A 70,107-nucleotide genomic window follows, 5' to 3' on the forward strand; every position below is an offset into this window, starting at 1 on the left:
GGTGGAGTGAAGGTACAGGCACTGTTATTATCTGGCTGATGGAGGAATTGGATCAGTAAAGCTCTAGGATGTGAGCCAGCCAGGGACCTGGAGATCACTCTCAGAAAGAGCCCCCTCCCTCATAATGGAGTTCACTATAATCAGATGTCATCGATCCTGTATTCACCAGACTAAAATCTGATATCTCTGGACAGGAGTGAGGTTTCAAGTGAGTGAAATCTTTGCTGCCCACGTTGTGTTGAAAAGGGTGAAGAGAATGTAAGCTTGTTTGCTGAATGCCCTCCCTTTGCCAGGTGGCAGGAATGGAGGGCCAGGGACTGGCAGATGCGCAGGCTCAGAGCCTAGATCCCAGCATCCCCAGTTCCCACTATGCAACCTCTGTTTCAGGACTTAGGAGAAAGGTGAGGAGGCTGAGTACAGTGCCTACTCCAGAGCAATTGCTCAGTGATTATTTGTTTTCCTTTTACATTCTTTATCCCTGTTGATCCCTACTACAGTCCTGTGAGGGCTGGGTATCAGTGTACCCATTTTACAGATGAGGCAGCACCATTCAGGCTGATTATGGCCTCCACCTCCACTTCCTCATCCTCAAGAGACAAACAGGACCAAGAAGTGTTCTCCTCGCTACCCAAAGAGCTTTGTGAGCCCCAGACTATTATAAAAGATAGCTTTCCAGGTTTGCTCAAATGTTTAGAAGATCTGGCAACACTAGGCTCCCCACCTATGCTGGGGAACAATCACTGCCTTTGGACAGAGTATGAGCTCCCCAGCTTGCCCTAATCCCCACCACTCCCTATTTCTCATCCATGGGTGCTCACTCCTTTCCATTACCTGGGGCTCCTGTAGTCTTCTGAGCCTGCCAGGCCTTGTGAGGGTTTCTCATCCTACATGAGAAGGGAAAAGAATCGAAGAGAAAGCCTGGCTACCCACCAGAGTCACGATGAGTACGCTCTCGGACATATTTTCCCAGCTCCAACTGTAAAGTTCATCACAAAGCACTGAACTTTAAAAAAGAAAGACACCTGAAATGGCATAGCTTGTTTTGAACTTGGACTCAAGTCCAAGGTAAAAGCCTCCAAAGGCACTGAAGCCAAAGCCCTAGGTAGAGCCTGGGAGCTTGACTCCTGACGGTACTGGGACCTGCAGGCCTCCCAACCCATCTGGCAGGAGTTCCAGAAGAAGAGAATGCAGGGGTGAAGAGATGAGCGCTGAGGATATGAAAGTGTTGCAGAAGGCAGATGGGTATGGAGGGCTTAGGGTCGCTGGGCTTAGGGTCCGGGTGCAATGAATGGCAGCTGTCGCGGCTGGTAGAAACCTGGGAGTTTATCAGCCTCAAACCCTCCCTGCCGGCCCCAACTTGTACACATCACACACTCCAGCCCAGAGAGAGAAGACTGGTCAAACTGTACTTTTAAAACTTTTTATATCATTTTGTGTTGTTCCCTAGGCTTGGTTTTCTTTTATAATTATACTTTCCCAAGATCCTAATGTTTATACATTTGCTTGTCCATTTGTGTAAACTGCCTCCAACCCTATGTGGCATCCAGTGAGAAGGAGAGGAGAGCTGGGAGGGAGCCCAGCGGCCTGTAGCCGACATGCCTCGTCCTCCCACTAGGAGGCAGTACAGCACCGTCAGAAGGGTGGTGGAGCTCCTGGTCCTAAATCCTGCCTGGGAGCTGTGTGCCTTTGAGCAATTTCTACCCTTAATCTCTCTAACTCCTAGGCTCACCACTTCCAATCTCCCAGGCTGGAAAGCGGGAGGACCCCCGAAAATGCCATTAAACTCCACTAGAGAAAAACTGACCCTCCAATGACCACTATCATCTATCTCGTGGGATTATTTGAGGTACCGTGTACAGAGTGTCTGGCACATGCCCAGGAGATGCTCAACATTTGGGTCCTCCTACTCCTGTGGTTCTCAACCTCAGGGGACATTTATTTAGTAATGTCTGGAGACATGGTTGAGTGCCACACTTGGGGGAATGAATGCCACTGGTATCTAGTGGGGAGAAGCCAGGATGCTGCTAAACACCCTGTAATGGACAGCTCCGCACAAAGAATTATCTGGCCCACAATGTCAGTAGCGCTGAGGTGGAGAAACCCTGGCTTACTCCCAGTTTTGAGCTCCTAGAGGACAGAAAATGAGTCTCATCCATTTCTGTATCTTCCTCAGGGCTGCTGTCCAGTAGAGAGTCTGTAATTGAGCATAGGATTGAGTTGAAAAGCAAGCAGTGGCAAAAGGGTGGCACAGTTATGGTGGCTGAGACCGGTGGGTGTCAGAACAAAAGGACTAATTGTCACAGAGCGGGTCACGTGCCTAACTGCATTAGCATGGGGCTTCCTGAGAGATAAACTCGATTTGCAAAAACAAAATTGCTTCCCAAGCATCCTAATCAGATTGCTTTAAATGCGAGCCATCACAGGGACCCTTTAAGAGCTTTATGGAATTGAGCACCCCCTATGGAGCCTCTGCCCCAGGAGGTGATCACGGTGAAGTGGATCTGCTGAGTTAGGAGATTCCCTGTCTCCTACAAATCTCAAGAATGTTGTCTTCTTCCTCCCTCCTGTCACCAACTGCATGTAAAGTGTTTGGCAGCACCTTGTGAGTGCTCAGGAGACACTAGCCCCTGCTCTGGCCACCAACACTGTGGTCACTCCTTCCTGTCTCCAGCCTAGGTCTCAAAATGTGTCCGCTCCCACCATCTCTGAGACTGTCCTTATAAAACACCCAGAGGGCCCTGGCCGGTTTGGCTCAGCGGTTAGAGCGTTGGCCTGCGGTCCGGAGAGACCCGGATTCGGTTCCCGCTAAGGGCGCGTGCCTTGGTTGCAGTTTGTCCCCAGCCCTGGTTGGGTCGTGTGGGTGGCAACCACTCGATGTGTCGCTCTCACGTCGATGTTTCTCTCTCTCTCTCTCCCTCTCACTCTATCTGAACAAAATATCGAAAAATGTCCTCAGGTGAGGATAAAACAAACAAACAAACAAACAAACAAAAAATAATAAAACACCCAGAGGGCCCTCTTCCTAGGACAATGTCAGTATCCATGGGCCCCAGAAGAAGCCTCCAGGAAGCCCCCCACATTCTAGGGCCCCAGGCACCATCACCGCACAAGCTGCTAAAGCCACCGTCCTCACCTGCCCCAGAGGGTTGATGCAGGACCAGTGCTGTAAATCCAGGTCCAGCCCTGTGCTGCCATCAAGTGGCTATATGACCTTAGGACCCCACAGGCATAGGGAGGAAACAACTGAGGCAGACGCATTGGTTTCGATGACCCAAGAGCACGACTGTGGGAGAATTGCTGCCCTCTCAGCAGAGGCACCAGTCTTAATCTAGATCCCCAGAGATGCCCCCACCTTGGGAGGGTGGGTGTTGCCAGTCCCAGGCCACCTTCTCCTTCCTTCTGGGGACCCCTGTCCCGTGCCTTCCCTTTCTAAGCCCGTTTCCACCAGTGGGAGGGAAGGATGCCCTCTGGTGCTGGTGGAGGTAACTGCATCCCTCCTCACCAGCCATCCAGTCCTTGGAAGGCTCTCACCCCCCAGCAAGAGTGGCTTTAGGAAGACCAGAGCCACCCACTTGCAACCCTCCTTGACCCAGAGCATCCCCAAACCAGCCACACATGCACACTCTGCAGACTTTGTAGCTGTTTTTATTATTAATATTATCTTAAGCATCCCTTTAAGGGTGAAATGAAATCCAACCATTTACAGAGAAAATGATTTCAGAATGTACATATTGATTTTCTCTTACAAAAAAAATAATGGTGTCCTTAAATTATACATTTCCCAGGGCCCTGCTATCGGCTTGGGCAAGTCCTGTCCCCACCCCAACTGTCACCTGTGTCCCCAGAGCTCTCCCACACCTGCCCTTGGGAACTGACATGATCTCTGGGTGGGTTGGGCCTCCTTGAGTCTACAGGTCATAGGGCAGGTGTTCCCAGGAAAAGAACTCTGGGTATGTTGACAGAGCCAGTGGTGCAACCGCATTCACATTCACAGTTTGGTTTCCCTTCATACTGGGGGAGTGGCCCAGGGCCCTCCTGCCCCCCCCCCCCCCCAATTCCCAGTGTATGATGTGATTATAGGTTAACTCTTCAACGCCATGTTTTGGCTCTCACTCCTCTGACAGCTGTCATCTCCACCCAATGGCCAAGCCTCCACTTACTTGAACAGCCTTCCTGGGTCTAAGGAAAGGCAGGGTTTGGCAGGCCTGACTTCCTCCCTTCTTCTTCCCCTGCCCCTGAGCCGGTGAACTGGAGGCCAGCCTGGGAAGGTGGCATTCTTCAGCAGCAGGATGGAGCAGGGGCATTGGGTAAGGAAGCCGGCCAGGAGGGAGATTTCTGGGCTGGGACTCAGGCATGATTCAGAAGCCCTGAGGCTGCCTGTCCAGGGGTGAGCAGTAGATGCTGACCACCTGAGCCACTTCTCAGCCCCGGGAGGGATCAGCCTTCTTCATTCCTGCCCACCAGAGACTGCTCCACAACCAGCTAGCTCCCCAGACCATGCCCACACCGGGAACATCCCAAACAGAACTATGGCAAAGGGAACACCCTCCTCTTCTGGCCCATCAGAAACACCCCGAGAAAGTCCCTGCTGGCAGCCAAAGGGTACTGGGGTGTGGTTGGGGCCAAGACAAGCTGGGAGGTAGTGGGCACTCAGCTGTACAGGAGGATTCTCATCCCTTGGACTAAAAGACAGACAGACAGATGGACCCTGCATCCCCTTTAGCTTTGTTTTCCAGACTCCCCAAGGGCTTTATGCCTCAGTCATTTTGGGGAGTTGCAGAAGGTGTGGCCACAGGCTCCAGATCCCGGGAAAGGGCCTGGGCCCTGTTCCCACATCCACACACAAGCATCTATGTACAGGGACACACCGACAGACACATACGAATACACACAAGCATGCACCCATGCCCATAAATACACATACACGCACAAACATGTACCGTTCCACAGGCAGCCTCTGCACCCTGGCATCACTGGTGAGCATCCAATGGGGCCTAGGAGAGGGGGTGTGTTATCTTTCCCATAAATGCAGGCTCACTGCACCCCAGCCCTGGACTGGAAGTGAGGGGAACAGGAGCAGGTTGTTCTAGGAGCTCCAAATATGAGAGGAGGATCTTATGACTGCAACAGTCATTTCTACCCTCTTTCCCCCTCCCCCTGTGCCAGAGATGCTCCTTGTCCCCTGTATCCACTCTCTCTGCCTTCCTTCAATAAGAAAACTAAGCTGAGGCGGGGCACGTGGAGCCCAGCTTCCCTTGCAGCTACTTGTGACCATGTGACTAAGTTCTGACCAGCAAGATGCGATCAGAAGTGACTTTGCCATCTCTGGCTCATGCCATTAACAGTGTGCATTTCCCCTGCCTTTCTCTGCTTCCCCCGGGCTTGGGTGCACATATGACGGTGGGAACTGGAGCCACCACTCTATCCAGAACAGAAAGGTGTGTATGAGGAAAGCAGAGCTGCCCTGTGCAATCCAGACCATCTCCCTCTAGCCAGTTAAAGTAGAAACAAGCTTCTGTCTTGCTTAAACAACTGCATTTCAGGGTCTCTTAATTACAGCAGCTTAGAATCTACTTTAATGAATACATCTCCTTCCCTCACAAGGCAAACTAAGAGGAATGAGATGACATACAACTGGCCTTAATGTCCCTCATGGGTCCCTAGCCAACACCAAGAAGGGATACAAGGGTAACTCCATCTGAGCTAGTGGAGAGCTGGGGCTGTGGATTCCAGCAGGAAGGGGTGATGAGGCACCCCTGTCTGACCTAGTAGGCTGGCTGATGTCCCATCCCACCCTGAGAATTGGACTCCTGGCTTTACAAGGACCAAATGGGTAGCCCACAAGACAGAAATATAAAAAGTAAGAAGGAACATCAAAGCCAGGTTCGGAACTAAAAGGAAGACTCCCCAGGCTTCCCCAAGCCCTCATCTACATCAGCTCAGGAGCGTCTGGGGTACAGGTGGGTGAGTTCTTGGCTCCTTCTGGCCCAGCACTTCTGAGGACACTGTGCTTCCTTTCAGCTGGATGCTGTTTTTTATCCCCTCCTTTCATGGTGTCTCCTCTTCCTCCTGGACCCAAATGCAACTATTTACAGAGCTGGAGACCTCCTGGCTCGGCCCCTTCCCACTCCAGGTCCAAAGCCCCAGGAAGCCAAATGGCGTGCTTCTCCCTAGCAGGGCTGCAACTCCCACATGGCCACGGTGGGAGCTCCTCCAGCCCCCTTCCCCACCCTCCCCTGCTAGCCAATTGCCATCATGCACTCTCTGCTGGCACCTCCTGGGCACAGCACTCTTGGAGGGCAGGTCAGGCTCCTCTCTCCCAATGAGGAATTACGTTTTTTGAGCTCAAAGGCCTGACCCCTGATTCACAAGGGCTCGAATAGGGAAGATTCTGCCACTATCCACTACTGGTCCTCTCAAGACCCCCCCAGAGATCAGGAGGAGGCAGAAAGACAACAGAGGGCCATCGCCACCCTCTGCCCTGCCACTGGCCCTAAAAATCATGCAGCCTTAGCTTTCCACCACTTCCAAGTTGGCCCTGGCGGGGGGTCTTCCCTCGGAACCCCTGTTCCGCGGCCCACCTTCCGCCGTGCTCTTGGGCTGCTGGTAGGGGTTGTCCAGCAGGTAGCGGAACTGGTTGTAGTTCTGGAGCAGGTACTTAGGGGCATACATGTGTTCGCTGGGATCCGCCGGGGGGTACTCCTGCTGCGTGCCATCGAACCAGCCCCCGGTACGGATCAGGCTCCGAATGTAATTGAGGTCCCGCTTGTCCTCGTAGTCGCCCCAGCGGGGGAAGTCACCGTTCTGGGCCGACACGAGCTTGAAGTAGATGCCCTCGGGCGTGAAGCACCAGGAGCAGTGCCAGCCGGCGAAGTGCAGGGGGCTGCCCAGCGACCACTGCACCAGGATGTGGCCGGTGCGGTTCTCGTAGTGCCGGAAGTTGGGCATGGTGTAGTACTGGCGGCGGCGCAGGCGGATGCCGTCCAGCCCGTACACCGACTGCAGCATGTCCACCGTGCAGCCCGACACCACCTCCAGCGTGCCCGGCTGCTTCCAGAAGAAGCCGTAGAGCGACTTGCGCATGTGGAAGGCGAAGGGCTCGGTCCAGCCGTCGTAGAGCTTGAGGAAGAGCACGCCGTCGCGCGCGGGGATCTCGTCGGCGTCGTCGATGATGAAGACGTCGTCGGGCCGCAGGTTGCGCAGGCGCGCCACGCCGTCCTGCGTCAGGAAGGTGCGCAGGTAGTCGTCGGCGATCCAGCCGTCCTGCCGCCCGCCCGGCGGGAAGTGGTCCAGGAACACGTAGAGCACCTTGTGCCGGATGTACTCGAACGTGCCGTTGGTCAGCATCTCGCGGAACTTGAGCGGCCGCGGCTCCCCGTAGGCCGTGAAGTTGGACTCGCACACCACGAAGGCGTCCACCACGTCGCCCAGCTCGTGGAAGCGCACGTCCAGCAGGTCGAACTCGTGGTTGATGTTGATGGCGTTGATGACCCGCCGCGGCACCTCCCTGGGCACCAGGCGCTCCTTGGTGGGCAGGTTGGAGTACTGCACCACGGTGGGCACGCCGCAGCTGGGCCCGTGCCAGCCCGGGAGGCACACGCACTCCACCCACTTGCGCCGCACGCCTCGGGCCCCTGTGCGCTCCCGGGCACTCAGCAGATGCCGGACTGGGCCGCGGGCAGATGAACCTTCGCCCCCCTCTGCCTTCTCCTCTGGCCGCCCTGATGGGGGCTTCTCCAGCATCTTGGTGCCTGGTTTGAAGCAGACACCCCCGGCTTTGGTGCGGACGAAATATTCGGTGGTGTCCTCTGGAAGCACGAAGTCCATGCGGTGGAGATCCTCCATGGCCTTGCTTGGTGACAGTGGCTGGAGCAGGGGTGAGTGGGAATAGAGTGGGGTACGCAGCAGGTCGGGGCTCCCCGGCTCTGGGCTGGCCTGGGGCGTGACAGGGGCATTGTTCCAGAAGAAGCTGGACACGAGGTTAGGGCTGAGAGAGGCCAGTTCTCGGGGGAAGGTAACATAGGACAGGGTCTTAAAGAAGTGCAGGAAGGAGATGAGGCACAGGCCGGCCATACAGAACATGAGAAAGAGCTTGTAGCGTCTCATCTTCATCCTGCAGGAAAGAGGGAGAAAGCAGACCGGTCAGGGGTCTGCATTCCTGGGTGAGGGAAACCCGAGGCCCTTCTAGGAACCAACCCTAAGGAGGTATTTGCTGCCGCTGTGTTTGTGAATGTCCTGGCCAGCTGCTGGTGACCCAGCATGAAATCACCTCCTGCTCCCTAGGCATCAAGCCTGCTAGCTCAGTTGCTTACCCAGTGCCCCTGGAAGCCCCAGGATCAAGGATATTCCCTTCGTGGTTCAGGGCTTCCCCCCTTCCCTCCTGTTCCCACAGTGCTTCCCCTCAGAAACCACCAGGTCACCACACATCCAGCCTCTGCAGCCCGCTGCTCCACCTGGCTCACCCCACCCCGACTGTACCAGCTGCACTGCTCCAGGAACAAAACGCATCCTGGGAAAAGCTTAACTCTGCAGTGCAGAATCTACCCAGGGGGCTTACAGGCCCCAAAGGAGCAGGAAGCAGGCTACAGACAGGGGGCCCTTCTTTGCACTGCCCAGGGTGATGTTCTTGTTTGTTCTTCTGTGCTTTCTACCTAGCTATTCTATGTGGAATATTGATGTCTTTTTTCCCCCTTTATTGATTTTAGAGAGAGAGAAAGGGAGAGGGAGAGAGAGAAATATCGATGAGAGAACATCAGCTGGCTGCCTCCTGCATGCCCCCCACTGGGGATCAGACCCACAACCAGGGCTTGTGTCCTGGCCAAGAATTGAACTGGCAACCTCTTGGTGCGTGGGTCGCTGCTCAACCATTGAGCCACACCAGCCGGATTTGACAAGTCTTTTTAATGTCTTTTTTTTGGTACGTGACCCTAGCGGGAACTGAACCCAGGACTCTCTGGTCCGCAGGCCAACGCTCCAACCGCTGAGCCAAACCAGCCAGGGTTTGAATGTCTTTACACTGAAAAAATTCACAGGTCTCAAGGGATGACATTCAATTCTAACATATTTAAAGAAAAAAATAAGTTAAAGTTCCCCTCATTACCCCATGCCTTATACTAGATTGATCTCCAGGCATAAACAATTTGATCTATTAGGAGCTGTATTGCTGGTTTTAGATGCAATTTTTCTGTTTTTGGTTTAATAGTTGTTTTGTTTTGTTTTTTATCCTCACCTGAGGATATTTTTCCATTTTTTGTACAGATAGAGTGGGAGGGAGAGAGAGGAAGGGAGAGAGAGAGAGAAACATCGACGTGAAGGGACACATCGAGTAGCTGCCACCCACACGACCAACCAGGGCCGGGGACAAACTGCAACCGAGGTACGTTCCCTTAGCGGGAACCGAACCCGGGTCTCTCTGTACCGCAGGCCGACGTTCTAACCGCTGAGCCAAACCGGCCAGGGCTTTAATAGTTTTTATAAATATCATATTGGACACTAAGCCAAATCAAATTTTTTCCCAATCAATAATAAAGAGGTTTTCAGATCAATAGAAATAAATCTACCATTTCCTTTCATTTTATTTTTTTAATCCTCACCCTAAGATATTTTTCCATTTATCTTCAGATAGAGTGGGAGAGAGGGAAAGAGAGAGAGAGAGAGAGAGAGAGGGAGAGAAACATTGATGTGAGAGAGACACACTGACTGGTTGCCTCCCACATGACCCTGACCAGGGCCGGGGATGAACTGCAATCAAGGTACATACATGCCCTTGGCCGGAATCGAACCCGTGACTCATTGGTTCATGGGCTGATGCTCTAACCGCTGAGCCGAACTGGCCAGGGCAGCAGCAGCTTCTTCTTTTTTTTGCTGCTGCTGCATTTATTTGATAAGAATGGTAATAGCCATAACACGCATTTGAATCCCACTTTATCATATGTGATGATTACATTTAATTCTCATAGCAGCCCTGTGTGGCCTAAGGTACACACTGTTAATTATATTTGATAGATGACAGATTAATAAAACCAAGGCTCAGAGAGGTTAACTTCCCAAGGCCACAAGAACTTAGTTGCATAAGTTCATATTTGATCCTGGAAATATCCTTATGAAAATTAGATTCCAGTAATAAACATTTTGCTTTGGGGAAGTATCTTCAAAATATTGCACTGCAGAAATCTAGACTACAGTCACTGTATACCCTCAACAGTATTTGTTGTATATATGAGCAGAGAAAAAATCAAGCAGATATATCTTTGATTTCTATTAGTGCCACATTATTTGGTATTTAAAAAATCATCTTCCTAAAAAATATCATATTTCTAGTTTGTTGAATTAAGAGGTGCCATCATCAACAAAGGAAAGCAAAAGACAAGACAACCTACCGATTGGGAGAAGATATTTGCCAATGATATATCTGATAAGGGATTAATATACAGAATTTATAAAGAACTCATACAACTTAAAACCAAAATATGGCCAGAGACCTGAATAGACATCTCTCCAAAGAGAACATACAGATGGCCAGTAGACATATGAAAAGATGCTCAACATCACTAATCATCAAGGAAATACCAATTAAAACCACAGTGCAATACCACCTTATACCTGTCAGAGTGGCTATCATTAGTAAATCAACAAACAAGTATTGGTGAGGATGTGGAGAAAATGGAACACTTATGCATAATAGGTGAGACTGCAAATTGGTGCAGCCACTATGGAAAACAGTATGGAGGTTCTTCCAAAAATTAAAAATAGAACTACCATATGGCCCAGCAATTCCACTTCTGGGTATTTATCTGAAGAAATCCAAAACACTAATTCAAAAAGCTATATGCCCCTGCCTGGCTGGTGTGGCTCAGTGGCTGAGCATCAACCCATGCACCAAGATGTAGCCAGTTCGATTCCCAGTCAGGGCACATGCCTAGGTTGTGGGGGAACCTACATCTTTCATCTCCTTGACTTGGGTGTAGCAGCGACTCCTTGAGAGCATGCTGAGTGCCAGGCACTGTGCTGGGCCCCGGCAGCTCAGGAGACCAGGCAGCGGAACCCCCGCCCCCACAGAGCATGGTTGGGGTGAGCGGGGAAGGGGACTGCAATTACCTAAATAAACGAGTCAAGTAATATTGTACATTAGGAAGTCATGTTCTGGAGAAGAACAAAGCAGGGTAAAGGAGAGGAGGGGACTGAGCTAGTGACAAATAGGGTGGTCAGGGCAGGCCTCACCAAGGAGTGAGACTTGAAGGTGAAGGTGCAGGGGAAGAGGTTCCAGGCAGAAGGAACAGCTGGTACTCAGGAGGAACTGCAAGAACAGACCAGAGGGAGGTGGATGGGCCCACATCACTCGGCCTGGGATCACAGCTGGAAATGCGCTGTCACAGGAGGACTCTGAGAAGAGGACATGGTCTGCCTTCGGTCTGAACAGGCACTTGGGCTGCTCTGTTGAGAAGAAAGTGTCATCTCAAGGGCAGAGCAGAGACAGCTCTCCCAACCCCCTGCCTGACACCCACAAGGTGCACGGGAAGCATTGTCTTCTAAGTTCACGTCACCACGTGAACCTGAGCCTCAGGGCCGCTTGTCCTCTGAGTCTGATCTCCCCCACCTATAAAATGGAAAATGATCAGTCCTGCCTTACCTACTTCAAATGAGACACTGAACTGGGGAGACCAGTCCATAGCCCATCCCTCTCCCAAAGCCCACCATGTTGGGCTCATCTCCACTGCCGTCTGTCTTCCCAGTGACAAGACTATGAGCTCACAGGGTGGGACCTGTATACAGCAGGTGCTCAACAAGGTTGCCTGCATTGCCCTGGGCCCCCTCAAAGTGCTCCCTGCCACTTCCACATACACATTCTGGAACCAGACTGCCCAGTTCCAATCCTGGCTTTGCCATTTCCTGTGTAGCTCTGGGTAGGCTACCTTTTCTGCATCTCCATTTTCTTACCTATACAAGTCTTCAGTAATAATCACGGACAGCGCCTAGCATATACCAGGGCTCGATAAGCTCGAGTTCTTCTTACTGCTATTGCTATTCCCCAGCCTGGCAGGGTAGAGAGAGCCTGGGGTTGGGGAGGAGCAACCAGGGCAAAGGCTCGAAGCTGAGCCTGCTGGGCCTGGGCCCTGGTAGGTGCTGTCCTGTCTCAGAGCAACAAGGAGCAGAGCAGGAGGCTTAGCAAGTGGCGCCAGGGCAGAGCCTGAGCCTAGTGGGGGGTGCTGGGAAACAGTGCCCTGCTTCCTGGGGCTCCAGGGAAAGGAGGAAAGAACTGTGAGGTTGTCTGGGAACTTCCATAGAAAGACCCCCACATATTCTGAGTTGCACCAGCCCCAGGGGCTGGGTCTCCCATTTGAGTGGGTGAAGGTGGCAGGGGATGGGCCGGGTGCTTCGTAGTTGCCAGATAATTGTGGAAGAGGGAGGCTGATGCTGACTCTGACCCAGGATGGCAGCAGGACCAGCCCGCCCTGGGCCTCCTCCACCTCGTTGACTCCCAGCCTCCCAGCCAGCTGTCACTGTGCCGCACCTGGAAGGTCCCAGCTGGGCAGGTTTTCTTCCCTCCCTCCCTCTTCCCACTCTCCCCTTGGGCTCTGCTTGGAAGACTGTTGAAAGGGGTAAGCAGATGAGCCCAAACCCCAAGACAAAGCCAGGGTTGGGGCTCAGGCAGAGTCCAGTGGGGGCTTCTGGCCAGAGAGAAGGCAGGTGCTCCATGGAGGCTGCAGGCTGTGACTGTGGAGCTGGCCAGGCGGGCAGCAGATGCAGACAACGCTGACAGCTGTCACAGGGGTGACAGGAGGCTCCCGTGGAGCTATCCAAGGTCCTGAGCTCACCTGCGCTGACCAGGGTCCTAACTCAGTCCCGGGGGTGCCCCCAGGCGGTCTCACCCTGGTCCCCGCCAGCCTCCTCCGTGGTTCAGCAGCTCATGTCCTAATGGCCATTTCCCCTGTTGGACAACTTCTGGCCCCCTTCCTCTCTCGCCTCATGACTCTGATTCCTGTGTCCTCACCTCTGGGGCAACCTTGGGGCACTCCACTCCTCCAGCTGGGAAAAGGGGCCAGCTGTGGCCTGTGTCCCACAGTGAACAGGTCCAACCCCTCGTAGGTGCTGAGGGCACTCTATCAATAAGAGAAAATCTCAGAGATCAGCCCGCCCACCTTCACTCAGGCTCCACTCCTGGGCAGGAATCTGCCCATCTAAAAGCCCCCGCCTGGGAACACCTTTGGGTGGACCCTCACCACCTCTCCAACAGTCCACCTGCTTGAAAGAGCATCTTGACTTTGAGTTGAAGTCCCCCTCCCTGTGCTCACCTTCCAGCCCATCTCAGTCCTGCCCCCACGTGACCCGAGGGCTCTGCCCACCTCCATGAGGAAAGCAGGAGGTGCATCTTCGCAGCCAACTCTGCTGTGCTCAGCCACTCCCAGGACAGAGTAGGCCAGTGGTTATAGTGTCAGATCTGAACACTGTCTCTGACCTGGCACGTTACTCCACCTCTCTGTGCCTCAGCTCTCCCTCTAAGTAAAATGGAGGTCTAACACGCCCTGTCTCATAGGGTTATTATAAGAATCAAATTAGTTAATCCATGCCAAGGACCAGCTACTGGGCCTAAGCATACAGTAGGTGCTCAGTAAATATTGGCTTCCAGTGTTAATGGAACTCTGGAGGATTCGATTTAATACCGGCACTATAACTTACTAGCTGTGTGTCCTTAAGAAAATTACTTAGCCTCTCTGAGCCTCAGTCTTCAGATGCAGAAGGAAGATGTCACCCTCTCCCTTGTGGTCCTGTGGGAGATCTGGATGAGCTGAGGTGTCAAAACACCTGCAGAGAGCCTGATACTTGGTAGATGCTCTAAAAATGCCTGTTTCTTTCCTTCCATTCAGGTTTCCTGACAGATGTGCAAATGCAGATGACTCAACTGAATATGCCAGGCCTGGTTCCTGCCCCACCACCTTCCAGGGCATTTCTCAGGGATTTATTGGGGTTTCCAAACCCGAGGCCAGAACCTGGGGAATCTGGAGCACCACAGGGGTTCTGACTCCTCTCCTGGGGTCTGAAGGGCCCTCGAGTAAGATCATCCGGGCCAGCGTCCCTGCCAAGTGCCCATCTGCCTTCTGCTGGTCCAGTTCTGAAAGCTGCCCATGCCAAGCCCATGGGCTGCTAGAATTCCTCTGTTGGCCCAAATCAGCCTCCCTGGAGCTTCTGCTATTGCTTCCAGGTCTTTTCTCAGGACTAACAGAGCAAGTCAGCGCCTCAGGAATCAGAAGACAGAGACCATGACTTCCACACGAAATAAGAGTCCTTCCAACATGAGGTTCCAGGATCCCACATGGAGAGAGGAGCAGGAGAGGTGGCTAGGAAGATGCGAACGACTGACACGATTTCTTCGTCTCTCACTGCTTGACTCATTCCTTCGGTCCCTGTCCATCAGGCAGGAGACACGCCCACACATTATCCAGGCTTCTGGGGGCATTTACTGAGAACCTGCTGTATGCCAGGCACGTCGGCTCTGCAGGCGGGAGGGAAATTAGGGGCTTATCAAGGGGCCAACCCTGGAGGAACATACATATGTCTCCATTTTGTAGATGACAGAACAGAGGCTTGGGGAAGTGAAGGTATTTGTTAGCCACACAGGACTAGTGGGAATGAAACAGGTGGAAACAGACACCTCTCCCCCGATGCATCCTGCACTTGCTGACGGACAGACCAGGGGCCCAGTGGGACTGCAGATTTTGGGGTCCTGCCCTTAGCCAAACACAAATGGCCTGGCTGAGGGAGGGTCTGCTGTACCAGGACCCCCAGCCTCAGGAATTCTGCTCCCCTGACACTCCTCAGAGCCAGGGAGTTGGCTTGTGGGGCCAGCTCTGGCCAAGGACTCTGTTCCAGGTGACCAGAGTCCTGGCAAACCCCCTTCACCATGAGGCAGCAGCTTTCCTGGACACAGATAAGGACACCATGGCCCAGAGAGGAGAGGCAGGGGTACACTGGGAACCAGTTCTTGGACCAGTCAGGCAGTGTTGGAAGAAGGCAGGGCAACCATACCACCAGAATACCCAGCTTGCCTAGCCACAAGGGTCTGGGCCACACTTTCTTTCTTTTTAATTTTTTTTCTCTTTATTGATTTTAGAGAGAGAGGAAGGGAGCGGGAGACAGAGATAGAAACATCGATGAGAGAGAACATCAACTGGCTGCCTTCTGCACGTCCCCCACTGAGGATCAGGCCCACAACCTGGGTGTGTGCCCTGACCGGGAATCGAACCGGCAACCTCTTGGTGCATGGGTCGAAGCTCAACCTCTGAGCCACACCGGCAGGGCTGGGTCCCACTTTCTTTGCTGGCTCAGCTCCAGGGTGGAGGCTAGCTGAATGCTCAGTCCAACACCCAAGTCCAGAAGCCCTTTCCATGGTGAACCCCACCTCTCGGCTGCCCCACAACCAGCCCCCCGTGCACCCTGTCCCTTCCCTTCTTCCAGATCTCTCCACCCAACCCCAGCTCCTGCCAGCTGCCACAGGGGGCAGACATATGCCTGGGAAAGTTGATTTCCAGGGCTGAGATCTGCCCTTGCTCCTTGGGGCCTCTCCCCTTCCCCCACCGGTCATTGGCCCACCCAGGACATTAGTTTCTGGTCCCCCGAGGCCAGTGGGCAGTGGAGATATAGAACATTCCCACCATCCCAAAATGCTCTGTGGACAGTACTGTAGGCTAAACAGCTTAGTCATCCTCAGGTCCCAGCACCAGGGCAGCTGTGCTCAGAAGCCTGCGGTGGCTCCCACCGTCCAGCACTGAGGCTCACAGCTGCTGTGACCCTGGCCCCTCTCGATCTGCCCCACCTTGCCTTACTCAGGTTACCGCGCGGGCACCACTTATCGAACGCTTACATATGTGCCAGCTGTTGTCTGAGTTTTAGATATACTTGACCCTCACAACCATCGAGGTAGAAATTATTATCCACATTTTATTTTTATTTTTTAAATTGTTTTTTCTTTATTGATTTGACAGAAAAAGGAAGGGACAGGAAGAGAGAGATGGAAACATTAATGAGAGAGACCATCCATTGGCCTCCTTCTGCACGCCCCCCACTGGGGATCGGGCCCACACCTGGGCATGTGCACTGACCAGGAATTGAACCGGCGACCTCTTGGTGCATGGGTCGACGCTCAACCACTGAGCCACACCGGCTGGACTTATCCACGTTTTTTTTTTTTATCCTCATCCGAGGACATTTTTCCTTTTTTGTTGTTGTTGTTGTTCAGATAGAGTGGGAGGGAGAGAGAGAGAAAAAAATTGACATGAAAGGGACACATCGAGTGGTTGCCACCCACATGACCCAACCAGGGCTGGAGACAAACTGCAACAGAGGTACGTGCCCTTAGCGGGAACCGAACCTGGGTCTCTCTGGACCACAGGCCAACGCTCTAACCGCTGAGCCAAACCGGCCAGGGCTTACCCACATTTTATAGATGAGGAAACTGAGGCTCAGGGGGTAAAGCAACTTGTAGAGGTTTCTCTGATTACCGGTACAAAGCCACGCTCTCCAGGGCTTGAGACCCATACAGCTTCCACTTAGAGGGGCTGCGGCAGGGGGCTGGGGCAGGGTGCAGGTGAAGCTGGCCTCAGCCACAGGCCACTGAAGGCTCTGAGAAGAGCAACAGCATCAGCTGTGCCTGAGGATGACTGATCTGTTAGCTTTCAAAGCTATCCGATGACATGCTCTTTGCCGGTGGAAACGTCTAGACCGTCCTGGCCAACCCACCAGCCATTAGCCACACTGAGCACTTGAGGTTGACCTGGGGCGCCCTGGCTGGGTAGCTGATTTGGTTAGAGCATCGACCCGATACACCAAGGTTGCAGATTTGATCCCAGGTCAAGGCACATATAAGAACCAACCAGTAAATGCAGAAATAAGTGGAACAACAAACTGACGTTTCTCACTCTCCCTCTGCTCTCTCTAAAATCAATTTTAAAAAATAAAGAAACTGACTGGGGCAACTGAGGCAAAGGACCTGAATAAACACCTCCAGAACAGACACTTCTCTAGAGAGGACAAATGGCCCAAAGACATGAAAAAATGCTCAACGTCACTCATCATCAGAGAGATACAAATAAAAGCGTCAATGAGGTAGCACTTCATACCTGCCAGAATGGCTACCATTAATAAATCAACAAACAGGCTGATGCCATTTTGAACTCAGCCCGTCTGCTTTACAGATGTCCTGAATAGAATTCTCTTCCTGCAAATAAATAAATAAATAAAATCAACAAACGAGTGCTGGCGAGGGTGTGGAGAAAACGGAACCCTAGCACACTGCTGGTGGGAATGCAGACTGGTGCAGCCACTACGAAAAACAGTAGGAGTTTCCTCAAAAAATGAAAAATGGAACTACTGTTTGACCCAGTGATCCTATTTCTGGAAATACATCTTAAGAATCCCAAAACACCGATCAGAAAGAATATATGCACCCCTATGTTCATAGCGCTATTTACAATAGCTAAGATCTGGAAACAGCCCAAATGTCCATCAGTAGACGAGTGGATGAAAAAGCTGTGGTACATATACACAATGGAACACTAAGCAGATCTATATATATCTATATCTATATATATATCTATATCTATATATATATATATATATATATATAAAGAAGGGTCTCTTACCCTTTGAAACAGCATGGATGGGCCTGGAGATCATTATGTCAAGCATAATAAAGACAAATATCACATGATCCCACTTATATGTAGAATCCATTGAACAAAATAAACTAAAGAACACAATAGGTCCAAAGACGTGGATGCATGGAACAGACGGACAGATCTCAGGTGGGAGAGGCATGGCGGGGGTGAGGAAGAGATTAATCAAAGAACACATATGCGTATATGCATAGCCCATGGACACAGACAACAGTGTGGAAAAGGCCTAGGGTGGGGCGGGGGCTGGGCGAGGGGGGCAGAGAGGGACATCTTTAATACTGTCAACAATAAAATAAAGAAACCTACAGCCCTGCCAGTGTGGCTCAGTGGTTGAGCATTGACCCAGGCACCAAGAGGTCGCCAGTTCGATTCCCGGTCAGGGCACATGCCCAGGTTGTGGGCCCCATCCCCAGTGTGGGGCATGCAGGAGGCGGCCAATTGATATTCTTTCTCATTGATGTTTCTATCTCTCTCTCCCTCTCCCTTCCTCTCTCTCTAAAATCAATAAAGAAAAAAACAAAACAAACAAAAGGAACTTATAATTTGAATAAAATGTTAGTTTTAATAGCCCCATGGCAGCTAGTGGTTACCAAGCTGGACAGAGTAGGTTTAGAATGGACTGGGGAGAAGGGAGGCCGGGAGCCTGGTCCACTGCACCAGGCCAGCGGGCATGGTGGGTGGCACGAGGGAGGAGCCGAGAAGAGGACACTCGAGCACTGCTGTGGTGGTGGGGGCGGGGGGCGGTGCAGGGCATCCAGCCTGGGGCATGGGGAAGAGTGAGGGACAATGGTAAGCTGTTGCTGAGGTGCTCGTTAGATACTGGATGATGGAGGCAGGAAGCAGGAGGAGGGACATAGCCCTGGGGGGGCACCTGACATCCCAGTCAGCAGGAAGATGGACTGGAATGGGAAACTGTTAGGGCTCTGGGGGGTGGAGGGTAGAGAGAGCAGATCAACTCTGGGCTTGGAGCTGGGTTGCAGCAGGGAGCTAGATGGGTGGATGAGGTCTTCACGGAGCTCAGTCCAACAGACGGACAGAGGACAAATGAGAAAACCCGCCAACAGAGGATGCCAGGTGTCAGGAAGAGCCTCCAAAGAAAGGACATGTCAGCCAAGACCCAAGGCCCAGCAGGAGCTACTGCCCAAGGCAGCAGGCTGAGGGCACAGAGGCCTGTGTGCTGGGAACCCCCAGTGCCATGCAGTGAAATGGGGGACCCTGAGTCTGGTGAGGGGCACACAGGGTGGCAAGGATAGTTCCCACACCTCAGGGCTTCTTGGGCACAAGCCTGGCCACCCCATCTCAGTAGCTGTCCTCTTGGGTCCATAATCCCGCTGCAGGTAAACACTGTAGCTGGGCAGGGCTGGGGAGCAGTGGGCCTGGAACATTCTTCCCAGGAGGTGGTGCCTCTGTGATCGTCACCGTCTTGGCAGCTGGCATTTACTAAATGCGCCCGGGTGCCGGACACTACGCGCCCGCCTTACTCCACATTTATTGTCACAGTGACCGGGTGGTGAGGAGATGGGCACAGGGGGCTGAGGGACTGCCCGAGACTCAGGGGCAGCAGAAGGACTCACACCCATACACCTCTGCTGGGGGTCCTCACTCAAGGTTTTGGGCATGAGGTCCAGGCTGCTACCTTCAGCTCTGCCCAGGGCAAGGGCCCCTCTCACCTCTGCCCCGGTCCCCAGTGGGCCTCCCTTTTGTAGGTGCCTTGGAGAGCTGCACCCAAGCAAACCCTCTGCTCGAGGCCCCCCTTTCCACCCAGGCGGAGCTCCCGGAGGCTGTGACCTACAGACACATCTCACTAAGTCCAGAGCCCCTTTCTATCCCCCATGGACTCCAAACAAAAGGGTCCTGCATGGGTCTCCAGTAGCTTGAAGGGATCGGGTGCTCTAGAAAGTCAGGAGCCCTCTGAGGTGAGGCCTAAACTTCAGGGGGCTCTGGGGGCCTGAGGTCCCACAGGGGACCTGGCTCCTGCTCTGCAGGCCTGGCTTCGGCTGCCCCCGGCCCCCCCCCCCATGCTGCCCTTGTCCACCCTCCTGCTCCGGGAGTTTTCCCCCAGCCCTGCTGGCTGGGAACTCAGAGATGAATCAGGAAGGGTCCCACATTGGCTGCACCCACCACCCTGGGGGTTTCTGTTGGCTTCCTGTTTGCATGACCTGGCCTCCAGCCAGAGGGGCCTGAATGCACGGCCTGGGAACACCCAACCCCTCACCTACAAAAGGGAAAGGCGTAAGGCGCATCCGAGGCCCAGCCTCCAGCCGCCTCTGCAGCAGCTCCAAGAACTGCAGCTCCCTTCTCTACTTTTACCCTCACACTGGCCCCATCGCCGCGACAGAGCCCAGGTGACCAGCCTGGCTCACTCTGTAAGTGGCAGGGGTGTCTGGGTCCCTACCACTGCCCTCTGCCTCGGTCACACCTGGCTCCTCCCTGGGCCCCTCCTGGCCCAACCACCCTCCGCCTACCTGAACCAGTACCTGCCTCAGGCCCCTGGTCGCAGACCACAGGGAGGCAGTGTCCTATCCCAGCTGTTCCACCATGCTCCACAACCCTGCGTCTGGCCTTTCTGGCTCCACAGTGGCTGCTGCTTCTCTGGAGGCTGTCCCCTGCCCCCCAGACCCAGAGCAGATAGCAATTTGGTGGCTACGTGAGGAACTGACCTTGGCCTGGCCTGGTGCCAGCTCTGCCCTTCCCAGCTCCACTTCCTCCCAGCTGAGTTGCCTAACCTCCCTGGGCTTCTGTCTCCTCATTTGTACAAGGGGATAACCAAGCAACAGTGAGAGGTGCCCAACCCTCTGGAGCTGCTCCTTGATGTGGGAGCTGGGAGCACTCAAGGCTTCCCCCTACAGGTGAGAGCCCGCCAGTGCCCGCTGCTCGGTGAACCACCTGCGGGTCTCCCTTTGGAGCCTCACCTGCTCCCTCTGGACAGAAGGTCACCCTGAACTGTGCCCTCAACTCTCAAGGGGCTCCTGGACATTTTCAGTAGGACACAGATGGGACACAGAGGGGTAAGGTACACATGGAAGAGCTTGAAGTAAACTCTCCACGGGTGGGGCCCAGTGTCTCAAACAAAGTGGGGCGGGGAGACCTGGATCTGAACCCTGACTGCCCTCGGGGAACAGAGCTGTACTGCATGTGGGCCCAGGGCTCAGCGGCCCTGTGGGGTGGGCGCTTGGGAGGAGGGGCTCTCAGTGGAAACAGAGACTGGACTGGGTGTGGCTGATCACAGATGAGAAGTTGGGGGGCCCAGAGGAGACCCTCAAACAGCTCTTGCACTACCTGGCTCAATGCTCAAGCCCACCATTGGCAAAGCATTAATTCCCTGTGCTCAGAATTACCCTCTCCGGGCTCCTCCCAGCAGGGTGAAGACATACATCTGGCTCAGAGGAGGGCTGGGCAGCGGAGCTTTGAGCATTCAAGCTGCTGATCAGTGTGTGTGTGGGGGGGGGGGGGGGGAATGAGGGCCTTTAAGCATGCTGTCCCATAATCCGGGGTCTCCTTCTCCCTTCTTCACGCCCCACTTAGCCCTTGCCTGCCCTGGGTGGGGGCTGCCCTCCACCCAGCCTGCTCAGGAGCCCCCTATCAGCCTGGAGAGAAGCTCCCCATTGGCCTATCTGCCTGCCCAGAAGGCTGTGCGTCCTGAGTCCCCAGGCTGGCCAGATAGTGAATGTCAGTGAGGGGAACATCCAGCACATGAATGAAGGACATATCTTCGGGCAGGTCCCATTGCCCTCTGTGCCTCAGTGTTTCTTTCTTTCTCTTATTTATTTGAGTTTATTTACTAGGATATTTTTATTGATTTGAGAGAGAGAGAAACATTGATCGAATGCCTCCCATACATGCCCCAACCAGGGACCAAACCTGCAACCTGGGTATGTGCCCTGCCTGGGAGCAGAATCTGCAACCTTTCAGTGTACAGGACGACCCTCCAACCAACTGTGCCTCAGTGTTTCCATCTGTCAGATGGGATAATGTCCACCAAGTAGGGTTGCTGAAGGCTTAAGTGAGAAGGATAGTTGAGAGAATGCCAGGCGTGGGGGGCCTCCCCAAGGGCATAGGGGCCTGGCCACCTCTGTAGGGAGAGCCTGGCTGGGACCAATGCCTGGGAGGACAGGGACAGGTGTGGGGAACCAGGAGGAAGGAGGAAGAAAGACCAAGGTCCAGCCACAGTGGGGGTCAAAGCAGCTGGGGGAGCAGCACCCGCCTGTAATAATTAATTCAGCAAAGTATAAATCATTAATAGAGCTTCTGATTAGGGAAGCTTTTTACAATGCATAAATAGGGACGGGCTGCCAGTCCTTGGATAAATGTTGACCAAGCCAAGCCCCATGCAGGCTTATCGCGCATATCCTTAGGAACCCAGAGTCCCCTGTGCTCAGCCTCTAGACCCAAACAACTCCACCTGTCCTGTCCAGGTTAGAGAAGGCAGAGAGCAGACAAGTCCAGGGGGCCAGAGGCTAAGACCAGCTGTCCTACCTGTTTCCACATCTGTGCGATGGAGACCAAGAAGCCCTCATCTCCCAGGCTCAGTGTGAGGAAAAGCCAGGCCAGTGAGGCCAGGGCTGGGTAGTTCCTTCTCCACAAGAGCAGAAACTCATTTCTGGGCCCCAGCTGCGTGAGACGCCCCCAGGCCCAATCTCTCAGGAGGCGGGGTGGGGTGGGGGGACACTGCAACGGGACAGCAGTTCCCTGGAATCTGAACTCAAACGAAGCTGGATTCAAATCCTGCCCCTGCCCCTCCTCCACCCCATGTGATCAGGTCACTTAATATCCCCAGGCCTCAGAGTTCCCATCTGCAATGTGGGACCAACCAGCCCAGCCCCTCATGTTAAATGAGCCTTGACAAAGATCAATCCTCTGAGCTCTGAGCAGGGGCTCATGCGCCCCTCTCACAATGTCTCCCTAGGTGCCTGGCTGGGTGCTCGCTGCAAGGCCTGTGGGCACCTCCCCCCAAAATCTCCCAGGACCTAATCCCAATCCTCCTCCTCACTGACCTCCCTTTTGCCTCCCCCTTTTTAAAAATTCCGTCTTGAAATTCTTAATGTTTGAACAAGAGGCCCTACATTTTCATTTGGCACTGGGCCCCACAAATTCTGTCACCGCCAAGTTCCCATCAGGTCACGTCTCCCCCAGCTTCACACCCCCTGTGACCCCCTCCCCCTGTGCACTCAGAATGAAATCCAAACTTTTTTCTGCGTCCAGAGGCCCTGCCAAGCTGGTCCCTGCCTCTTCGCTGACTTTGTCCCCCTCGTCTCTCGACTCCAGCCACAGTCCCTGACTTTGTCCCTCCCACACCCCAGGTCCACCTGTCTCAAGGTCTTTGCACTGGCTGTTCCGTCCACCTAGCATGCCCTTCCCTCAGATCTCCACATGTGGGTCACCTCCTCAGAGAGGCCTTCCCGACAAGCTAGCTAAGGCGGCTGTCCCTGCCACAGGTCACCTGCTCCGCAGCGCCCCTTACTGCAGAAGCTGTCTGTATCCTCGTTTGTGTTAGTGGCCTGTGTCCCCCACCCCACCCTACTCGCTCAGAAGGTCAACAGCAGGAGGACAGGGTCCCTGTGGGCCTTGGTTACTGGTCACCGCTGACCCCTACCCCCCGACAAAGGCTGGCCCGCACACAGAGCTCCATACACAGCTGCTGAATGACAGTGGAATTCTTGGGAGAACCAAGGTCAGATTCTGAGTGACAAGTATCGTCTGGTTTCGGGGTGCATGGGGCAGCAGGCCCGGCCAGTGTGCGCCCACACCTACCAGGGGTCTCTCCCCTGCTCCAGCAGCCCAGAGAAAGCCCCAACCCTCAGCCCTGCTGAGATCAGCCCCACCCTGCCCAGGCAGTGCCAGCCCCTCCCTCCAGGCCTGCCTGTCTTCTGGGAACAATATACAAAGGGCACTTCAGTGTGCAGACTCATATCCTTCTCCGACGCAGAAGCCTAAGGGTGAGGGAAGGGAGGAGGGCACGCCCCACCCCCTCTGTCCTCACGGGCCTTCCCTACATAGGGCCGCAGAATCAAGCTGAGGGCTTTGTTCCATGCACTGCACCCTGGGGTGTGGGGGTGAGGGGTGCCCCCATGCAGAGTAGAGGCACAGGCTGATTCCCACACAGGCAGCAGGAGTGCAGTGGTGCTCCCAAGGACACCTCCCCACGTGTGCAGGGTGGCCCTGTGTGCCGACAGGCCAGGGTGTCAGCTGGGAGGGAGACAGGAGCAGACCCAGCAGGATCTGGGCCAGGCCGCAGGGAGGGCCGAGGGCTGCCCTCTAGCCCCTCTCCATCCTGCCTAGGACCCTCTGCGGCAAAACGAGGCGCAAAGAGCTCTCAAATAGTTGTCTCAACCACCTCAACTGATAACCTGTGACCGGAGCCTGACACCCAGGGAAATTTCCGGAGTTCCTCTTGCTGGGCTCCATCAGCGATGTGACCATCCAGCCAGCCACCCATGCCAGGAATCCCCCCGCGCTGACCCTGCACAGCTGTCACCAAGCCCTGTCTATTCCATGTCCTACACTTCTCAAATCCCACCTCTCTTCCCGTGCCACTGTCCCATGCTGGTTTCACCACCATCACCGCTCACCGGGTCAACAGCAGTGGCCTCGCTGGGGGCTCCCAGCCTCGTCCTCAGGAGCCAAAGAGAAGCCACATCTGCGCTGGCACACCCACCTTGGAACATGGCCCTCAGGGTAAAGTCCAAATCCTCAGGAAACGCGAAGTGGTGTATAATCTTACACTTTGTCCCCATGCCTGCCCCCCCCCTCCCGATGAACTGCACACCCTAGGCTTGGGAAAGACCCTGGCCGGCCCCCCCCACGCCCCCCCCCCCCACAGCAGCTGTGCTGCCCAGGTCTCCTGGGTTGCCCCAGCCTGACACAAAGGTGTCAACCTCAGGTTGTTTAACAAATAAATGACCCTCCATCAAATCCACACATCTGTGCCTTTCAGTAAATGCTGCAGGGCTCTCAGACCTGGTCTGGGGTTTGGGAAAGTGGCCTCAGGTCCTAGTCATGCCTGCGTGGTGACCTGGGCTCACCACCCCTCAATGGGCTGGCTCATCTCCAAGAATCCCCAGGGTCCCTTCCAGCGGGGATGGGTGTGGAGAGGGGAGACAGGAAATGAAATGACTCCAGGCTTCAGAGTCCTCTGAGCAACATGATGGCGGATGGTCGGGAGAAGATGCAGGAAGGAAGAGGGTGGAAAACAAACAAACGTCTCCCAGTGGGTCAGGATCCTCCCCGCAGCAGCTCATGGCTGGGCGCCTGGCACACAGTAGGTGCTCCACAAGTCACTGCTGGGTCAGGAATGAGTTTAAACTCTGGCTCTGCACCCCAGCTCTGGGACCCCAAGAAAGAACTTGACCCTCTCCCAGCCTGTTTGCTGAGACATAAAAGGGGAGGCTGGCGCTGACAGGTTTGGCTCAGCGGTTGGAGCGTCGGCCTTCGGACCAGAGAGTCCCAGGTTCGGTCCCCACTAGGGGCACGTACAAAAAAAAAAAAAAATTTTTTAAAAAGGAGGCTGGTAAGACCCATCTATAAGGTCCTCAGAGGGGTTGGGGGGGTGGGGTGACGAGGCTGCACCTGGCCCAGAACCTGCAGCTCCTGGAGCTAGGAACCTGTGCGCTACAATGAACTGCTGGGAGCGGTCTGGATGGGGCAGGTGCACAGCTGGTTGGCTCTGCAGCTTTGGGCACCTGGCAAGCCTCCACGGGGCTGGAACAATGACCCCTTCTGTTTCCCTCCCCACTTACTCTCTGTACACCTCTGCCTTCGAGGTCAGCAGCCCCCTTGGGTTAGGACCTGACTGTGTCACCATGTGGCAGGAAACACCATGCAGGGCTGCAGGCGCTGAGTCCCTGCTCCGTAATGTCAGGGGAGCCACCAATCTGCTCTGGCTCCGCTGGCTACCTAGTCCTTCCCACCTGCTGCATCCAGTGTTCCAAAACAGGCCCCAAGCGCTCAAACGTCCCGCCCACTGTGGGGAAGGAGAGCAAAAACAAGACAGCAGCAACAAAACCATCCCCGCAAGGTGGGTCATTCCAGGAGTCGGGTGGCCAGCGTCCCGGTCTCAGCAACGCCACTCACCTCCTGGGAGGCCCTGGGCTTCGAGAGCAGCGCCCCCCTCCCAAGTGCTGTGCTTCATCTCAGCTCATCCTCAGAGCCCCTCTTCACAGATGAGGAAACCAAGGCTTGGAGAGGGGACGAGACTTTCAAGTTCAGCACGGGTAGGTTGCAAGGAGGGCTCTCACCCCGGCCTGGCTCAGCAGAGACCATGAGAGTGCCTACTGCTCACCAAGGCTCAAGACCCCCATCCCTCGGGACCTCTGGTGGACATCAGTGTTCCATGACCCAGAAGGCCCCCAGCCAAGGTTTGCTGCTCCATTTCCCCCTTAGGTTCCGCATTCCAGCTTGTTTGGTCTGAATCATGGGGTTCTATTTTCTAGACGCGACGTCTGGTGTCTGGTCCCCAGGCCCTCCTCTCATAGAACATTCTGCAGCCTGGCATCTCCGGCCTGCTCCTGGGTTCCGTATTTTGTGTCCTCCACCCAACACGCCTCCTCTTCAGGGCCCTGTACTTCCCTCCCAGCCCCCGCCACGGGCTCAGCAGGCTCCACCAGCCCTCAGGGGCGTTTTGAGCAGCAAGGAGGGCTGGCCCAGGGTTCCCAGGGGTGGCAGAGCACACGGAATGCTCTTCCCCTCCCTTCTTCCTGTGTCTCCAGGATGCCATTCTGCCTACTCCGAGCTGAACCCTGCCCTCACTAGTCTGCATCGCAACTGCCCCACAAGATGGGCTCTTCTCAAGGGCAGAGGGTACTTCCTTCAGGGTCAGGGCCTGGCACCACTGGGTGGATAGTCAATTAACACTTGCTGAATGAATTAACCATAAATGCCCGAGGTACTAACAACATCGCACATGGGCACAACCGAAGAGACACAAAACCGCACGTGACAGAGAGGCTCAGCTGTGTGTATGTGCAAGGGACATGCACAACACGTGTGCAGGGAGACAGACACAGCCACACTGCGAGGTGGGCGGGACTGCGCCCCTGGCACCCCGCAGGCACTCAGTGAATAACTGCTGAATGAATGAACGGATGAGTGTATGAGCGAGTGCTCCGTACCAGGTCGAGTCAGGAGCCATCGGACAGACAGAGACTGAGTCCCCAGCCAGGATCAGGGCTCAGCTGTGGTTACAAACACCATCACCACAAAGGAGAACTTGACCATGTGGTAGGAGGGCTGCCGGAAAGCTGCTCAAGGCAGCGTCAGTAAGGAAGACAGTCAACAGATATACACACGCACTGGGCACTGGAGTGGAGGTGAGGCCAACAGCCTTGGGACAACCCTGGCTGGGAGGGGCAGGAACGGCAAAGGCCAGATCGGCACCATAGGAAGGAGGTCAGAGGTCTGGATCGAATTCAAGTGGAACTGCATCCCAGAAGCCCCAGGGCTGGACCCTCACTGACCCAGTTTCCGGGAATGAGAGCCATGCAGTTGACACGCAAGCTGTTTGCCACAGGTACACCTGTTCTGGAGGATGTGCCGGGGGCTAGACAACTCCCTCTGGTGAGACCCCACAGCCGGTGCCTCCGGAGGCCCAGCACTCGTGGTGGCCCAGAATCAGACAAATGGTGAGCTGGCTGTTCTCAGGGCACCTTCTCTTACCTCTCCCCTTTAGAACAGAATTGTATCCTTCCGGCTGTCAAAGTGTATCACACATTCTAGAACATGTGGACATCCCGTGAAAGAAACAGGACAATATCACAACCATCCTGCCACCTCCCGGGCAAACATTTTGGCCTGAGCGCTCACAGATTTTCTTCTCCTGCTGTACCTTTCTGCTGGAATGAATGATCCACGTGGACTCTGCCAGCTTCGGGGCAACATGACTTTCTCTAAGGAATGCTGTCCTCCACACTAGAGGACCGAGTGCCGACCTGAGCCCTGGTGACTCTGCCCTTTTCTGCTCCTCCCTGGCCCCCTCCACAGACCTGACCTGGATCCCGCTTGAGAAAGGCTCCCATTCGGGACAGGGGGAGGTACAACCCCACCACCCCAGGCTCTCCTCCCACACACCACGAAGGGCACCCACGGCCACTCTCCGTGGCACTCGGGATCAGTCCCAAGTGCCCTGGGCCTCAGTGTTTCCTTTGTGCAACAGGTGGCCACACGGCTCCCCAGCGGCCCCTTTCTGGGCTATGCAGTCACCTGGACTGGGCTGCACCGTACGCTTGCTTCTACGAGCCTCACCAGGAGGGCCCTGGTCTTTTCCAGAACTCCATGCCTGTGCCACCCAGACAGAAGGAATGGCACAGGAAGCTCACTGATGGCCCGAGTGACCTCCACCCGAGTCCTCCCAACCCAGGGCTCTCCCTTCGCGTCCAACCAGACCTTCCACAGACGTGCCCTGCCCACAAGGCTCTCACTTCCCCTTGGGGTGGGCCTCATGGCTTCCTGCAGGTACCTTTTTTCTTTATTGATTTGAGAGAGAGGAAGGGAGAGGGAGAGAGAGATAGGGACATCAATGAGAGAGGACATCGAATGGCCGCCTCCTGCATGCCCCCCACTGGGGATCGGGCCCACAACCTGGCATGTGCCCTGACCGGGAATCGAACTGGCGACCTCTTGGTGCGTGGGTCGACGCTCAACCACTGAGCCACATTGGCCGGGCCCTGGAGATATCTTAAAGGATGAGCCAGGAGAGGAGGGGGAGGACATTCTGGACAGAGACACAGCACCTGCAAAGGCCCAAGGGGAGAGCCAGTGCCTGGATTTCTAGTCTGGGTGGGGGTGCTGGTGTACTGCCCCTCCCCGCATGCCAGTGCCCAGAGGGAGAACTGGGGCTTTGTCACATTCCCCCCAGGAGTGGGTACAGGGCCATCATGGCCCCAAACACTCTGACAGCCTGAGGAGGCCTGGTGCCTGGACACCCCCAGGAGGGGCTCGGCCTGAGTGCCCTTTAGAGCGAATCCCGTTGTTTAGTGACCCCAAAGATGGTCATTCTTTGTAGCTGAAACCCACCTGCCAGGTTCCCGACCCCCCTAACGTGGCAGACCTCCACGCTCTCCGGTGTTTACCTCGGGCAAGCAGGCTGTTACCTAGGACCAGTTACCCACACTCTGTGGGCCCAGCGTAGAGACCAAAGACCGTCCTGGGGCTCTTCCGAGGACTACTCGGGGCCAAACTGTGCACCAACCTGAGCTTAGGCCTGGCTCTGCCCCCGCTGGCCACGTGGACTCCCCAACACTCGCTGCTCCGGTTATGTCTCCTGCCAGGCTGCGCAGAGGCTCCTCTCACCACTGCCCCCTACAGGCGCAGGGTGGCCCGGGTGCAGGTCTTCCGACTAGGGACCTGGCACCGCTGGCAGAGGAGAGCCACACCTCTGAGCCACGTGAGGCCGAGTGAGTGACGGAGCGAAAGTGCTTTCTGAACTGCAGCTGCCGCACAGGCTCACTCATGCTTCTGCCAGTCGGGCAGGCTCCGACCCGAAGAGCCACCCCGTCTGGGGGACCCTGGCAAGTCACCTCCCCCGTCCGGGACTCAGTTTCCACGTGGTGGGATGGGCACCTGCCCATGGCTCCTGAAACACTAAATGAAATCACACGAGGAAACACCAGCATCTCGAGGGAAGGCGCTTCTCCATCTCTCACCTAAACCAGCCAAACTGCCTTGTTTCCAGAAGTAGCCCTCACCCGCCACTCTCACCACCACCATTCAACAAGTATTTATTTTTAAAATCTTTTTTCTTTATTGATTTTAAAGAGAGAGGAAGGGAGAGGGAGAGAGAGAGAGAAACATCGACGAGAGAGAACATCCACTGGCCGCCTCCTGCACGCCCCTCACTGGGGATCAGGCCCACAACCTGGGCGTGTGCCCTGACCGGGAATTGAACTGGTGACCTCTTGGTGCATGGGGCAACGCTCAACCAGTGAGTCACACTGGCTGGGCTAAGAACTATTTATCGAGTGCTCTCTCCATGTCCGGCATGGTGCCAGCCCCAGTGCATGCCCATGTGCCCAGCCCGGGAGCCCAACCCTTCCCGTCATGGCCAGCTCTCCTTGTCTCCCTTCTCCGGCTCCATCGTTCACACACAGCAAGAGGAGGGCGGCCACTAGGATTTATCCAGAGCACTAGGCAGGCTCTGAGGGATCCACAGCCAGCAGGGTCCTGTTTCCCAGAGGAGACAGCAGCAGCAGGTACTCTTGGGAAAAGGCAATAGGGGTAGCGGGTGGTGGGGGTGATCATCTTGGCGTGTGCAGAGCTGGGGGCTGAAGAGAGCAGGGAGCAGAGGCCGAGAATACAGGCAGGGCTGAGTCACAGGGATCTGGATCCCAGGGGGCAGGGGGTCTCCTAAGGCAGCCTGAACTCCATGGGGCCTGGCAGTGGTTCTTGGAGTCCACAGGCTTCTAAATCCCCAGGGCAGCATTCTAAAAACTAGGTTCCCACCCTCCCTCCCATGCTGGGATTCTAGCTCTGCAGGGTAGGTGGGGCCTGGAAAATAGGTACTTTCCCCAAGCTGCCCAGATGAGGCTGAGCAAGACTTCCAGAGGACCGGCCCCAAACTATGGGGAGATTGGAGTCACACCAGAGCCTGGAGGAGGGTGGCCTAGAGGCCAGGACACTGGAGAGGCATCTATTTCAAGCATCCAAGACTCGGAGAGTAGTCCCCTGGGTCACCCAGAGGTGATCTGTCTGGGGGTCCTACAGGCTGGTGACAATCCCAGCCCTACCACTTCCCAGCCCAGAGTTGTGAGCCCCAGGCCCCCTCAAATTGCCAAATAGGGATAAACAATAGTACCTACCTCTTGGGAAATTAGGAGACCTCCATGGAGTAATTAAGACAAAGTGCTTGGCCAAGAACATAGTAAGTGCTCAGTAAGTAGCTACAAAGTATTACACCTGGAATGCTGAGGTGGAGAGAACAGCCTGCAAAGTCATCCAGCCACCAGAATCTGGGAGCCTGCCTCTGCCTCCCCACCCCCATTGTTCAGGCTCCAGTCTGCACTACTCCCTCTGGGACTTTCCGGGAGGCCTGACCGAAGGGGAGCTGGGGGGCAGGCCTGCGGAGGCCCTGTGTCAGCACAGCTCCGAGCATCCAGGCCTGGCCCTCAACCTGTCCCACCCACGCCCCCAGGGATTCCCACTTCAGTGGGAACCAAAGTCTTGAGCCAAATAAGCCTGAAACTCCTAAAATAACAAAGTAATTAGGTGTGTAGATGATTCCTATTGTTCCAATTTTATTTTTAGAGAAAAGATCAAAATAAGTGAGGAATTTCCGTTCCAACAGGGAAATTTCCATTTCTAGGACTCTATTAACCTCCCAATGGACAAGGCCTTGGGCCCCACTCTAGACCACAGGAGGGTGGCTCCACTACCCTTCCCCCAGCTCTGCTTCCAGCTGGTGGGAGGCTCTCAGCCCTGAAGCCCCACTTCCCCTTCTGAGAGATGGGGACAAGCAGGGTCTGTGTGACCACGCCACTGTAACCTGAGATGCCCTCTGGAGGGTCGGCCTCCTCCATCGGGGATGGAGAGAGGGGAATGGACAGCAGAGCATGGCTGCTGCCTTGGGCTGAGACTCACTCACTCACTCACTCATTTGAGCTCCTGCACAGTCCGGTGGGAACCATGTGATACTAAGAAAGCGAAAGAAACACAGCAAGGAGACCAGGACTGACTCAGGCTTCTCTACACAAGGGATGAGCAAGCTAAGATGTAAAGGAAGTGTCAGCTCAAACAAAGCAAAGTGCCTCAACTTCCCCATGTGCCAAGGGGATTATCCTGATATCTCTGTCACAGGTTGCTGTAGAGATGCAGCAAAGTTTAGCTATTAGTTGTTTTTTTATCCTCACCCGAGGGCATTTTTGCATTTATCTTCAGATAGAGCAGGAGGGAGAGAGAGAGAAACATCGAACTGAGAGAGACACATCGACTAGCTGCCACCCACACGACCCCAACTGGGGCTGGGGACAAACTGCAACCGAGGTACATGCCCTTAGCGGGAACCGAACTCCGGCCTCTCTGGTCCGCGGGCCGACGCTCTAACCGCTGAACCAAACTGGCCAGGGCAGCTATTAGTATTTTTATGGCTAGGCACATGAGAGGAGCTGTGAGGCCTGGGGCCACAGCAGAAGGGGGAGAAGGGTCTGTGTGATTTGGAGTGGGTGGCTGGCATCATGGAGAAGGTTTTTCATGGGTGACAGCTTCACCGGACAGAGGGAAGGGTGGGTGTGTAACCGGTAGTGTGTGGGTTCTTGACTTCATGCAGAGAAGATTTCACAATACGAGTCCAAGTGACTTTGAGGATATGCTTACTAAAGCTGGGGACAGCGAAACAAGGAAGAGCTTAGCATAGAAGAAGCCACAGGAGAAGGAGAACCTAGGCGGGGCTGCTTTAGTTCACTTGGAAATCAGAGAAAGGGGGGTCCTGGAGACAGGTTCAGGGAGTTAGCCCAGGACGAGCTGCTGCTGCCCACTGCTCCCCTGGCTGTAAGGCTCATGGGGTCCCTCCGAGTTTAGGAGATGCACGCCTGTGGGGGAAGAGAGGGCAGGGGAAGAAAGGCATGTTCTGGGGAAGGAGGGAATGTGTGTCCTGCATCCTTTGGGTACTTTGTTTTCAGGTTTTTCTCTCTCTCTCTCTTTTTTAAAGAATAGCTAAAATAGTTTATTGATTTTTAGAGAGAGGAAGGAAGAGGGATTAAGAGAGAGATACATCAATATGAGAGCACAACATGGATCAGCTGCTTCCTGCACACCCGCTACCAGGGATGGAGCCTGCAACCCGGGCAGTGCCCTGATCAGAATCAGAATCAAGCTGCAACCCCCCGCCCGGTGTATGGCAAATGCCCAGCCAAGTGAACCACACCTGCTAGGGCTTTTATTTTTCTCTTGCAGGCCAGAACCTTAAGGAAGGTCTCAGGGGAGGGTTTCAGCTGCATAGTCATGTTTTCCAGGTGTGCCCTTTCAAAGTTGTGGTCTCTACTGATTGGTCAGCGCCAGGTCAGAAAGTCATAGTGATTGCAGCTGGTCCTGGCGTCACCCACCTGGTTTTGTTGCTTTTCTGGGCCTGGAGCTGAAATATATCTGATGCCTAGACCTTATCTCTAGGGACGTGACCTTCTGTATCTGGCTGTAAACTGCTTGGCCAGTTTGTTCAGTCATCTGTCTCAGTTTCCCCATTCCACTTGCCAAGGAATTGTCCTAGCTTCTTACTCTCCTGTCTCAGGCGGAAGAGACAATCAGGCAGAGGGAACAGCAAAAGCAAAGGGATAGAATTTGAGCCTTGGGTCCTCTTTGGACCACATCTCAGAGCTCCATTAAGCTAAAGTTTGGGGTGCCCTGGCCAGCTTGGCTCAACGGTTAGAGTGTTGGCCTGAGGACCAAAAGGTAGTGGGTTTGATTCCGGTCAAGGGCATGCACCTGAGTTGCAGGTTTGATTCCCCAACCCTGGTCAAAAAAATCAATGAAAAATACCCTCAGGTGAGGATTAACAACAACAAAAAAGCTAAAGCTTGGGGTCCAGCAAGGCCATTCTGTACAAGTCCCAAGGCCAGGCCAAGCTCAAGGGGAGTTCCTGGGAGAAGGGGCTACAGTGAAGCAGGGTTCGAGCTGTGGCACCCCAGGAAAGGAAGACACCAGCCCTCCATTCCCTCTGCTCTCAGTCCTACTGCGAGTACTTATTCAGGGTGGTCTCTGGCCCCACCCTCAGCCTGTCTAATGCCTACCATGCAAGCCCCTCTCCAGTACAGTATGGTCTGGCAGCTCCCCAAGTCCATCTGACCAACAGTCCCTGGGGCTTTTCCTTCTTGTTCAACCATCATTTATTAAGCACCTACTAAATGCCTGGTGCTGAAGTTGGCATGTACCTGACCCCATTATGAGATCTTTAAGCTGTTGGCAGTTTGAAATGGGCCCTACTGGGAAGATTTACACCACGGAAATAGGCCAACACTACTCATCAGAGAGCCAGTTGCCAGCATACCACTGCCCCCTGCCCAAGCAATGGACACAGAAAGGCAGGCCCCTGCCTATGGGGACTCACAGGCAGAAGGAGAAGACAGCAGGGATGTGGACCATACATGCACTGGGGCAAGCTGTGTAGCCTGAGGAGGTAGGAATGAGAATAGGAGATCCATTCTAGAAGGAGGGTAATGAACACCCACCGGAAACTGAACCAAGCTGCTTAGACAGCAATAGTGAACTATCCCCATTTATAGATAAGGAAACTGAGACACAGAGAGGCAGGATTACTAGTCCATAGTCACACAGCAAGAAGAGACAGGACTAGGATGTGAATCTGGGCCACTAGATCTGAAATCCTTGCTTTTTAACTTCTGCATCTGACTGCCCCATGGCACAATTATTGCGACTCTCCCTCCGCTCCTCAGCAGGGCTGGGTAGACTGCAGGTGCCCAGCGATATCTGCTACCCAGCTGGGTTCTAATCTCCTGAGGGCACGGCCTGCGTCCTCTCCACCTGGCTGTCTGGCACAGTGCACCTCACAGGAGGACATCATGTTTGTTGACCTGAATGTCTGAAGAAACTTCTGGAAAGGAGCCCTGTCTCCATGTGGTGGACTAGAGCTGGCTGGGAGGGGGTGCACTATGCACTATGGGGAACAAAGAGGCTTTGGCCTTGGAGAGCACAGCAGTGTCCCTTGAATGCCATGGCTGGGGGCCAGAAGGTGGCGGGAGCCCAGAGGGGCAAGAAGAGGCTGTCTGTGAGGACTACCCTGCCCCCAGTCACTCCTCACTGCTCCGCTCCTCTCCTCCTAGAAGGAGGACATGGACACTTAGTTCCCCCAGCCTTTGGCTCCCTCCCAGTCTCATCCAGCCCTCACATGATCCTCACCACCACCCAGTGAAGGAGCCTAGCCTGCCAGTTGGCTTCGATGTCCCCGTTTTACAGGTAAAAATACCAACGCAGCCGCCAGTCATCTCCCAAGTACTTCTCAGGTGCCCGGCACCCTACACCCATCATCTCATGCAGTCCTCTCCACAAGGCATAGGAGACTCTCCCACTTGACAGAGATGGAAAATGAGACTCAGAACGCAGAATGCTTGAGGTGGTTCAACTACCACAGATCCCCAGTGCGGGTCACGCAACCCTGACCACATCAGGGGCACTGAGCAGATCCTCAGAAGGCGGGCAGCTGAGCAGCCAACAGCACTCCCAACCGGTCTGGACAGAGTGCCAGTTCCCAGGTGTGGCCCACCACCTCCTCTCCACCTGGCCCTCCTTCTCTTCGGCCTTGGCTCATTTTGGCCACTAGCGGTGCTTGACCATCCCCCACTTCCATCGCTCAACACACACCAGGCACTCACATCCCGAAGCTTCTGCTCATGCCATTCCCTCGACCAGAATGCCCTTCTCACACTCTACCACTGAACAAACTTCCAGCTTCCTGTTATCATTTCTTCCATTAAGTTCTCTCTCCCCTTTGGGCTGGCAGCCCCTCTTTCAAACTTTCCCAGGACCGGTCGCCTCTGTCCTTAGCCCTGGGAAACATTAATGACTCCATAGAATTGCCAGCTAAGGGGTGGGGGTGGGGGGATGCTGTCTTGCTCTTCTCTCCATCCTCACGCTTGGCCCCATGCCTGGATCTTTAGTAGCTGCCCCGGGAGGTGCCACACCAGAGCCCATAACTCCCCATCAAGGCAGGAGTGTCCGAGGGTCCCGGGGTGACATGGAGGGCTATGGGAACGTGGGGAGAGCCAGTTCTGGAGGGCCACGGAGGGATCTCACTGGGGTAGGGTTCCTGCCCACACCCCTTCTGGGGCGTCTTTCAGAGCTAGCAGAGTCACCCGACCCCAGACCACCAAGGCTGGCTGAGACCCATCTCGGCACCCCAGCTCAGGCACTCCCTCCACCCCCCCATACACCCAGACTGGCTCTCCTCCCCACCCCAGGTTCCAGAACTCACTGTTTGCAGATATTTATAGCGCCCTCCCCCAGCCAGGTTCCCTCCCCCGCCCTAGGCAGTGCAATGTAAAGAGCGGAAGCCTCCCCCCCAATGACTGGGGTTCTCTCCCCACACCCCTCTGCTTGGTTCCCCAAAGGACAGCCACAGCCCCGCCCCCACCCAGCACCCCGACTGCGCCTGGGCCTCCACCTCCGCCGCCGCAGCCCGGGGTGGGAGGGGAGGCGGGCACTAAGGCCTCCCGCTCCCCGCCCCGCGCCCGAGGTTTGTGGGGGGCTCAGGGCACAAAGCATGGCTCAAGCCTAGTGCCTCGGGGACGCCCCCCGCCAGGGCCGGAGAAGAAGGGGTGGAGGGATGAGGGTCTGCCCTCCGGGGCCAGGGAAACCTCCACCGAGCAGCCGATTGGGGGAGGGGGCGCCAGAGCCCCCGCATCCCGCCCCCATCCTGGTCCCCCAGCCTCATGCTCCCGCCCCCCGCCCCAGAGGTCACGCTCGGGGAGGGGGCGGTGGGAGCTCTGACGGGGGGCGGGGGCGCGGGCGCGGAGGCGGCGGCGCGGAGATGGAGCCGGAGGGCCGAGTGCGGGATGAAGGGGCTGCGGCACGAGCCCCAGGACGCCAGGTCAACTTACCCATCGCCTGCTGGGTCTCAGCAGCGGCGGCGGCGGCTCCGCGGCCCCCGGGGCCCCCGGCGGGGAGATGCTGGCATCCGCCGCAGCCTCTCGCCCCATCCCGGGCTCCGGCGGCGGCGGCTGCGGCGGGCTCCCGGCATCGCAGGCGGCGCGGCCCCGGCCCGGCCCCGATCCCCGCCCCTTGCCCCCACCTCCACCCCGTCTCGCAGGCCCGGCGCGGCCGCCTGGCTGCACCCCGGGGCCGCGGCAGGGACCCGGCGAGCGGACGGCGCGGGGAGGGCCCCGCGGGAGGCGCGCTGGGGGTGCCGAGGCGAGGCCCGAGCGCTGCGCGCGGAGGTGCCCGCTCCCGCCCCGCTTGGTTGGCTCCGGCCCCTGCCCCGCCCCCACTGCGCCCCCTCCCCTCCGCCACCAGCAGGGCTGTTCGCCGCGCCGGGCCGGGGGCGTCTCCGGCCGAAATCTCGGGCCGCCGCCGCTCCGCACCTCCCGCGTGTGCGATCAAATTTGTGTGTGAGTGTGTGTGCGCCCCTGCCTGTGACCGTGCGTGCGCCGGCCCGCCGCTGGTGCGTCCTGTGGGGTGGTGTGTGTGCGATGGGAGGCGGGGCGGGTCAGAGAATGTGCGCGTCTGGCGTGTGCATGGGTCTGCGTGCCCTGGTCTATGTGTGCGTGGATGTGTGTGTCTGTGTTTTGCAGTGTGTATGGGTCTGTGACCTATAATGTGTCCCCGGGACTGTTCCTGTGTGCATGACTGTGCACATCTGCTTGTACCTGGACTGTGATTGTGTACACACATTTGTGATCGTGTGCAGAGAGGCCTCTAAGTCTTATATTGTGTGCGTGCCTGGCCCTGGGTGGCTGTAATGAGCTGTGTACGCATCTGTGACGTTGTGCAGAGGCCTGGATTTACACTGTTTTGTGCATAGCGCCAGGCTTGTTATCCTGTCTACACAGGTCTGAGTGTCCTTGGGGGTGACCGCTGTACACTGCCTGTGGTCCAGAGGCCTGCACCACATTGTATCCTTCCGTACCCTCCATCCATGCATGTGCCCAAAGGCATTGTGTGCTTGCTCTCTCCAGGGTTTCGTCTGGCTCTCAGGCACAGGTCTTCCCACCCCTGCTCCCCTCAGCCAGCCTTAGTGGGAAACCTGCCTGCCTGCCCTGTTCACCTCTTGACTCCGCCAGTGGCTGTTCTAGCGCCCACCATTTCATACTCTGGCCCATCAAGGCGGCCTCCTTGCGCTTCCCACCCTTCCTGTGGTTCCTTCCTGCGGTTCCTTCCGTTGTGGAGGCTCCATCCAGCGGTGACTTCCGCCCAAGTGTTCAAGGCAACCTGGGTATGCACCAAGCACCACTTGGTATGGGCCATCAGTGAACGTGCATGGGGCAGGGCAGGGACCTCAAGCCTAGGTCTCAGCAAATATCCTCAAGGGCAATCTGAGCCTTTCCTGGGCCTTTGAAGCTGGGACTGGCCTCCCTCCCTGCCCCAGGTGCCCACAGCTACCTTCATCCATCCTTCCCAAGAAATCAAAGTGACCCTTCTACAATATTCATCTGAACAGGTCATTCTCCCTGAACCCTGATGGCTCCCACTTCCTTAATTAAGCTTTGTGCCCGGGCAGGGCAGGAGGTCCTGGTGACCTGGCCCTATCCAGTCTCACCACTCACTGCTCTCCTCTCCTCTCCCCAAAGGCTCCCTCTAAGCCAAGTATTGTCTGTAAGGGCCAGATTGCAAATATTTTAGGCTTTGCTGCCCATAGGATCTCTGTCTCAATTACTCAACTCTGCCACTGTAGCATAAAGTCAAGACAATATGTAAAGGAATGATCATGGCCGTGTTCCAATAAAAACTTATTTATGGACGCTAAAAGGTGAAGTTCATATAATTTTCACATGTCACAAAACATTATTCTTTTGCTTTTCCCCAACCATCTCAAAACATAAAAACCATTTCCAGCTGGCGCTGTTCTAAGCCTATCCCTGTGCTCGTTGTACCATCCCCACAACTCACCTCCTTCAGGTTCAGACATTGTCCAAATCCCATCCATACTGCCTCCAAAACGTCAACCTCTTCTTTCCCCCCATCTACTCCTCCAGCTGACTCTCTGTCCTCTTTCCACCTCCTAGGAACCCTCACCACTGCTCATGCATGCTCTCCTCCAGTTCTCCATGACTGCCTGGGGCCTCCTGCTGCAGGGAAAGCAAAGGCTCCGAGACACTTCCCTTGCCCTGACTTCCCCAGGAGAATCTGCTCTCCCCCAGCCTCCTGCAGCAGCCTGGGCATCCCCGGGGCTGTGAGAGAGGAAGCCTGAGTCAGGTCTGGCTCCCCCGTGGATTTGTTGTGGACACCTCAGAAACCTCGAGGCTGGCCCCTGAAGGCGTTCAGAATGTGCCTCCCCAAAATGTGCCACTTTGGCATGTGGATGATTTTGAGCAATCAAGACCTAGCAGACTCAAGAAAAATGTTTACTTCTTCCTTAATTACCTGAAAATATATAGATGGGAGCCTGGTTTAGAAAAGAGAGATGACTTTTATTTGAATGCTCTTTCTGTAGAGCGGGACAAATACCTAAATATCAGACATCTGCTCTTCTCATCCTGTGAATTACCCTTCTCCCCTTGGAAGCCCCAGACTCCTCTTCCATTCCTTAGCTCAGAATAGCATATGAGCCTCAATTGTCTGACTCCTCCTTTGGTCTCATATTCTTATGGGGCCCCAGTATGTACGAAATTAAGTTTGTTTTTCTCTGGTCAATGTGTCTTAGGTTGATTTGACCAGCAAGAGAAACTAGAAGAATAGAATGCTTTCCTTCCCTACACCCCCAAGCACTAGGCTGGGCACAGATTATCATATTCCTTCATTTACACAGCTCCCAGCAAAGTAGAGAAGGTGACGTGTCATGCCCAAGGTAACAAGACTGGGGAACCCTGGAACCAGGACTTAAACCCAGGTTTGTGGGGCTTTTTCCTCTTCACTGCCTTTGCCAATATGCCAGGGCGGTCTGGAGCATTTGTCTGTCACCCAATGTGTGCTCTTTCTGCCCATGACAAGCTCTGCTCCCCAAAAAGCTATGAACCATACAGGTCTGGATCAAAGCCTGGGCCACAAATATGCATTTTTGTCCTTTGAAAATTGTTCATTGATTCGAGTGAATAGATAATAGCCACACAGTGCAAATTTGAAAATTATTGAAGGATGTCCAGTAAGCTCAGAAAACAAGTATCCTGGCCCCCGCCCTGGCTTTTTATCCTTTGCAAATATGCCTTTTTGTTCTTTGAAAATAGTTCATTGATTTGGGTGAATAGTTAATAGCCATACAGTACAAATGTGAAAATTACTGAAGGGTGTCCAGTAAGACCAGGAAGTAAGAAAGTAAGTATTTCGGCCCCCGCCTTGGCTTTTAGTTCTTTGAAAATATGCCTTTTTGTCCTTTGAAAATAGTTCATCGATTTGGGTGAATAGTTAATAGCCACACAGTGCAAATGTGAAAACTACTGAAGGGTGTCCAGTAAGACCAGACAGTAATAATGTAAACTTCCCAGCCATGGCCCCAGCCACCCTGTTTCCCTCTAAGTAAGGATTTTACCCTCGTGACATTTTTGATGTGAGGCCATTTTGTTGTGACCTAAAAACCAATCCATTATACTTAGAGCTTGACTCCCTTTCGTTTTTCTAAATAAAGTACATAATAGACATGCTTACCCATCTTTGAACCCCAGGCCCTGCCCATGGGGCAGAGGGAGAGGTAAGGACTGTGGGGAGGGGCCTATCGCACAGTGATAACTGGTTTCAGTCTAGGGTTTGGTACAAGTTGCTTAGCTCTTAGTTTCCTTGTCAGTGAAATGGGAATAAGGAGGGTGAAATTGATCCCTATGCACGAGGTGCCCCCCTGGGGCCTGTCCCCCAGACTGTCTTAGCTGCACCGTGACTGCAGGGCCACTGTCTCCTGAGCCCAGAGCACAGGGCTGGGCACACAGGAAGCATTCAGTAAATATTTGGTAAAAAAAAAAAGAGTAAATTAATGCCACCTATGTGCATACTACCTGTTATTATCAAAACAGTGATTGTCCATTTTGATCTGTCTAAAAATGGCCACTTTGGGAAAGCTGTGTCCCCAAAGCCCTGCTTGAGGGGGCTCTACCCTGCATCCCTCACTGGGCCACGGCCAGGGGGTGGGACCCAAGGCAGCCCCCGCCCCCACCCGGGGCAGTTGTGTGGAGGAGCAGTGGAACTGCCCTGCCCTGCCCGGAACTGGCCGCTCAGGAAGCGGCACCATCCTCCCGCTCCTCTGGCCTTTGTTCTCTGGTCCTTCCAGATTCCCAAGCTTCTTGGGAGGCCGAAAGAGTCAGCTCTTGGCTGGGGCCCCATGGAGGTCAGCCTCTGTCTGCCCACTGTGCTCTCACGGTGTCTAGGGAGCTGTGTGTGACAAATGCTTGCACTCCCAGCCTGACAGATATGACAAGTGACTTGCTCAGTCACACACAGGCCTCTGCTCCACCCTCCCGCCCAGGCCCTGCAGCACCAGGAGCCCACCTCTGAAAGAGCTGAGCAGAAGTGGGAACAACTCCCCCGGGCTTCCCTCTCAGCCTCTTCCCTCCAGCACTGATAGAGGTGTGGCACGCAGGAGGTGCGGACAAGGGCAGAAGCTGAAGTTATTGTGACCAAGACCTGGGTTCAAGGCCCCGGCCAGGTAGCCTAGTTGGTTAGAGTGTCACCTTGATACACCAAGGTTGTAGGTTCCATCTCTGTCAGGGCACATACAGGAATCAAGCATAAATACGTAAAACAAGCCCTGCCGGTTTGCTCAGTGGTTAGAGCATCGGCCCTCGGACCGGAGAGTCCCAGGTTCAGTTCCCACTAAGGGCACGTACCCCAGGTGCAGTTTGTCCCCAGCCCCAGTTGGGTCATGTGGGTGGCGACCACTAGTTGTCTTTCTCACTTCTATGTTTCTCTCTCTCTCTCTCTTTCTCCCTCTCTACCTCCAGTTCTATCTGAAGATAAATGCAAAAAATATCCTTGGGTGAGGATTTAAAAAAAAAACAAAACATAAAACAAGAAATTAATGTTTCTTTCTCCCTCTGATGTTCATCATTTCTGTGCCCTAAGCCTCAGTTTCTTCGTCTGGAAAATGGGGATAATTACTGCCCTGCCGTGACAGTGCATCAGTGGAATCCGGACCTCGCCATCCTCTCCCTCCCTTCCAATCCTCTCCCCATGCCATCAAAGGAGGTGTGGGGGAGGGCTGGGGCTCAGTAGGTGGTCCTCACTCCCCACCCCCTCCTCTGGGGCTAGGCTGCCTGACAAGGAAGCTGTGCAAGCTTAGAGCTGAGAGGAGATACAAGATTAGCCAACCCAAGCGGTGTCACCTTACAGCTCTGCTGTCCCCTTTCACCTGGACCTGATTTGGCTCTGGGAACAATTGCTAAGTCTGTTATCTCTTTCAGGAACTGCTGCCTGATCCCCGAGGGTGCACATTCACATTCCACCCTCCCCCAGTCATCTCATGCCTAGCCCTGGGTCTCTAGGTAGGAGTCCCCTGATCCTGGGCTGCAGGCAGTGTGAGCTTGGCTGCTTCTACTGCAGAACGGGCATGAGGGTGGTGGCTTCCTGACAGCTAGCTGGCAGTAGTGGTATTCAATTAGTGTTTGGTCCCCTTCCTTCCTCAATACCTGCTGGATGAAGTCACTAGACTTGGCATCCTCTCCTACCCTCCCCCACATGCACTCCATTCATTCATTCATTCATTCATTCATTCCTGAGCCCCTCTCTAAAGCACACAGCAAGCAGCCCTCTGGAATATTTGCAGTTTCTTCAACTTTTTCATCTCTGCACCTTGGCATATACTGGTCCTTCTGCTCAGAGAGCCTTTCTGGAAAAACTCCTACTCGTCCTTCAAGACCCAATCCAAGTATTCCTTCCCCTTGGAGGCCACTCTGACTTCTGGTTCCCAGAGACCTTGCTCATGCCCCATTTGGAGAGTACCCACCTCAAGGCCTTTGCTGCTACTGGACTCTGCCCACAAGCCTTCCCCAGCCCCATCTCTAAGTATTCATTCCACCATCTCAGCCTCCAGGGTGCAGCTCACGGTTTCCTCTGACTTTTTTTCCCCTGAATTTCACCTTGTGGCCCACCACAAGTGTCTGGGACCCTCTTAGGACCCTGATCACATCCTGTCTGGTATCCTGGCCTTCCTGGGAGCTCTTTGGGCACAAGGATGAGAAGGGGTTTCCCTGGTACCTAGCTCAGTGCTCAGAGACAGAGGCCCTAAGGCAGGCATCTCCTGACGCACCAGCTTGGGTGTTGGAGCCCAGTCCTGCTGGTCAGCCCCTCTGTCTGGGCGGACTTGCACAGGCCCTTTCAGCAGGCCTGAAAGTAGGGGGCATGGGTTAGACAAGGTTTCATGACCTGAGGGTCAGGGCCCCGGAATCTCCTAAAATTCCTTGTAGCATGGTGTGTTTGTGAGCATGTGAATGTGCACACCCAGGTATGAGTATTCTTGTGTGTGCAAGTGTGCGTGTGCCTGTCTGTATGTGTGGATGTGTACATGTATGTGTTTTTCTGGGAGATGCTCAGTGGCTATTATTGGATTCTCAGAGTTCAGGACCCAGGTGAGGGACTCCTGGCTCTCTCACCCCACTGAGGTGGGTACTCTCCAAATGGGGCATGAGCAAGGCCTCTGGGAACCAGAAGTCAGAGTGGCCTCCAAAGGGAGGGAATACATGGATTGGGTCTTGAAGGATAAGTAGGAGTTTTTCCAGAAAAGTTCTCTGAGAAGAAGGACTACTATATGCCAGGGTGCAGAGATGAAAAAAGTTGAAGAAACTGCACATTGCAGAGGCCCCTCCCCATTCCTCCTGGCTCCTCCCACAGCAGGGAATCTTGGGGACTCCAGAATTGCACGCTCACCCCTCTACTGCTCTCTCCGTTCCTGCCATCGCTTCTCCACTGGTGATTCTGCTCTGCTCCTGCTCCACAGAGCAGCCAGGATGACCCTGGAGTGATATCACCTCCCTGTTCAGCTCACACCCTGCGGGCTCCTGTCTTACCCACAGGAGGGCCTGAGTCCTTCAGGGGACACGAGGGCCCTCCTGGCCTGGTCTGGAGCCTCCCCGGTCCCCCCTCTGCGCTCCCTGTGCTCATCGACCTCCTTTGCTTTGGCTGTTCCCAGGCTGGACTGCTTTTCTCCCAGGTATCACGTGGCTCCTCCTCCTCCCAGAGCCAGAGAAAATGCAATTCGGGGCCTCCCCAACCACCCCTTTCCTGACCCCTCAGCCTGCCTGCCTTTTTTCCATAGAACGTTTTACCTTCTAGTGCACTAGTTCATCTCCATGTTTCTGGTTCTTTTGCTTGTCTCCCCCGGTAGAACGAAACCACTGCCAGGGCCGGATCTTGGTCCTGACTTTGCTGTTGGCGCCCCAGCATCTAGCACAGCCTGGCGCACAGCTGCTCAGTGAATACTGTTGCACAGGAAGAAAGCCTCAAGAACCCCCTGCGTTGGCCTCCATGAGCGCATCTGGGGGAAGCCCCTCATCTGTAAGTTCTTCCGTGGGTGGTGTGAGGACTAGTGGGAGCCTGGAGAGAACAGTGCCAGCCTGCCGGGCAGGGGAAGACCTTTGGGCTGGAAGAGTCCTCCCATCAGGGCCAGGGCTGCCGTGTTGCAGGCGGGTGGGACCCAGGATGCAAACTGCCCTTCATTCCAGGAGCTGCACACTTAGCTGGGCCCTGGCAACCGCCCCTAGAAACCTGCTTTATCTCCTCCCTCTGCCTTCCCCAGGCAGCCCCCACAGCCTCACCTGATCCCCAGGTGAGGAAACTGAGGCACAGCACAAAGAGACTGGCCCCCTCAATGGCTGACTATTCAGCCAGAAAGTAAGGTGGACATAGAGGAAGTAATTCACCCTGAGGACCCCACAAGCTCCAAGGATGCCACAGATGCTGTTAGACTGAGTCACCAGGTGGAAGATAAGTAAGTGACACCCCCTGCAGCCCATGGCCAGCCCAGGCACACGGCCTGCTGGAGTGAGGTTCGGGGGCTAGATTCCCTAGGGGAACAGGCTGGATCACACCCGAGGTCATGCCAGTGGAGAATAATAGAAACCCCCAGACCTGTGGCACATGCCTGGTGCTCCTATGGAGTGGGCCCCCCATCTGCCATAGGTGCACCCACTGAAACACTCCCCAGCCTGGTGTCACCCACACGCACACTCCCACACATACACACACACCAAGCCTTGTACACAGTGACCCACAGACACACCCCAGGTGTACACACAACACACCTCCCTGCACCCACAAAACCCAGCTGGGCACTCCCCACAAGCTCATATGGCAAAATTTCACAGGGTCACCACATGGAGGGCAGGGCTCGGCACGGCCCACCCAGAGACCCCTCTGCTGACTCCTGCCCTCTGCTCTCATCCCACAGCTAGCGCCTGCTTTGGCAAAGATGCCATAAACAGAGGTGGGGGCACAGCCCAGTGATGCCCACTCACAGCCTATCCATCTGTGCAGCTTCAGCTCCTGGGGCCCATGAGCGAGATTCCATCCTCATAGCTGCCAAGTCCCTGCCCACAGCCCTGCAGCAGCACCGCCTATACCTGGAAGGCAATCTTTGGAACATCCAGTCTGGTTTCCCTGGAAAGCCACGGGTCCGAGGTCCTTTAGGTCAGCAGGTTCTCTGGTCCTTTTGGTGACCAGAAATGTAATTAACAGAATGCTGCTGTGAGCCCTGATCAGGGCACCTGGCTGTTCAGTTATAGCCGGGTTGGTTAGTGAAACTGAAAGAAGAGACAGTGTCACCCTCAAAATGTGGGGTGGACAACACGAAAAGGGCTACCTCTCTGCCTGGGGGGCTGAGCTGGCAGCAGGAGGCTCCGCCACGGACCTTTAACCCATGCACACCCTGAGGCTGTTGGCAATGTCCAAATGGGGCTCCAATGAACCTCACACATGCAACCTCTCCTGGGGGAGAGGGCCTCAAGGTCATCTCTTCAGGCCCCCCTTCCCACGCAGCTCTGATGACACGCCTCTTGTGGGGGACACTCACTCTCTCCCATGGTAGCTCTTTATCACCGGACAGCTTTGGATGCTAGAAATCCTGGACCCCGCCGCCTGGAACTGGTCGGAGCAAGTCCGTTCTGCACTGGCACCATGGTCCTTCAAACTTTGGCAAGAGTCCCTCCACCATTTCTCCTCCCAGGTTCTTTATTGGCTCCTCCTATGGCAGGGTTTCCAGACCCTTCCATCCCAGTCACTGTCCCATGTGCCGATGCCCCTGCCCCCATCACCACCCGACTGGCACAGCACAGACACGTGAGGCCCCCCAGTGCCTTGACCCATCTGTTCTGCAGCTCCTGCCACATGCTTTTGCAGGCAGGTTTGTGGCTATTGTACACTTCCTGTGAGCAGCCACGTGAAGGACAGAGACTTGGCACTAGGAAAGGCTCAGGGACTCAAAAACAAATCTAGTTTCAAAACACCTCAGCCATGTGATGGTACACGATTCTGGATTAAGAAGGCAGGGATCGCCCTGGCCGGTTTGGTTCAGCGGTTAGAGCATCGGCCTGCAGACCAATGAGTCACAGGCTCGATTCCCCTCAAGGGCACGCACCTTGGTCACAGTTCGTCCCCAGCCCTGGTCGGCTCGTGCAGGAGGCAGTGTCTCTATCACATCGCTGTTTCTCTCTCTCTCTCTCTCCCTCCCTCTGTCCCTCCCACTCTATCTGATGATAAATGAAAAAATATCCTCGGGTGAGGAATGAAAAAAAGAAAGAAAAAAAAGAAGGCAGGGATCGAATTCAGCCATCACTGAGGCTGTGGGCTAGTCACTTAACTGCCTGTGCCTCTGAGTCCTCTAGTGAAACGGGAAGAGGAAATGAACCCGCTCACCGCGCCGTGAGGGTTCAGTAAGTCCGTGCACAGTGGGAGCTCAGAACACAGTGAGCGCCATCATCACCCCGACTCTGTCTGCTCAGTCCTTCTCAGTGACTTCTCCTCCCCTTCTGGAAGGTTAGGGTCATGGAATCTTCTAGTTGGGATGGACTTTGAGGCCAGTGAGTTTCAGCCTACCCCCATTACACCAGTGAGGACACCAGGCTCAGAGAGAGGCTGGGGCCTGCCCAGAGCCATAGGAAGCCCCTTGGATAAGACCCTGTGACCATGGCCTTCAATCCATAGCAGTGCGTGTGACCCTGAGGCCAAGGCCAGACCACTGCCTGGGTTCCCCGCTACCCCCCTTCAGACTGTTTGACCCCTGCCCCTAGCCAGGACTAGGGCTGGGAGGTCTGGGCGTAATGAGAGGCAGAGGGAACACTGTGCTCCAGGGCCTGTCCTGGGCGGCCACTGTGCAGTTCCCGGGGTCTTGGGGGATGGAGCTGGGGGAAGGATTTGCCTTGTCTCCCCACCGACCCCTGTGGACGTCATTATCTGGGGACAGCGTGTTCTCAGAACCTGAGAGGCTGGGGTGGGCTGAGGTGGAGCTGTCCCTAGGAATTTTCTCAGAACTGGGGAGGCACAGGCAGGGCCGGTGCAGGGCGAGAGCAGAGCCAAGGCAGGGCGCGGACAATGTCATCGCCAGCAGGACGAGCAGGCCCAGCCTCATTCTCCACTGGGGCTCGGCCATCTCACCCTCCGAAGCCCGAGCAGGGTGGATGGGGCCTGGGGGAAAAGACCGAGGCTTGAAGAGAGGGGCTCCGAGGCCCCTGGCGCCCCTGGGTGGCCAGAGCCAGCCGATCCTTCCCCTCCCACTGCGGCTGAGCCCCGAAGCTCCGGGGCCCTCCCTCCTCTGTACTCTCTGGGTCGCCATCCACTCTCCACCCGTCACCCAGGAGCCCCTCAGCAGGCAAGTGGTCCGCTCGAAGGGGAGGGTCCCTGGGTGGACGAAGGTCAGCCAGGATGGCTGCCCATAATCCCTGCCCAGCTGGTAACCTGGGCCCGAGGCCCACGATCTCCCCTTCCTTGGAGTCTGGGTGGCCTGTGTGCGACTTGCTTTGACCAGTAGGATGAGGTGGAAGTGACAGAGATTCCAGGCCTAGGCCGTAAGGGGCCCTGCAGTGTCCATACTGTCCAGCTTGGAGGCCAGAGGAAAGCAGATTACCCTGCTAGAGAGGCCCCGGGGGAGAAGCCAGAGGACCACGCAGGCAGGAGAAAGGCCGGCCCCTGGCTGTTGGGCCACCCCCACTGGAGAGCCAGACTGAGGGAGGCCAGTCTGTCCGCCCAGCCTGCACCGCGCACAGCAGGGACGAGCGGTCCAGGTCCTGCCCCGCTCTGCCCGAACTGCAGAACTGTGGGCAAATCCACGCCGGCGGTTTTTGTTACTCAGCAATAGATAACCGATACACTTCAAGTCCTAAAATCGTAAGGTCCTGAGATCCCAGGCTCACAGCAACATGACCACCAGAGCTTCCATTGGGGGCCTGGGACGTGGTTCCCCCCAAACAGGGATAACAGCAGCACCACGTGGCTTGGGGTGTGCAGTGAGTGAGCTGGGAGCAGGCACAGGCTGGCCCAGATGTCGTGTTTGAGAACGTGAATGGGGCCTGGAGGCTGGCTGCGCCCGCTCCCTGGAGGGTCCCTGGCCACAGCCCTGCCCCACAGGACGCTGGCTTCTCTCTTCCTGACAGACAGGACCCGCCTGGGACTGCTGCTTCTACCCAGCCTGCTGAGATGGTTGGAGTGGGAGACAGAGGGTCATTTTCTCCTGTCCCGCCTCAGGGAAGTCATCAGTCTCCTGGAATTTGGGTCTTTTGAGTCAAAAAGTTCTCCAGTACTGAGGCAGGTGGACCCCTCCCCAGCTGACCCATCTCCAGGGACCTGGAGACACCAGGGTCCTTTCAAGGGCCATTGCTGTAGGGACGACCATGTGCCCTGTCTGCACAGGAATGACATCAATTCTGAGCCGCCCCTCTCTTGTGTGGTGTATGATACAAGAGACCAAGTGACTTCCCCAGGGTCACGGTGTTTGTGACTCAACCCAGATGGGTGGCTCCTCACAGTTCCTGCCACCCCCACCCGGCCCTTTCCTGTTCTGAAGAAGTCAGTGCCCGCAGCCGCTCAGTGTCGCCGTGCCTCTGCCAACGCCCCTAGGACACTCCTGTGGGGAGCGTGTGGAGGGCTCGGCTGTGAGGGCCCTGGGGGAGCCCTGATTCCCGGAACCCGAGAAGGAGCCCGCCCGGGCCACTCCGCGGGAGGTGGCCACCAGCCCACACGCTGTCCCCTCTGCTGCATTCCTTCCCCTTCTCCCCTCAGCTCATTTCCGGCTCTCCTGTTTGAGAAACTGCCAGAAACAGAGCACCCACACACAGAGACTGGGGCTCAGTGTAAACACAGGAGGGGCTTGTACTAGAAGAGGTCTTGGGGAGGCGAGGTGTCCTTCCTGAGCTGCTCCAGACAGCAGGCATGCCTTTTAAAACCCAAATTGGCCCTGGCCGGTTTGGCTCAGCGGCGGGAGTGTCGGCTTGCGGTCCAGAGTCCCGGATTCGGTTCCCGCTAAGGGTACGTACAAAAAAAAAAAAAAAAACCCAATTGTATGTCTACTCAGGACTGGTGGAGATTGGAGGTTACCAGGACCCCCTGAAGGCCAGCCTGGTGCTGCCACACTGCAATCCACAGGTGTGTGACCCCAGCTGTGCGTTCCCACTGCCGCGTGCCCAGCTAAGCTCTCCTGCACCCTCTTTCCTGTTGGCCCCGGCACACTGCTCCCTGCCGGCTGCCTCTGAAAGCCGTGTCCCCACATTCTGGCTTGCGGAAAGGGTGGTTCAAAGCACCTGGGTCCTAGGGTGGCCCCTGGGGTGCCAGTTCCTGAACTATCTTCAAGACCAGACCCCAAAGAGGAAGCAGAGGCTCAGAGAGGGGGAGCGACCTGCTCATACCACACAACTGTCAAGAGACAGAGCTGAGCCTAAAACCTCCCCTTGCTCCTTCCTGATCACGTCTCATCAGCGCACAGGAAATGGCCCCTCTAGGACTGAGGGAGGATGTGAGGTGGCCCCATTTCCAGGGACCACCACTCCTCTGCTACCAAGATCATCACCAAGTTAGAAAACCGCTCGCTCCGGGTGGAGGCGGTGAGCCTTACCTCCATCCCCTCCTCCAGACGAGGGACACGCTCCATGCGGGAGGGACCATCCCCACTTTCCCGATGTGGAGACTGAGGCTGGAGCGGTTTGGAAGTCCCAGGGCCAGCAAGTGTGGCGCCAGCCCCAGGCCCAGGCCTGTCAGGGAGGCTTCAGAGCTCCGGCTTGCTGAGCCCGTGTCCTCGAGCGCCCAGCTCGGACAGGGAGTTTGCTCGGCCTGCCCCCTTCATCTGCTGTCCCAGGCCGACTGCCATTTGGGCCCTGAGGGCAGGAAGAGGCACTAATGGTCACATGGCAGACCCTGAGGCTGCAGGAGGGGCATCTGCTGGACTCCCAAGCCAGGCCTCTTACAGTTCTGTTTGCAAAGGACTGGGAGATTCTGGGTCTCCAGCCCTGAAGCAGGAGAGGCCGCGTCTAAGTCAGGTCCAGATGGCAGTCTACTCCTCCCTCCCGAAGCTGCCCCTTCAGCGTCCCAGGACAGTTCCAAGCCCTGCTGATTCCTGGTGTTCCTGCCCACCACCCTGAGCTCATCTGAGGGCAGAGAAGCTGAAGCCCAGACTGGGCGGTGACCTGCCCAAGGTCACACAGCCACGCCACGGAATGTGATGGCCAAGTGGTTTAGAGGCCTGGCCCCTGCCCCAGCCCAAGGAGCATCCCAGCCCCCATCCTGAGGTTTGGGGGAGGAAAAGGGAGTGTGGGGCTGACTCCCCAGTGGGGTGACTGATGGAAAGGCTGGCCCCTTGGCCACCTGTCCCTGACAGCTGGGCTCAGGTAAGGTCCCAGGTGTGACATCGCAGGGCAGAGCCAATCCTGGTCTCTCTGCCCTGGGCAGGGACTGGAACCTTGCCCTAAGGGGCCCACCCACACCCCATCTCCTCACACTCCCTCTTGTAGGCCTTGCGGGCACAGTCCGCCCCCCACCCCCCACCCCGGGCACCTTCCCTGATTCTCTGTCTCCACACCCAGCCCACGAGGAATCCCTCCACCCTCTCCACTCGATCCACCTATCCGCCCACTCAGGACACAGTCCTGAGACGGGCCCTCGTGCCAACCCCAGGGGGACACAGAGATGATCACACCTCAAGGGAGACAGACCCAGAAGCCAAACCACAGCATTAGTCAAAACCAACAATGCATGAGGCTCTTTTAAAAAGAAAATTTCTCATGGACCCCGGGGCTGTGTGAAGTCACTTTTTTTTTTATAATCCTCGCCCCAGGACATTTTTGCATGTATCTTCAGATAGAGCAGGAGGGAGAGAGGGAGGAAGATAGAGAGAGAGAGAAACATCGACGTGAGAGAGACATATCGAGTGGCTGCCACCCACACAACCCCAACCAGGGCCGGGACAAACCACAACCGAAGTACGTACCCTTAGTGGGAACTGAACCCAGGACTCTCCGGTCCATGGGCCGACGCTCTAACTGCTGAGCCAAACCGGCCAGGGCTGTCTGCAGTTATTTTTATTGCCCGTTTCTTAACTGTGCACAGAACCCGCTGTCACCCTCCTGTCCTGGTGCTCACCTCCAACATTAAAGCCAAAGCCAGTGTAAAACAAGGGTAAAATATCAGCAAAACCAATAAAAATTCACATTGACGAGAGGAAGGGACCTCTCCAGCTCTCACCACAGACAGGGCTGTGGGCAGCGGAGGGGCTCAAAGGGGCAGGTGGGCCTTGGCCGCATGTGGGGGCCTCACTCCTTCCTCCTCCGTCCACCCCACACCCACCCTGCGAGGCCCTGGCTGGGTCAGAACCTGGGCAGCACCTCAGATGCCCCCGCCTGCTCTCAGCCACCACTGACAGTGAAGCTTCAACAGCCCCGGTCCACACGAATCCAAACACACCGGTGGCAGAATTTACTTTTTAAAATTGTGGTAAAATATACATAACATTGCCCTGGCCGGTTTGGCTCAGTGGTTAGAGCGTCGGCCTGCGGTCCAGAGAGACCCAGGTTCGGTTCCTGCTAAGGGCATGTACCTCGGTTGCAGTTTGTCCCCGGCCCTGGTTGGTCGTGCGGGTGGCAGCCACTCGATGTGTCCCTTTCACGTCGATGTTTCTCTCTCTCTCTCTCCCTCCCACTCTATCTGAACAAAAAACGAAAAAATGGCAGCCACTCGATGTGTCCCTTTCACGTCGATGTTTCTCTCTCTCTCTCTCCCTCCCACTCTATCTGAACAAAAAACGAAAAAATGTCCTCAGGTGAGAATTAAAAAATATACACACACACACACACAACATTATATTTACCATTTTAACCATTTGGAAGTGTGCAGTTCAGTGGCATTAAGTATGTTCACACTGCTGTACAACCATCCAGCCCCAGAACATTTCCATCTTCCCAGATGGAAACTCTGTCCCCATTCATCAATACCCCTCCCTCAGCCCCGCAACCCCCATTCCACTCTCTGTCCCTGTGATTTGACGCCTCACACAGTGTTTGTCCTTTTGTGACTGGCTTATTTCGCTTAGTATGAAGCCCTCAAGGTTCACACGCTGAGCGATTTTCCTTTCTTTTAATGACTAACATCCCAGCGTCCGGATGGGCCACGTGTGGGTTATCCATCCATCCACGATGTTGTTTTCACCTTTCAGCCGTCGTGAATAATGCTGCTATGAGCACTGGTGTCCAGATATCTATGCGAGTCCTTGATTTTAGTTTTGGGGGATATATGCTCGGAACTGGAATGGCTGGATCCTACAGCAACTCTACGTTTAATTTAGGACTTATTTTAAGTTTTTATTACAGTTAACATTCAATATTGTTTTGTATTAGTTTCAGGTGTACAGCATAGTGGTCAATCATACACTTCACACAGTGATCCCCCGATACTTCTAGTACCCATCAGGGCCCACTAGTCAATATTGTTGACTAATTCCCTGGGCTGTACTTAACTTTTTTTTTAATCCTCACCCGAGGACAGTTTTTGCATTTATCTTCAGATAGAGAGAGAGGGAGAGAGGGAGGAAGAAAGAGAGAAACATCGATGTGAGAGAGACACATCGAGTGGCTGCCACCCACACCACCCCAACCGGGGCCGGGGACAAACTGCAACCGAGGTACATGCCCTTACGGGAACCGAACCCAGGACTCTCTGGTCCGCGGGCCGACGCTCGAACCACTGAGCCAACCCAGCCAGGGCTTGACTCTTCTTTTTTTTTTAATCCTCACCCAAGGACATTTTTCCACCTTTGTTCGGATAGAGTGGGAGAGAGAGAAAGGAAGAGAGAGAGAAACATCAACGTGAAAGGGACACATTGAGGGCTTGCCTCCTGCACGACCCCAACCAGGGCCAAGGATGAATCGCAACTGAGGTACGTGCCCTTGACCAGAATTGAACCCGCAACTCATTGGTCTGCTCATTCTTGGTCTGCTCATTGATCCACGGGCCAACGCTCTAACCACTGAGCAGCCGGCCAAGGCAACATTTTTAGTATTTTATACATTGTATTTTGTAGCTGCCAACTTGTAGTCTTCAATCCCCACACTTCAATCCCCGCACGTTTTTCACCCAACCCCTCAACTCACCTCCCCTTATTGTTAAGGTGATTGTTCCCATGATCCGAAATAGAATTACAGCCAATTTGTTTTTAGTTCATGGACTCAAAACAAAGCTGCTACATTAGAAACCCTCATAAATTGCCAGTGACATCCTGAGACCCCGTTTGAGAGCCTCCAGGGCTGTGTGCAGTGTGGGCGGGACCATGCTGGCCCAAGTGGAGAGGTTCGCCCGCATTTCAAAGACTTAGCATGAAAGAGAGATCTCATTAGTAATTTTTACATAGTGATTAGAAATTAGTAATCAGTAAAGTTGCTATGTTGGAATGACAATATTTTGGCTATACTGAGTTGAAGAAATTATAGCATTAAATAAAATGTGACCCCTGGAGCCCTGGCTGGCCTGGCTCAGTTGGTTGGAGCGCTGTCCCGTACACGGAGAGGTTCAGATTCAATTCCTGATCAGAAAGGCAATCGATCGATGTTTCTCTCACTCTCCCTCCCTTCCCCTCTCCTTTTTTTTATTTTAATCCTCACTCGAGGATATGTTTCCATTTTTGTTCAGATAGAGTCGGGGGAAGAGAGAGAGAAAAACATTGATGTGAAAGGGACACATCGAGTGGCTGCCTCCCGTACGACCCCAACCAGGGTAGGGGACAAACTGCAACCGAGGTACGTGCCCTTAGCGGGAACCGAACCTGAGTCTCTCTGGACCGTGGCCAATGCTTTAATCACTGAGCCAAACCAGCCAGGGCTCCCTTCCCCTCTCTTAAAAAAAAAAAAGAAACTCCATACTGCCCTGGCCTGCTTAGCTCAGTAGTTAGAGTGTCAGCCCTGGAACCAAAGGGTCTAGGGTTCAATTCCGGTCAAGGGGACATACTTTGATTGTGATTTGGTCTATCTGAAGATAAAATGGAAGAATATCCTCAGGTGAGGATTTAAAAAGAAAATCAATAAACATGTCCTCAGGTAAGGATGAAAAACATAATCAAATAAACTGTAGCCACTGGAGAAGCTAACCTGGAGTTGGTGGCTCACGTTGTCTTTCTATCGGGAGCTTAACCTAGCGCTTTAATTCAGGTGCTCTCCACGTCCAGAGGAGCCACCAAAAACCATTTTGAAGTGTACAATTCTAAGTGGCATTTAGTATATTCACAATGTTGTAGAACCACTCTCTCTCTAGTTTCGTGCTTTTCATCACCCCAGAAAAACACCCCGTGTCCATTAAGTAATCACTCTTCATCCTTCCCCCTCCTGGCCCCTGAGAACCACTAATTGCTTTCTGTCTCAGTGGATTTGCCTATTCCAGACATTTCATTTAAAAAGAATAATACAATATGTGACCTTTTATATCTGGCTTCTTTCACTGAGCAGAATGTCCTCAAGGTTCATTTGCCTTGTAGCAAGTGTCAGAACTTCATCCCTTTTTATGGCTGAGTAATATTCCATGGTATGGATATACCACCATTCCTTTACCCATTTATCTGCTGGCTATTATGAGTAATACTGTTATGAACATTTGCATATCTTTTCATTTTCTGGGAGTAGAATTGCTGGGTCGTAAGGTAATGGCTGGTTCTGTTTGTCTTTTGAACATTCACCTTATTTTATATCATTTTTTAAAACATTTTTTCCTTTATTGATTTTAGAGAGAGAGAAAAGGAGGAGAGAGAGATAGAAACATTGATGAAAGAACATCGATTGGCCGCCTCCTGCATGCCCCCCACTGGGGATCGGGCCCACAACCTGGGCATGTGTCCTGACCGGGAATCAAACCAGTGACCCCTTGGTGCATGGGTTGATGCTCAACATTGAGCCACACCAGCCAGGCTCACCTTACTTATTTATCAAAGTTTGAGACACACACTGTCAAGAGTCGACTTTTTCCTCAGGGTGTGTTGGGACAGACCCTTGAACTCCACTGAAGGGAGGTCTGGGGGCACTGGTTGGGGACGCTCCCCTGTCAGGACGTTTAGGACTTTGTTCTTGGGAGGCCCAGCTTCTCCAGGGAGGACACTTCAGTGTCCGGCCTTGAGGGGTGGGGTAAGGGCCCCACTGCCACTGGGAGCAGGCAGGGCACCGGGCAGGGACTCCAGCACTCAGAAGCCCCAGGTTCTCGGCTCCCTATTTTTGGTGTGATTCCCTTCTCGCTTGCCCAGGGACCCCTGGTTTATCATCACCAGAGAATGACCAGTTTTCTGCCATGGTTAGGGAGGGTGATCTGGCAGTTCTGGGAGGGGATTTGAGGGTCTGGCTGAACATCATTTTGTCCCCACCCACTACCCCCACCAGGGTTGCCAGCTGGGGCTGAACCCTTGGCGATTCTGTGGGCTAATCACGCTGGTGCTCAGTGCTGCTCACCTGGGATGTGGCTTTTCTGACTCCCTTAAGTCAGTTGCCACTCTACATCTACTTTCCAGCTTCAAAAGTGGTGCCCATGTGGTCTCCTGTCCTGCCTGCCTGCTGCCCATCCTCGTGGGCTTAGACCTTAGAGAAGGGGACAGGAGGGGAAGGAAGAGGAAGGGAGGGGAGGAAAAGGGAGGGTAGAGGAAGGGAGGGGAGGGGAGGGGAAGGGAGGGGGGGGAAGAAAAAAAGAAAAGAAACCCCTTTCCGTAGTCTTCACGGGGTTTTCGAGGTGAGACATTTAGTGCATGGTTTAATCTGCCACCTTTAACAAAGCTGCCAGGTCAAGACCAGCCTGGCAGTCTCAGGACGCCTCTACCCTTCCGAAATGTTCCTGGGCCCCGTGACAAGCCGCCCATCAACGGGAAGGGCCTCCCTTTGGCCTGGGTCTCAGGGCCCATTCTGGCTGGAATTCCAGGTGCTGGTTTATCTCCCTGGGAGACAGGGAGCCCCTCCAGGGCAGGAGTCTTAATGACTCATTTATGACTCCCTCCTCTTTCTCTTCTTAACCACAGTCCCTAGCGTGGGCTGGGTGCTCAGTCTGTTTTGTTGCTGGAGAGAGAAAAAGAGGACAGACCAGGAAGGAGATACAGCCTGGGCAAAGAACATCATCTCCGGTGTTCTTTCACCCGCTCTCGAACCTCGGATCTTCTTCCTGGGTCTAGGACCCCAGGGGTGCTCGGAGTGTGGGAGGCTGGGACTGGGACCTCAACTGCAGGCCACCCCCGAGGGAGCTGAGGCCTACCGGCCCCTGCGGCCGCGCCGCAGACATGGAGCCTCAGACCCACCATAGTTTTATGGGTCCATAGAAATAGTTTACTTTCTTTTAAATAAAAAGGAAAAATTTAATTTTTAGTTCAAAAAATGTTTTAATAATAGTGTCTTTATACCAATGTACTCGTAAAATAGTTTTTCATACCTTTTTGTGGAAGAAGAGGCCACGAAAGTCACAATGTGTCCTTGCCCCTGCTCAAGGTCTGAGTGGGGTCCTACTCCTTCCCTCAGAACACCTGGGTTCAGCTCGGTTCAATGCCACAGACACCGCTGTGTGCTGGGCACTGGGACCCGAAGACCAAGTGTCCCTGGTCCGCACCAGGAGCCCCAGGTTCACTGCAGCCATGCCCTGTGCTCCCAGGAGCCACGACGCCTGGGGGAGGGACTGAGCAGGGGACAGCGTCCGGAGAGGGGTGCTACTAGCTGGGTTCTGAATGCTGAGTAGTTCTCACTCCGAAGAAAGCCTCCCAGTGGCAGGGAGAGAGCCCCAAAGACAGGTGCACAGGCCTAGCCCGTTCCCAGCAGTGCGGTGGCCCTGCGAGCCAGGCTGGGCAGAAGCACAATCCTCACTGGCCATCAGCGCCAGGAGGTGCAGGGGCCTCTGCTCACACCCTAACGAACCGGGAGCCCCTACCTCCCACAGGCAGCCCCTACCTCCCACAGGCAGCCCCTTCCAACGTTCAGCAGCTCACATGCCATTAGAAAACGCTCTAATTCCAAGCAGAAATCTGTTTCAGATCACTCCGCCTGAGCTCCCTAACCTGTCTGTGCTTTATCTCATCCCCAGTGGGGCTAGCAATAGGGCCCAGCGGACCTCCAGACACAAGTCCTGCCTGGCGGCCACCAGGAAGGTTCCCTTTGGAGTTTAATGCCTTGCAAGCTCCCACCTGGCATCAGCAATTATGGAGCTAGTGGGCTCACCGGGGCCCCTCAGCCTGGGACCTGCTGGGTTCCCTGTGATGTGCTGACGTCTGAAAACCTATAGGACTGACAGTGCACTTCCTGAAGCATCCGTTTATTTGATAATAAGTAATTTAAAATGTTATTTTGGGTGAAAAATTGCTTTTATACTGAAACAAACATGGGATATTATGGATTTGACTGCAGAATTCCCCTAGATATTCAAAATAAATTGAGACGTCCGGTTTCTTAAAAACTCCAGACCTCGGGGTTCGGGGTGGGAGTCATTCTCTGTAGGGTAGACATTTCCTGTAGAAAAATTCCAGACGCTCTTCTCAGGGTAGCTCATCTATCGATCCCTTCTTGCTCATCTGATATTCCTTAGACCCTGCCCAGCAGCTGGCCCTGAGCCAGAGAGGATGGGCGTGGGGGACGCTCTCAGGGCTGGGGGAGCAGAGAAGACACGACTGGGACGCAGGAGCTGGCTGTCTGTGAGGTTGCTGGGCACAGCACTGTCTGTACCACAGGATAGTTTTGCTTAAGTGACAACTGTGGGGGTTTGATCACAGAGGCTGTGGAAGCAGCCGGAGGTTCTGAGGCCCGCCCTGTCTCCCCCACACCCCACATTCTGTGACCCAGGAGAACTCGGGCCAGGAGCTGCACTGGGCGCCTGGTCCACACAGCCTGGGGCCCTCTAACCCTCTGGGGGTCTCGAGGATGAATGGAGTTTGTGAACTGTCAATGTTCCTCAAAGGCCCTGCATCTGCCGTCGAGGCCGCGCAGGCTTGTGGACACGTGGACACGTCAAGAGCCCTCTTGGCTCTGGGTTGACATCAACTCTGCGTGGGAACATAGCCCGTGCTCGGGCCGAGCCCACCCAGGATGGCAGTGATCTGTGTCCTCGTTAGCTTTCAAAACAGGGGGCCCAGAAGGAAGAATCATGAAAGACACCCTTATTGAAAAAAATGTCTGGGGGCCCATCTGAGAGCCTCCCTCTGGCTTCGGCAGAGAAGCGGCAAGAGCCACCCCCACTCTTAGGTTCTGGGTTCCAGGGGAAGCCGCATGCAGCACCTGCTCCTTTCCAGGCCGCGGGGGAGCCTTCAGGACAGACTTCACAGTGCGCACCTGCGTGTGGTGGCGGTGGGGAGGGGTGGCGCTAGTGGATGGAGGGCGGGGTGGAGGTAGTGGAGGGCGGGGAGGCGCTAGTGGAGGGCGGGGTGGCGGTAGTGGAGGGCGGGGAGGCGGTAGTGGAGGGCGGGGTGGAGGGAGTGGAGGGCTGGGGGAGGCGGTAGTGGAGGGCGGGGTGGCGGGTAGGTGGAGGGCAGGGGATGGCCGGTAGTGGAGGGCGGGTGGCGGTGGTGGGGGCGTGGTGCGGTAGTGGAGGGCGGGGATGGCGCGTGGTGGAGGGCGGGGTGGCGGTAGGTGGAGGGCGGGTGGCGGTAGTGTAGGCGGGCGGGGGTGGCGGTGGTGGAGGGCGGGGTGGCGGTGGTGGAGGGCGGGGAGGCGGTGGTGGAGGGCGGGGTGGCGGTGGTGGAGGGCGGGGTGGCGGTGGTGGAGGGCGGGGAGGCTCTGGTGGAGGGCGGGGTGGCGGTAGTGGAGGGCGGGGTGGCGGTAGTGGAGGGCTGGGTGGAGGTAGTGAGGGCGGGAAGGCGCTGGTGGAGGGCGGGGTGGCGGTGGTGGAGGGCGGGGTGGCGGTGGTGGAGGGCGGGGTGGCGCTGGTGGAGGGCGGGGAGGCGGTGGTGGAGGGCGGGGTGGCGGTGGTGGAGGGCGGGGTGGCGGTAGTGGAGGGCGGGGAGGCGCTGGTGGAGGGCGGGGTGGCGGTGGTGGAGGGCGGGGTGGCGGTGGTGGAGGGCGGGGTGGCGGTGGTGGAGGGCGGGGTGGCGGTGGTGGAGGGCGGGGGGGTGGGCGGTGGTGGAGGGCGGGGTGGCGGTGGTGGAGGGCGGGGAGGCGGTAGTGGAGGGCGGGGTGGCGGTAGTGGAGGGCGGGGTGGCGGTAGTGGAGGGCGGGGTGGCGGTAGTGGAGGGCGGGGTGGCGGTAGTGGAGGGCGGGGAGGCGCTGGTGGAGGGCGGGGTGGAGGTAGTGGAGGGCGGGGAGGCGCTGGTGGAGGGCGGGGTGGCGGTAGTGGAGGGCGGGGTGGCGGTAGTGGAGGGCGGGGAGGCGCTGGTGGAGGGCGGGGAGGCGCTGGTGGAGGGCGGGGTGGCGGTGGTGGAGGGCGGGGAGGCGCTAGTGGAGGGCGGGGTGGCGGTAGTGGAGGGCGGGGTGGCGCTGGTGGAGGGCGGGGTGGCGGTAGTGGAGGGCGGGGTGGCGGTAGTGGAGGGCGGGGAGGCGGTAGTGGAGGGCGGGGAGGCGCTGGTGGAGGGCGGGGTGGCGGTAGTGGAGGGCGGGGTGGCGGTAGTGGAGGGCAGGGAGGCGCTGGTGGAGGGCGGGGAGGCGCTGGTGGAGGGCGGGGAGGCGCTGGTGGAGGGCGGGGTGGCGGTGGTGGAGGGCGGGGTGGCGGTAGTGGAGGGCGGGGTGGCGGTAGTGGAGGGCGGGGAGGCGCTGGTGGAGGGCGGGGAGGCGCTGGTGGAGGGCGGGAGGCGCTGGTGGAGGGCGGGGTGGCGGTAGTGGAGGGCGGGGTGGCGGTAGTGGAGGGCGGGAGGCGCTGGTGGAGGGCGGGGAGGCGGTGGTGGAGGGCGGGGTGGCGGTGGTGGAGGGCGGGGTGGCGGTGGTGGAGGGCGGGGAGGCGCTGGTGGAGGGCGGGAGGCGCTGGTGGAGGGCGGGGTGGCGGTAGTGGAGGGCGGGAGGCGCTGGTGGAGGGCGGGGAGGCGCTGGTGGAGGGCGGGGAGGCGCTAGTGGAGGGCGGCGATCTCAGCTCATGCTCTTGCAGCGCGTCCCAGTCCCTCCCCACATCTGTAGGGCAGTTCTTACCTCTTTGGTGGCTCAGACATGTCAGGCCACCTTTGTAAGTAGAGGTTGGATCCTCATTTTATAGAGGAAGAAACAGAGGCTCAGCATGGTCAAGTGACTGGCCCAAGGTCACACAGCTATTCACTGATCATTCACTCAACACATGTGAAGGGCTACTACGTGGCCGACACCACACTAACCCTGGGCCAGGACCCAGTGGACTGGGGTAGACAGAGGCCCACTCTCACGAGTGAAGGAACATCTTAGTGAGCTGTAGGCGCAAACAGATGAATGAGCCATGTCAGACAGTGAGTTTCTGTGAAACAGATGACACAGGTGGATGGGGCAGGTGTGGCTGGGGCGGGGCCAGGGCAGGCCTCCCTGAGGAGATGGCAGTTGTGCTGAGGCCTGAGTGACAGGAAGCAACCAGCTGCATAAAGAGTGCAATCACATGCCTTTCCCTAGATGTCAATGTCACAGTGGCACAAGTGGCTCCTGACAGGTCTCGCTGCCAATGCACCAGTAGTGGGGACAACCCACCCACCAGCTGGAGGGTTGGGTCATGAGAACTGGAGGACCAGACAAGGACCGGACACACCAACACAAAACCTAGTGAAGATGCCCATGGGCGTCCCCAGAGCTCCTGGCACGGCCGACGTCCCCCTTCTTGCCCACCTGCCAGGGACAAGCAGTGGCTTCCGGAGGCCAGGCCCCATCTGGTCTGATCAACCCTGTCCTGTGAGGGAACGAGATGTCCTCAAGGGGCAAGTGGACACAGGCAGCAGGCGGCGGGTGGGCTGGTCCTACCTGCCCTGGTCTCAGGGAAACTGGACGCCCTCCCCGCTGAGGCCGTAGGAGGGTCAAAGGCTGCAGCGGGCTCCAGTGGGCTCCTGGCATGGTGGGGGCCATCTGCCCACGTGTGAGGGGTGACCGGCCCTTGGCTGGGCAGCTTCTCCTGCCTGCCTTGGTTCTCCTTGTCCTGACCCCTGCCACTTCTTAAATCTCAAGCCGGCTCCTAGGCTCCCCCTTATCCCCCAAAGGGAACTGGAAGGCTGAGCAGTGCCCTCTCGCCCTCCTGAGGAAGGCTTAAGGGGACAGGGGACACACAGCCAGCAGGGCAGAGTCCTGCCCCCACACGCCAAGGGCACAGCAGGTGCTGGGAGAGCCCTGGGGCCATGGGGTAGACAGCGCCATTTGTGCTGGGACCACGCCCACAGTCTGTGCCGCAGACACTCATCTGCGAGATGGTGCACCCACTGCCTCCCGCCCAGGGTGCGAGGCTGCCACGGGGGCTCCAGGTAGTCAGGTCACCCTGGGGGACAGCTGAGGAGGCCAAGGGGGCTGGTCCTGAAAGGCAGTTCTGCCGGTGCCCCAAAGGAGAGAGAGGGGTCTGGAAGCCCACCACCCAGATGCTGAGCTTGGCTTTGTTCCTCAGCCAGTTTCGGTTTTAGTCAGCTGTCGAATAGGTTTCTTAAGTCCCCAAAACAAGAAGAGGCATTTTACGGTCTGGTGTTTATAGAATATCCTCCACCCAAACAAAACCTAAAAATAAAGCAAAGGAAGCCCCTGAACATCCGCTAACGTCCACTGTCCTGCGACCTGACGCTCTGACGGCCACACCACCAGCGGAGGGGCCACTGTGAGGGCCACCTGGAGGGATGCGACCAGCCAGCGCTTCCATAGGGCTGAGGCAGCAGCCCAGGGCCAGCCAGGAAGCCAGGTTCGCTTCCCAGCTCTGCCACCCCCACCCCGGCCTGGGGAGCTGGATTCAGGAGGCGACCTCCTCCCCTCCTCCCCGGGTCACGCAAGTTACACAAGACAGGAGTGACAGCACCATTAACACTATGACACAGAATGCCACCGTTTACTACTCCTTTACTGCGGTCAAAAGTGATTCTATTTCTAAAGACCAAACAGCATCACCAAGACATTCTTGGAAGAGAATTCCCTTTGTTCCCAAGCCTCAAATCTGCGTGCAGGGGAGAGATGGCTTCGCGAGGGGAGCGAGGGCTGTGCCGAGAAGCGCAATTCCTTGGCTCCTGCCAGGCTCCCCTATTCCGAGACCACAGACAGAGCAGGGCTTTGGAACTGACCTTTGACCTTTCAGAGTCCAAGCACACTGGAAGCCACACACAGTAACCAGTCCTTGGTGAGTTCCGTCCGGGGCCTCGTGGGGCAGGAGGCTGGGAGCTGGGGACAGGTGGCAGAATCCAGGGGCCTCAGGGACTGACAGGTCTGAGTTCCGCTCCACCTCAGCCCGTGACTTGGGCACACCTTGAGTCTCCTGGGCTTGCTTCTCCTGTGACCACAGGAGTGCGGTGCCCGCCCCCTAGAAGGCAGTGAGCACGCACGGAGTGGTGGAACCCAGGGCCTGGCTGCCCGAGTCTGCCCCGTGCCTGGAAATGCAGGGCACACTCGAGCCCTGACGACAGCATCGGGTCTCGAAGAACCACTTTCCACGCTCCCTCTCTCACAAGCCTGGCCTGACTCCAGTCCTGGATGTTACGGGCAGCAGGCAGAGACCGTCGTCAGTGCCAAGGTCACTGATCTTCGTGGCTCCCCACCTGTGGCCCTCCCCAGCTCCAGAAGGAAAACACAAGTGGAGTCAGCTCACCGATTCGGGGCCTTCCTCTCCTGGAGGAGCCTGACCAGAGCCACGGCCCCGCGTGGTCCGGGCATGTCTGCTCTCCTGCAACTCCAGCTCTGGGGGAGACGCCAGCCCAGCTCACCCTCTTTGGGGGACTCCAGGATCAGTGCTCCTTTTGGACCAGTTACCTCCAGTTCCTTTCCCCTGACCTGTCCCCTCTGCAGCCATCCCAGGCCCCCAACACTTCCCTGGTCTTCTTGAATGTTTACCACTGAAAACCTAAGCTGGCCCAGGGAGGAGCCCAGGGACGGGTGCAGTTTCGAAGGTGTAGACGTCACCGGGATTCACTCTGGAGGCTGGAGAAGCAAGCAGGAAACCACTGGCCAGTGGTGAGGGGCACGGGCACTAGCCACACGCACTTCCAGGGGGACAGGGTGGCGGGAAGGGGTGGCTTGAGAAAGCAGTGGCTGGCTGCTGGGCCTGTGACACGCAGGGTCACAGGAGAATCTCTGCACACCCTGCCCCACACGGGTGTGTAGGCCAGCCCAGCTTCTGCACTTGCATCTTTGTTCTGAGAAATAGCGATGGTCTCGGCTGAGGCTGCCCTAGGGAGTCCTCCAGCCCCTGAGCAGTGACAAGCATGTCCAAGGGGTCTGGTCTGCACGGCGCCCCCTGAGGATCCGCTCTACAGCGCGGAGAGCTGGCTGAGGGGACGGTGCAGGCTGAGGACTGGGCCCCTGCTGGCCCCACAGCACAGGCACCTGCTGGGGAAAGCCTATCCTGGCCCAGTGGTGGCCCCTGGCCTTCACACAAGGTCCTGCTTGAGCTGCACTCCCCCAGCCAGGGTTACGGTGCCGTCATCACGCTCTGCTCGCCATGGTCCACGCTCCAGAGGCGGTAAAACTCAGCAAAGTCCACATAGGGCTCAACACGGCCATCCTCACCGGGTGGGAGCGAGTGGGCGGGCCGGGAGCGGAAGAGGCCCCCGTCGGAGCTGGAGCTGCTGCTCTGGGTGTGCGTGTTGGTGGACTGCAAGGTCAGGGTCGGGCTCTGGCTACAGGAACAACAGGGGACAGTCAGTCAGGAGTGCTGGCTTCCAGCCTAGGGCTAGAGAGGCCTCTGCCTCAAACCACAGGCCTCTGTAACAAAGGTGACCAAAAGAGCCAGCCCAACCACATGTCCTTAAGGAGCAAATGAAAAGTCAAATGTGTTTTCCAAGCTCTAGCTACATGTGACTATTTAAATTAACTAGAATTAAAACGAGTCACTCTGCTCCAGTGCTCAGTAGCCACGCACAGCGAGTGGCTACTGTATGTGACCCGGGGCCTTCAGAGCGGCGCGGAGCTAGAGCCCACCCCGATCCAAACCCCACTGATCACAGGCCGGCAGGACTCTCCTCCCAGAAAACCTTCCTTCTTCCCTCCTGCCCTCCCAGTTCTCTCTCACTGGCTGGGGAGACAAGTCCCCCGTGTTCTCAGAGCTCCTTGGTGCCAGCCTCTGTTACAGACCATGTGACAGCTGGGAATTACCTGCTGGCCCACTGTCCCGCAAACTCCCAGCACTGCCCAGCACCCGGCTCCCGGCCAGCCCACAGTGGGGCCCAACTAATGTTTAATGCAAAACGGAGGGAAGGGGCTGTTCAGAGGCCCCCATGGAGTTAGGGGTGCAAAAGGATGCCTGGTTCTCCAGCCTGTCTGGGACCATGGCTATCATGCTCTGCGCCTTCACGGACACAGCTAGTGGCCCCCTCGGGCAGTCCTGCAGGGGTGGGAGGCCACCCCGACTGCATCAGGACGCCCACTGCTCAGCTGCCTGGCAGGCCCCTCCAGCCCTCAGTGGTGGTGGCGGCAGCAGCATGGGGGCAGGGAGAAGGAAAGGCCCCCTCTAGGCAGAGGGAAACAGCACCACTCCCTTCCTGATGGCCTTTCCAATTGGCCACATCCTCTGAGTGGGCTGGGAGTGGCATCTCTATTATTCTGTGCAGGGCTGGAATGTGGAAACCAGATCCTGGCCCCCTGGTGTGGTGGGAGGTGTGTGGGGTGCACATTCCACAGAGTGAAGGGGGTGGGGTGGACACCAGACCTGAAGGCAGGTCCGCAGTAAGGAAGGGGCCTGCCCACCCCACCTCAGGCTCCAGGCCCCCTGCTGCCTCTTCCCCTCCCCCTGCCTTAAACTAGAGAACTCACTTCAAAGCTAAATCAGACGTTTTAGTCAGAGAACACTGGCTCCGACACTCTAGCACAGGCCAAACGTCCCCCAAGCATGGAGGTCGCTGGGGAGGCCACCCTACATCACACACTTCAAAATGGGAAAGAGAGAATGGAGGAGAACCCTCTCATTCAGTGGAAACTCACATGGGCCTGGCAGGAAAATGTGACCAGCGGGCCGCCAACATCGGCTGCCAGCCTCAGCCACTCTGCCCCAGGAACCTGCCCTCCCAGGCCCACTTCAGCGCGATGCTGGAACCTGCAGCGCTGCCTCTTCCTGCCTCGGGTCCAGGAGGGTACCCCAGGAAGGGAGGCAGAGCATCTGAGAGGTACACCACCCCAGGGCGGCTCACTAAGATCACGCAGCTACAGGAAGTGCCCCTGGCATTCCTGTTCAGACACTGGGCTGTCCCAGGAGGCAGGCCTGAGAGCTGCTGGGGCTGGGGCGGGGCTTACTTGGTGAGGGTGGGAGTGGCTTCATCCAGGGTGGAAGCGCTGTGGGCCCCATTGACCAGCTGGCCCTGTGAGGGCATGACGAGGGAGAGGGTCACACTGGTCTTGCTGGTGCTCTGGGTGCTCGAGTATGGCACGGATACGGGGTACACGCGTCCTCCTGCAGCTTCGGAAGAGAGGGGTGGACACAGGGAGTGGCTGGCATGGTGGGAACAGGGTTGCTCCAGGGCCTGACGGGTGGTGTCTGAGGGCCGAGAGGAGAAGGCGGTGACCCGCCCTGGCTCCCCAAGCTGCAGCTTGGCCTCTGCCCCATGGGACAGGGGAGGGTCTAGTGGCAAAGATTTCCAGGTCAGGCAGGGGCTTGAGCTCAGCAGCATGGCACCGCTAGAGCTCAAAACAGGATAATCAAGTGCCAAGCTGCCCAATGAAAGGGTTACTGCCACCTGGCTCAGTGGCTGAGCATCCACCCGTACACCAAGAGGTCGCCGGTTCGATTCCCAATCAGGGCACATGCCCAGGTTGTGGGCCCGATCCCCAGTGGGGGGCATGCAGGAGGTGGCCAATCGATGTTCTCTCTATTCGATGTTCTCTCTCATCGATGTTTCTATCTCTCTCTCCCTCTCCCTTCCTCTCTCTGTCTAAAATTCAATAAAGGAAAAAAAAGTAGAGAGTAAAGCATGTTCCTCTCAGCCCAACATGGCCCAGGGACAGAGCCAGGCTTCACGGACCCTCTGTCCACATGCTTCGCCTCGCCTAAGTCCTTCTTCTCGAGCCTCCATTTCCGGCTCTGTGAGAGGGGGTGCTATCTTCCTGAGGGCTGTTAATGAGGACCACAGGAAACATTTGGGTCAAGTGCCAGGCACAGAGCAGGCCCTCAGTGCGGGAGCCAAGTCCCTATCATGCGCTGGGTGTCTCTTCAAGCATTTGCCCTCAGGTCATTACGAGGCAGCCAGGGCCCACGGCAATCCCTCCTTTCAGACAAAAAGGAGAAACACACAAAGGCAGCTCAGAGAGCTTGAAAGTCAGCCCATCTCGGCCACTCTGCACCCCACCCACGCCCTGCCAGGCGGCCTCCTCAGGGGGCTTCCTGTTCGCCCTGCACACTTACCTGGGGCCGGGGATGCTGTGGGCTGGCTCATTTCGCCCAGCGGGTAGCCAAAGTTCCTCACCAGCAAGGTCATGTCCTCGTGCTTTGGGCAGAACTTGGCACGCTCCCCACCACTGGCAAAGGTGTCACCATGGATACGCTTCACCCGGTCCACCACGGCCTGGGCCACCGCATCCAGGGAAGTCTGCTTGGCGAACTCAGTGTCGATCATGGCAGCGATCTCCTGGGGCAGAGGGGCAGAACCTGGTAAGGGACACGGGGCCCAGCCACTGTAGGCCATGACTCTTAGGGGTCACTGGTCAAGCAGCTGAAGGAAATCCCCACAAGCCACACCTGCAAGTTGAGCTTTTCAAGGTGTTCAGGATAATCCTTCTGGAACTTTCTCATTAGAAAAGGTGTGACCTTGTGAACTCTCTTATTGTTGGTTTCTACACCAATAGAATCGGGATAGACCCACCTCCCTGGGTTAGTATCAGGGTTAGATAACATAATGGTTTCGATGGCATCTGGGAACTGCTAAACAGCCCCATCAACTGTGGTTATGCTTTCTTTCCGGGAACAGGCTTATTATTGACTATGATATACCAATTTTGTCAGAAAATGGAGACACAGAGTAAAGACAGGGTCCCTGTCCTCAGAGAAGTCCACTGTCCAGTGTATGCTAGAACCCAGTAGAAGCCAATGGATAATTCTATTATGAAGACCAAAGAAAAGAAAAAACAAAATCACATTGATAAGATAAAACCACAAATCCTCTACGTGCTTGCTGGCCAGTCTCTTGGAGGTAGGGAGCAGGGTCAGATAACAGGAAACGACCTGGGGCCAGTCAGGGCGGGCTCAGCTCCCTCCCCGATGCCTAGGTCACCTCAGGTAAAACCCTGGACTCGGAGCCCCAGGCGCCTTGACTGGACGTGGCGGGGAGCTGCTGCCCTCATGTTCCAAGGCTGCCAGAAGGAGTGAGATAAAGCAGGTGAAAACCCTGAACACAGGTATCAGGAGACTTGCCCTCATCATCTTTTATTACAGCATGAAGCAAAAAGTTACCTTCCTATAAGACTTACATACGGGCCCTGGCCGGTTTTCTCAGTGGTTAGAGCGTTGGCCCATGGACCAGAGAGCCCTGGGTTCAGTTCCCGCTAAGGGCGCGTACCTTGGTTGCAGTTTGTCCCAGGCCCCCGTTGGGGTCATGTGGGTGGCAGCCACTCGTTGTGTCTCTCTCACATTGATGTTTCTCTCTCTCTCTTCCCCCTCTCTCTCCCCCTCCCGCTCTATCTGAAGATAAATGCAAAAAACAAAAAGACTCATAGTCAGAACTACGACCTGAACTATCTGACCAACCCAGCCGTCCAAGGTCAGGCAAAAGCAGCCACTCTTCAGAATCCTCTGTGAAGTGGCCGCTTCAGTGATGACTGTCTGACACGAGGTGTCCAAGGTGGGACCTAGCCCTCACCACAGCCCCACGAAGTGGACGTTGTCACCCCCTCTTAGAGACGAGCACAAACTGAAATGATCTGCAGCTCGGCGAGGGAGCGAAGGAAGGGTGGCGCCGGACCTGGACGTGGCCAGCCCACTCCCTGGCCAGTGCTCTGTGTGCGAGGCGACACCACTTCTGCGCTCTCCTCCTCGGCCCAGGCGTCTCTGGAGCCACGTGGGCCACGGCAGTTCCATCCGTCTCGCCCTCTCCCTTCGGGCGTTGCTCGGGCCCTGGGGGCGGACCCTGCCTCAAGCCCAGATAGAGCAGAGCTTGGGTAGGATGGGTATTCTTGGAGCTCTGGCGTTTTTCTTCCCCAGCTTTGAGCCCAGAGAAAATATCTAGCAACGGCATTTGAGGATCAGAGCTCTGGTCCCTGAGCACTTTAGTGCTGAGCAGGAGGGCTGGATGGGTCCCCAGGGGAACATGCCACCCTGAAGGCAGGCCAGCTGCGCTCTGCTTAGGCTCAGCTCACCTGGTTGGCCTGCCCAGGCCCGTGGGCTGCCTCCAGAGCCTTGTACAGCCCCTCAGACATCAGCACCAGGAAGCCAGTCACTCCGTCCAGGGGCTGTGTGCCGTGGATTTCAGGCTCCGCAATGATGGGCTTGGACTTGGCAGCGCTGGGGGAAGAGAAAGTTGGGGGACAGCTGTACTTGGAATGGCCCTCAAGGGATATTTATTTTGCTAAGGAAAAGAATCTACCCCAGAATGTAAAATAAAACACACATCTGACAAGGAGAAAAGAGAACCCAGAAAATCAGACTTGTCTTCGGACCATAGCTACTAAAATCACATTCTGAGGGTCAGAAAAGCTAGAGTGACTGGGCTCAGGATGGCAAAGGTCAAATGCCAATCCTGGCCCCACACTGCATCTCCTGTCCACAGAGCCTGGGCAATGCCAGGAGAAGGGCAGGCAACCCACTCCCCCTGGGCTCCTCCAAAGCAAGTGTCAAGCTGACAGGCCCCACTGACACTCTCGGCACAGGGGTCACTTCTGATGCACCGTCAGCGTCAGCAAGTTCCTGCATGTGTACGTGCACAGAGGCAACCAGATGACATTTCTGGCAACAGCACCTGGAAGAGTGGAGTCTGGAAACATCCCGAGGGTCCACTGGTAGGGGCCAGCAGGCGTGTGCTGACGCCTAACGAAAACAGTGAGGCACAGAACACTGGAAAGGGCATGCTCGGTTTAGTGGGTGTTTGAAAAGGATGCCCACCCCTGCCCCCCTCCCACCACACACACATTTAAGGGCACACACACAGGAACTTTGGGCAGGGTACACGAGGGACTAGCAGCTTTGCCTGGACAGCGTGGCTCAGTTGGTTGAGCATCATCCCATGTACCAGGAGGTCACAGGTTTGATTCCTGGTCAAGGCACATATCCAGGTTTCCCCATCAATGTTTCTCTCTCCTCAATGTTTCTTCTTTTTTTTTTTTTATCCTCACCCAAGGACATCCTTCCATTTTTTTGCACAGATAGAGTGGGAGGGAGAGAGATGAAGAAAGTGAGAGAGAGAGAGAGAGAGAGAGAAACATCGATGTGAAGGGACACATCGAGTGGCTGCCACCCGCACGACCAACCAGGGCCGGGGACAAACTGCAACCAAGGTACATGCCCTTAGCGGGAACCAAACCCGGGTCTCTCCGGACCGCAGGCCGATGCTCTAACTGCTGAGCCAAACCGGCCAGGGCTCCTCAATGTTTCTATCTCTCTCTCCCTCTCCCTTCCTCTCTCTGAAATCAATAAAACATACTAAAAAAGAAAAAAAAAAAAGAAACTAGCAGTTTCTGGGGAAGGAGTCCCGTCTTGGAAGTAGAAGAAATAAGTCTTTTGCACAGTATATCCTTGGCACTGTTTGAGTTGTTTTAAACCACATATGCACTTTGTTTCTTTCTTTGTTTTTAAATCCTCACCCAAGGACATTTTTGCATGTATCTTCAGGTAGAGTGGGAGGGAGAGAGGGGGGAAGAGAGAGAGAGAAACATCAATGTGAGAGAGACACATTGAGTGGTCGCCACCCATACAACCCCAACCAGGGCCAGGGACAAACTGCAACTGAGGTACGTGCCCGTAGCAGGAACCGAACCTGGGTCTCTCCGGTCCGCAGGCTGATGCTCTAACCACTGAGCAAAATCGACCAGGACCACATATGTACTTTCCAATAAAGCAACAGAACCCTACAAATTGGAGACAAAATGTTCCAAACTCAACTGCCTAAATCCTGAGAGTAAGGAGTTCTAGCTTGTGTTTCTGAGACATGACAAGGCCTGGCCACGATGGGCCGTGATTCCACCATGGTTCCGACTGTGACACTAAATGCCATGATGGCACACACACCCCTATTTTCCAATCAACATTAAGGACGTGCTCAGTTCAGGCTGCCTGGCTTCAAGCCCTGCCTCTGCCCACAGCTAGCCCTGGTACCCTCTAGAGAGACTACCTAAAGGCACCATGTCACAGTTTCCACATATGAAAATACCTTTGGGTAATAACAGTACCAACTCCTCGTGCCTGAGTGAGGACGGAACAAGAGGATGTGTGCATGGGCTGGCAC

At 55.8% G+C, this 70,107-nt stretch overlaps 2 protein-coding genes across 4 annotated transcripts in view; both read right to left on the reverse strand.

Moving 5' to 3' along the window:
- Positions 1 to 3,136: 3,136 nt before the first annotated feature.
- On the reverse strand, positions 3,137 to 43,604 carry MGAT3 (beta-1,4-mannosyl-glycoprotein 4-beta-N-acetylglucosaminyltransferase). The gene is made up of 2 exons (XM_036251348.1): positions 43,499 to 43,604; positions 3,137 to 8,113 (listed from the first exon to the last, which is right to left on the reverse strand). The coding sequence occupies exon 2, from the start codon at positions 8,110 to 8,112 to the stop codon at positions 6,511 to 6,513; it is 1,602 nt and encodes a 533-aa protein (XP_036107241.1). The 5' UTR covers position 8,113; positions 43,499 to 43,604; the 3' UTR covers positions 3,137 to 6,510.
- A 17,985-nt stretch (positions 43,605 to 61,589) lies between these two features.
- The window catches only part of TAB1 (TGF-beta activated kinase 1 (MAP3K7) binding protein 1), a 26,247-nt gene continuing 17,729 nt past the window's right edge, over positions 61,590 to 70,107 (reverse strand). For all 3 annotated transcript variants that reach the window (XM_036251026.1, XM_036251025.1, XM_036251027.1), the window contains 4 exons: positions 68,027 to 68,171; positions 66,081 to 66,303; positions 64,976 to 65,138; positions 61,590 to 63,366 (listed from right to left, as the gene is read on the reverse strand). In XM_036251026.1, the coding sequence (XP_036106919.1) occupies positions 63,159 to 63,366; positions 64,976 to 65,138; positions 66,081 to 66,303; positions 68,027 to 68,171 (739 nt within the window). In that variant the 3' untranslated portion in view covers positions 61,590 to 63,158. The remainder of the gene's footprint in view (positions 63,367 to 64,975; positions 65,139 to 66,080; positions 66,304 to 68,026; positions 68,172 to 70,107) is intronic.

The sequence above is a fragment of the Molossus molossus genome, unplaced genomic scaffold (genome assembly GCF_014108415.1).
Source record: "Molossus molossus isolate mMolMol1 unplaced genomic scaffold, mMolMol1.p scaffold_m16_p_10, whole genome shotgun sequence".
In the NCBI taxonomy this organism is placed as follows: Eukaryota; Metazoa; Chordata; class Mammalia; order Chiroptera; family Molossidae; genus Molossus; species Molossus molossus.

What these genes read in the sequence shown, in the direction of transcription:
- MGAT3 (XM_036251348.1), bottom strand. Translation starts at nt 8,112, where the DNA reads ATGAAGATGAGACGCTACAAGCTCTTTCTCATGTTCTGTATGGCCGGC.